General features: G+C 41.8%; 1 protein-coding gene across 1 annotated transcript; it reads right to left on the bottom strand.

Moving 5' to 3' along the window:
• Positions 1-61,640: 61,640 nt before the first annotated feature.
• khdrbs1b (KH domain containing, RNA binding, signal transduction associated 1b) lies at positions 61,641-71,422 on the bottom strand. The gene is made up of 9 exons (XM_083926042.1): positions 71,114-71,422; positions 68,868-68,989; positions 67,467-67,583; positions 66,928-67,074; positions 64,265-64,398; positions 63,388-63,607; positions 62,921-62,988; positions 62,514-62,572; positions 61,641-62,001 (listed from the first exon to the last, which is right to left on the bottom strand). Exons 1-9 carry the CDS (start codon positions 71,205-71,207, stop codon positions 61,895-61,897), a joined length of 1,068 nt encoding a protein of 355 aa, XP_083782168.1. The 5' UTR covers positions 71,208-71,422; the 3' UTR covers positions 61,641-61,894.
• Positions 71,423-72,089: the final 667 nt, after the last annotated feature.

The raw sequence follows: 72,089 nt of genomic DNA, 5'->3' as shown, positions 1-72,089 counted from the left end.
CCTTGCTCAGGGCAGCAGTTTTGTGGCAGGGGGTGTGTATAACAGCAGCAAGAGATCTCTGATATTCTGCTTCATGGATGTCCATCTATAATTCATCTGTTGTGACTGGGAACACACATGAAATGTGAGCAAAGTAGCTCTTAGAGGATTGTGAGGGGAATGAGGAGAAAGCAAAAAAGAGGTGGATGGGCAAAAGGGCAGAGGAAGGACGGGTAAAAAGACAGAGATGAGTGAGATGAACAGGCAGTGAGGTAGGGGAGGGTGTGATGAGAGTTTCTTCCAGGTTGTTTGTTCTCCAGAGGCTACTGTGGATCCAGATGGACAGAGGCTGAGAGGGAACAGAATGTGCATCAATATTTACTCTCCTTCCCTCACTTTTCCCACCAAGACTGGAGGGGAAAAAGCAGAAAGCTTGCTACGCACATAGCTAAGTAGACTTCATGTAGATGAGCTAGCAGGAGATATTGTCTACTGCTGTGTAAAGGTCACGTTAGTCATATACATTTGCAGACGTATCTACGCAAATGTGTCCTCATGTGATAACGCGTGTGAGAGAAGGTGTAAGTATGCGTGCGACTGCCGCTTTAGATCTGTGTAAAAACTGTGCCTAAAGGTTCTGTGGACAAAAAAGAAGCATTTTCATCTCTGTTGACGAGTGAAATAGAGAAAAATGAGAGAGACGCAGAAAGAGAGAGAGAACGAGAGGATGAGTCAGTGATGTCTGTTGGCCCTGCTGCTCTTCAGCGAGTCACCGGCAATAACTGAGGAGACTATAACCTGCGGCCTGCAGCATCCCACCTGTGTGCCTCTGCAGAAACAAAACCACCTGCCCCATTCAACATCCTCTGAGGCCTCATTTATAAACATAACAATGCACAGGGAAGCTGTTGGAAAGTTGTGTGTGCCACTCCCCAGGCAAATGTTAAGCTTTAGAAAAACTAAACAGACAGGCGAACGTGTGCTGCTCCACACAAACTATGATGTATGGAGACCGTGGATCAATCTGCAGGGCAAATTAATAGGTACTGGGCCCCCTGTTTACCCACCTTCCTCTACTTCACTGTGTATTTTTTGCAGCAATCCTATGCTGGTTGGTATGCTGGAACATCACATGGCTTCAAAATAGTTACAATATATGTAACATGCGCATAAAATTTAAGCAAAGCCTCCAAGCTACTTCTGGCATCCACCACTATATTGACATGCCATACTTTCCCCACTGCAACGTATGTCTAACGTATATCTGTAACTAACTAAATTGTCTCCACATTGCTGATAGAGAGACAGGGGCGCTCGAAAATATAAATACACATAACTGTCCGCTCGTATCACCAGGTAGACTAGTGGATGAGGAGTAGTTTGGTCCGAGGAAGAAACTATTCACTTAGGGTGTTTACAATGTTCACATCCGGCAGAAGTAGAACATAACATCACCAATGACAGTGAATTATCTAGCAGTCATTCTGTTGGAATATGTGTTGGTTTAATAATGAACGATTAATAGCAGTGACAACACCATATTCATCATATTAATAGTAATAGAGTGCCAACTAGCTATGTAGTTAAAAAACACAAAGACTGTCCCCTGTGTTATAAATGTTCATATTCTCTACACTGTGAATTCATAACATGAATATTGTCACGGCAGCCTATCTAGGCTACTGTAGCACAGATGTCAAATCAATAGGAACAATAGTGACCAGTGGTGGAAGAAGCGGACTCAGATCTTTTACATGTAAAAGTACAAAAGTATTAGTATAAATATACACTAAGAAGGGGTGAGGATCTTTAGGCACCTCACATTTAGTGTATGATTCAGAGGGCTGCGATTATAAAAAGATTATTGATGCATCTTCATTTTTTTCTATACATACTCTTTTTTTCACACTTACTACTTGGTACATTTTTGACAAAGTATTAGTAATGAACCACGGTGAATTTAATTTCAATACATTTTTTTTAATAAAAACAAATAGAAGTGATGTGACAATTCAACTGGAAGGTTACATTTGCCAGCAAAGAACTTACAGAAAAAGTAAACCTGCCTGTAGCAGCATACTTGTAGTAAATTAATACCGACGTCAGCACATTCTGAACAACATAAAAAGCTGCCCTTATTGACAAATTAATAATAGAGAATTGAAAACAGTTCAGCCATAATTGCAGCTTTGTGACTCTTATTTACTGCTCTCATTAGGAGCACATGAGACACTGGCTGCCACCCATCTGTGATCAAATGTGCAGTTCAATGACATAAGCTTCTACGACGAAGGATCCATGCATCATATGTTAAAGCTATACCCGCTTTCTATAGTGACTCCGTGACTTTGGTTTAGGTCTCATTGTAGAGTGAGTGGATCGCTGTGTCAGTAAAATATCTTTGAGACTGGACGCTGTAGCATCGATGCAAATTCTTGGCAACAAAAGCTGCGATAAAGTTTATAATTTGCTTCGGCTTTTCTGAGTTGGGTGGAAGTGCTTACAAACACTAGCTTTTATTGCAGGGGGGGTCAGTGTGTCAGATTAACTGTTTTTTGATTTAACTGGTGACAGTGAGACAGAGGTGTGTCAACTAACCAGGGTATAAACACTTCCCCTCTCTCATCTAATTTTTTGGTGTCTTATGAAACTTTGCGATAGAAAGGTTTTGATGGGACATTTATTGTGCTCTCAGCAGAAACACAGAAATATTAGCCATCTTTAGTCCGAAAATATCATCCAATGTTTAGTGAGTGTGTGTCCCTACCACGGTCTGTACCGGCACTGCACCGCATTTCATTTCAATTCAATTTTATTTATAGTGCCAAATCATAACAAAAGTTATCTCAGGACACTTTATTCTGAGATAACTGACACTTTATTCTGATTATTACTTTAGTAATAATACTGGTCCAAAATTATTTAAAATTGAATATCCTGTATATCTTGTTCCAAGTAAAAACTACCTATATCCAAAGCAGTAAAGCTTCAGAGGAACTATATGAACAGAAAAGAGGAATGAGGCCCAATCAGAGCTGAAGTGGACCAGAGAGAGAACTGAGTCCTCTTTTATATGAAGTAACAATGTGTCTGTTCTATCCACTTTTGGGTCGACTTAAAGAGGACTGAGTTCAGTTTGTTTAAAAAGGGCTTTATGTGAAAACACCCATATAAAAAACATCTAAAATTAAGTGCACAATGACCACAAACAGACCCACAATTACTTCAAAACGACAAAAAGGAGACTCTTTGCCCGTGTAGAAACAAGACACCCAAAGTCAGAGTGGGGGGCCTCATTGTCTCAGATCTGTCGATGGTTGAGGTAGATCGTTGCACAATGCATTTACCCTCGGAGTCCACTGAATTCACAATGTTAAGTGTTAAGAACGGCGACCATGTAATTCAGAAAGTGATGCCAAGGGGTGTGTGAGGAGTAAAGTGTCCTGAGATAACTTTTGTTATGATTTGGCACTATAAATAAAATTGAATTGAATTGAATTGAATTGAATTGTGTAGTGAATGAAAATGGGCTGCAGTGGTTCAGAAAAACTGAGCTTCAGCGTATCAATGGTTTAAAGAAACGTACGATGCCAAAATTGTATTCTGGCGACTGGGTTGCCTCCCAAGGGTCTGTCCTCCAATACCGCCATACAGCCACGTCTCTTTGAAGCACATAACACTGCATTCACAAGATCGGTAACCAATAAACCGTCTAAGAATAACACATTTCAAGATGTGCTTCAAAATATTTTACAGTCACAATTTCAAACTGATACATTCTGGAGGATGATTGTCCGCTCTCCCAGGTTGGTAATCTAACTTCAGTGGCAATCAGCATTTGGACACAGTGGCAAATAGTGACACAAATGGCTCAGTTTTTAAAATGGAATTCCCTTGCTTACCTACTTTGCCTTTAAAACCTCTAAAGTGTGTACTTTGTGAGCTTTGCGCACAAACGACATGAATGACCTGGTTTACCTGCAGTGGTTTTAATGCCATTTCCCTATGCCTCATGTTTAAGTCACTGCTCAGTGCACTTACCTACAGATGGGTGTTAACATAATTTATCTTTATAATATAAACACTCCCAAAGGGGAAGTGTATGCAGTAAAGCCAGAATAATATTCAAATCATTTTATTTGAAAGCTAATACATTCTACACATCCCACATGAAGGAACTGTAATGAGCTAATTTGAGTAATATTGTGGATTACGGTGTGTGGGGGTTGTTTCACTGAGACTCTGGGTTTGGGAATAGCCTGCAACCACAGTTTTGATGTTTTTTTTCGTAATTAAATTAGACAGTGTGTATGTTTGGGCATCCATAAGACAAAGTGTTGTATCTTCTGTCTGTCATTCATCCTAATCTTTGCGATTGTTTTATCCATTTGTCCTTTTTTCTGCACGTCACAGCACTTCGTTCTGGAAAGTGCTCCACAAACAAAACATTTGTTGCTCATCTATCTACTTTTGTTCCCCGGTGAGCGCTGCTACTCACAGAAGAGATGTGTAAAAAGACTGTGTGCTCCTGTAGCAATCCAGAAATTCCAGGATCACAGCCAGTGGATCTAACTTTGTGATTTCTCAGCAGTTTTCAACAGTGTAAAGACAAGGGCTGCTCACTCAGGCGTCACCTAAACAGACATCGACAGAGGGACCCTGAGGAAGACAAGTGGAAGCTTTGACCGGGAAATGAACCTGGTCGCAGGTGCTCAACCATTACGGGCGGTCAATGAGCCAGATTAGGGCAACGGGCAAATAAATACAATTAGAACGGATTTACTGTGACAATTAGCAGCGGCGTACCTCATCTCATCTTTCACAGTGTCCTCACTGATCCCTCCCGGGCTTCATCTATTCATGTGCCTTTACACGGCATGCTTGTGAATACATTTATTTTCACAGATCTTGTCAGCTTCATGACTTTCTCTACAAGAGGGATATACAGTACAAAGCCAAGGTCGGGCTGTGTGGCTGACAGGGAGACGATGAATAGGAATAAACAGAGACGGGTTGGGTTACCTTTGTGTCTCCTGCGGCTGCTTGTAGCATCGCCACCACCGTGTCCGTCTTTGTCTCATCTGCTCCACTTCCTTTGGCTTCGAAGGGCATCTGCTTGCATGTCAGAGATTAGAGGTGTGTGTGTGTGTGTGTGTGTTTATTTGTGTCGTGATGTCTTTGTGCTGGAGGGCGGAAGAGGCAGAGGGTGTTGGAGTCATGCAGACTTTAACTCTGTGTGTGTGTGTGTGTGTGTGCGTGCGTGCGTGTGTGTGTGTGTGTGTGTGTGAAGTGGAGACAAGGAAAGAATAGAGGCACTCTTCTGTATAATGGAGTAGGAACTCCACCAGCTTCTAGGAGCCTTCATCTGTCTGCTGCAGCACCAAGACACACACACGCTCCTGGCCCACGGACCTAACCAGAGCAGCTGTAATTTGTCATTTGGCTGCGATCTGGGCCGTCGGCGCTGGGTTACTTTTTAGCTTCCGGCTCGATGGTAATCCCTCCCTTTGAAGGCCGGCCAATCCAATCCCATGGCTGACACCGCCAGAGAGGACTACACCATTGTGACCTTTATGGTGCACCAGCTAATCTTTCCTCAACGAGAGATAGAGGGAGAGAGTGTTCGGAAAACTGGCAACGAGTTCAACAAGCTTACTTGTCCACCATGACTCCTTCCTCCCCATCCTCTGTTCTATTTTTTTTTTTTTGCTGCAGAAACACACAAAGCCTTTTTCTCAACATGCTCTGTCGTCACTTGGTTTTAGAAAAATGGAGAAAAAGTCAGACAGCCCTCTTAGTCACTTGACATTTAGCAAATGCTCATGTTTCTGCCTCTGGCTCAGTGTTCCGGGTGTGTAGAGGGGGTGTGCGCTCGCGTCCCTGGCAACATTTGGCACATTTATGGATGTGCCGTAATTCACAGCTTTTTCACACCTAGTTGGATCAAATCGCCTAACTCAATGGTTTCACCTTTAATTTCGGGGCTTGTGAGAACACAGTGGGACAGGGCACGTATTCAGAAACCTGAAGCACTTAGCTTGGACCATGAGCCGATCATGTTATATGCATCAATATGCTGGTGACTCAAAACATTTGGGGAGAACCAGAGAAAAAACAACCCACGGTATCATGTTGTTTATACTAGTTGGCGACTTATCTCCACTTTCTTGTGTGATGAAAAATTAAGCGGTAAAACTAGAATCAGAATCTGGTTTATTGCAAAGGTTTTTGTAGAGGAATTTGCTTTGGTGCTTTGGTGAATGGACAAGAAATAGCTCACAAGATTACATGAAAGAAGAAGAATTCCTTTATTAGTCCTGCAACGGGGAAATTCGATTTTTTCACTCTATTATAATTGTTCATGTTACACACACACAGGCCCGAAATACACACACATGCACAAACAGGACCTATATACATGCAATTAATGGAGAGATGTTAGAGCAAGGGGGCTGCCAGTGACCAGCGCCCCGAGCCGGTTCCCAGCCAAGTCACCTATGGACTGAGCTACTGCAGCCCCTAAAAAACGATCACTCTGGATGGGACTGAACCTGGTGTGTGTGTGTGTGTGGTGCATCACTAGAAGCCTGTCAGTCCAGTGAGGGAGGAAGCATGACCTAGTACATTACAGTGATTTGGCATCGTACATTACACATCAACTTCAGATTTTAAAAGTCGAAATCAAATATGAAAATCTGGAATAATAAAAAACATGAGTTATGAGTTCTTCTGCCTGTGGGGAGGGTTCCAGTCACTTCACAAGTTGGGGGAAGACTTTTATGCTGCTGTGAGACCTGTTGTTTCATCCCGTCTTCCAAAAGCAAGAGAGGAGTAAAGGCTGGCTAATAGTAGCTAACGCAGTAATGCACTTGCTTTTCTACTGAATGTTCACCAGGTCCCCGGAAACCTGCTCTGTTGTTCAAGAACCAACAGAAAAGCCGTAAGAGGCGGTGGAGACCCAGTGAATTAACTTTATTTTTATGGATTTTATTATTTGGATTTTTTGTCTGAAATGTCCTCACAATGACTGTAAACTTCCCAGCAAGGGTTCAGTAACTTTATGTTACACAGTCACTTCAAAACTGAAGCACAGGGTGGAACTGTAACTGTTACCAACATTCATTTAGAGCAATAAGTTGACTAATCAACACATATATATGCGTATATACATATATATATATATATATACCCCCCCCCCCAAGTATAGCCTCAGCGACTGAAAAACATAATACAACATAATTAATAACCCTTATTTTACAAGTGTGCACAGTCACACATTGTAAGTCAGCTGCCTGTTAATGACACCAGCAAATTATTTCAGATTCTAATCCTGAATGTGTCAGAAAAAATCAGCAAATCAGCAAGGAGTGAACCTTTGGGAACGGGCCGCCATGGGCAGGTAGCTAGGCTAACGTTACTTACATGTTTAAGAAGGTAAGTCATGTTCGTCGTGGCCGAGTGATAGGTAATGTTTTTCTTGCAAAGTTTGCATGTGACCATCTTGGAACGGCTGCAAAATTTTGTTGTTGTTTTTTCCTGCGACCAATCGACCAATGAAATTTTGGTCTGCTAATGATTATTTGGGGTTACACGGTGGTGCAGTGCACTGTCGCCTCACAGCAAGAAGGTCACAGGTTCGCATCCCGACCTCGGCCTTTCTGTGCGGAGTTTGCATGTTCTCCCCGTGTCTGCGTGGGTTTTCTCCGGGTACTCCGGTTTCCTCCCACAGTCCAAAGACCTGCACGTGTTAGGTTAATTGATGAGTCTAAAATTGCCCGTAGGTGTGAATGGTTGTCTGTCTCTGTCTGTCTCTATGTGCCCTGTGATAGACTGGCGTCCTGTCCAGGGTGTACCCCGCCTCACGCCCGATGTCAGCTGGGATCGGCTCCAGAACCCCCGCGACCCCGACCCCGGGATAAGCGGTTGAAGATGAATGAATGAATGAATAATGATTATTTGGTCAACTATTCGGGGGCAGCCCTAGTAAGTTCTACCAGTTTTACGCTGTTCTGGTGTTTTGCAGGTCCACCTGTTAAAACTAGCATGTTGCGCGGATAGCTTCCATATAGATTTCAGCTGCTGAGGTAACTGATTCTGTATATGTTAAGATGCATGACATTTCCAACACGCAGCCTAAACGGTTGACGAATCACATGCCCCATGGAAAGTGAAAATGAACTGAGAGGGCCCAGACTTATACACATTTGTGATCTGGTAATGCCAGGCTATCTTAATTCGGGACAATCCTGATATGTTCAGGATATCTGGTCATCCTACCTCACTGTACAAGAATCTTCTCGGGCTGCCCGGTGCCAAGCGGTTAAGACACATTCAGTAACCACATTGCTCTGGGTTCAGACAGGGGATGTTGCATGTCATCCCCTTGATTCCTGTCTAGTTCGACTGTTTTTACCAATAAAAGACGAAAAGGATCAGTCCAGAGGACTTCCTTTCAGTTTTAGCACTGATCGATATTAGTCACTCAAAAGTGACTAATATCTGTTTGTATGGGTCCAAATAACAGTTTGGGCCCATACAAACAGTCTGTGGGCTGAAAAATGTCTTGAAAAGTGAAGCTCAAAAACAACTGCTATTTGTGGCTGAAGCATCAAGGACAAGCTCAAAGCGGCTTTTTCACTAAGTGGCTTTTTATTTGGTTTTTAATTTGGTCCGCCAGACCCCTGCTATCGGTTATCTCTTTTATTCCTGCCAGACCAGGCCGAAAAGAGGGTGTGGGCTCAACATGAGCTCCCATCAGCAGGCTACCTCCAAACTCCTGCAATTTGCCAGCGTGGTACCAATCAACACTTGACTCCCACCCTGCCGAGAAGCAACTGACTCTGAAGAAGACAGAAGGGGACCTAGTGTGATGGAGATATGGAGTATGTGAACGAGAAAAAGGAGAAAAGTAGGAGAGAGAGACCGAAATAGAGGCAGAGAATGAGAAAAAGCAGGAAGGCAGCTCCTTGTTGAGCATTCTAAATTTACTCCAGTGCTGAGGCTCCCTGTCATCTTCAACTCTGGTTCTCTAAAAAAGAGCTGTGCCTCTGCCGAACACTGACACGCACATGCACTGAAAGGTACAGTATAATACTTTTGAATACTTTCATATTACTGCAGCTTCCTAAAAAGCTACCATGTTCTTACTCAAATTTGAACATTATAAATTCCAAGGATGTCTCCCCTATAAATAGTTCTCTCACTAATTTTTGAAAATGATACCTTTGAATATAACAGTAGCAACCCCCCCCCCCCCCGACCATTACAGTTTCTACATCGCAATTTATCAAACTGTGTCCTTGCAGCCTAACCCCCCTCCTCATAAGACTACTATTGATCCAAGGCATCGCAGTGATAAATGCAGTCTTTTGTCAAATGACCACATTTTTACAAATAAAAATTGTAAATGGTTACATAGCGTAAAAGAAAAAACTTTTTAATGAGTTTTATGCATTATGTATTTACATTGAGCTATTTTAATAGTCTATATCTTTCCCTCTCAGGTGATTCACAGTATGTGGTCTCATGATTCAGTACAACAAAACAAGAAACTGTGATCTGACAAGAATTGATTCAGGTGGGATTATGTTTTTACAGGAAAAAAATCAACATTATGGGACTACACCAGTGGCGGCTGCTGGTCTTTCAAGCAGGGGGAATCTCATTTTTCCGGCCTACATCATAAATGTGTTTGTTTATTTAAATGTAAATTCTACCCTTCGTTTCTTTTCAAGAAAATGATCTGTGACCTTGTCGTACCAACTAGGCGTCTTTTCCAGGGACTTGGCCAGTGTCCTCTCAATGGCAGCAGAGCTAGGCTCCTTAAACGGCCATGGCCCAGCTGGAGCTGCTGCAGGTGCGTCAGTTACCTGTGATAAGTAACTGATTCTGAATAAAAGATGAAGGCTTTCTAGTGTTTATTTAGTCAATGAAATGAACACACAGCAGTACATATAACACTACTTTTTTTTTTTTTTTTGGTGACAATTTTAGGGTAAGCTGAGCTTCCCTTGCTGTCTTAGAGCAATCGCCGCTGGACTACACATACTCAGTTTCTTTCCCGTTAGAAGTAGCATTAGCTGCTAATGCTAACGTCGGAAAATAATTTGGTCAGCTCTGTGGTTCGACATCAATGTAATCAAATTTATGGGTTAATCTTAAACCTATATGACCTACCCAAGGCTTTTTTCATGCATATATAAAGTGTCTTCTTTGTTTCCTTTTCCAAATTAATGCAAGAATCTTTAGCCAACAAAATTAGGCTAAATAAGACGTTCTCAATAACAGAAAGTGCTGAGGGAAACATACTTGTTTTATTTCAGTGCTTGTGCACATTCTTTTGGGTAAGTGCATAACAACCCACAAGCTGTGAAAAAAGACAACCCAGGTAGGTTTTTGTGGGCTGCCTAGATCAGAAAACATGGGAGTCAACAAGCCATTCAGATTTGGCTCCACTTCCTGTGCAACAGGTGCTAAAACAGAGCATTTCACACAGAGGGTGAATACAGGTATATTCAGACAGACAGTATGAGAAAAATGTTGTTGTTTCTTTTAACTTAGCATGTAAACATCCAGGACAAACCCAAAATACAAGTATGAACCTGAAAATGAGCAGAATACGTCCCCTTAGAAAACATTTAAATGGAAAGAAAATATTCAAAGTAATAAGGCAAGAAAAGGAAATGGCATTCATGAGACAGCAAGCATCGAGACAGAGCGGTAATGAGAAAGTGAAATAGACAGTGTGGGAAAAATAGACTTGCTGAAGTACAGTTAAGTGGAAAAGTAGACACATCGGGAGTGAAACGGAGAGGCAGGGATATTGGATCAGGCAAATATTGAGCAAGAGACAAAGCGATGAGGTGAGAAAGAGATCAACAGAGTGAGAAGACGAAAAGCGCGATGACAGCAGCAGATATATTCATGGTCTAGCTGCCTTTTAACGTTCCCTCCGGCTGCCTGCCTGCAACACGATGGAGGGGCCAGAGCAGGAGGCCCGGGACACAGCATTTGGTCATTTCACAGAACGCTGCAGCCCACCAAAACAATGTTGAAGCAATCAGAGCTAATTGCGCACTAACGGCTCCCTTTCCACTTTCCTCCTCTAATTGGCTGGTGCCATCTGCGCGCACACACATACACGTATACACTCAAACGTATCCTACAAACAGCTCCAGTTCTCTTAACGTAAGCATCCACAACGGGCATCAATTAAACTCTCAAACTAACATGCAGGTCTTGAAGTTGAGAGAAATGACATCATGTATTTCAGCCAAGTAGAAGACGAGAGATTCTCCAGTGGTGTGCCGAGTCACCCAAGGGGCCTTTCACAGTTTATACTGCTGGTGAAACCTTTAGCATGTTTGCATTGATTTTTGCCTCCAGAGCAGAGGGTTTACGATAACAGTATAATTATTTGTTGTAATAAGCGGCTTCAGTTCAACAGGAATGTTTAACAGGAACAGGCTGCGATCGCCGACGAGGCCGTGACTGAAGCCGCCGACAGATCTCCTTATCAAGTGCTTCGTTTTGCCTCACCTCTCCCCCGCCTGGCACGTGAAGCCTCGAAGCCGTGAACGCGCTTCATCCTCAGGAAAAGCTTGTCATTGCTGTCATCACTGCTGTGCCTTTCTCATGCATCAGGTTTCTTCCCCGCAGTTCTTTGTTATCACTTAGCAGGAAATCTTTTTCGGCTGCACAGTGTGGAAACTGCCACAGGCAAAGGTGAAATGGGTACAGCAGGGGAAAGTGCTTTAAGTGCAGCGGTTGCCATGGAAACCACCTTTACCCAGGTTCTCCTCGTTCGCTCACCTTCCAGGATTCGAAGGGCTCGCTGGCTTAATTGACAGCTGTGCGCGCGCACACACACACACACACACACACACACACACACACACACACACTCTCCTAGAAAGTGATTAAATCCGTTGCCCACCTGCTTGTTTACACTCTGGCAACCGATTCCTCTGTTTACTGTTTACTGAGACAGCGTCCATTCTGCCATCTGTCCGGTTTTCCTGTTTGCACTGAAAACATAATTTGTTCAGAGCAGGTAGAGCACTTTTCTTTTGCAAAACTGTTTCACACAACAATGGGATGCTCTTCGTTTCATAGGCAACACATGCCATTTCTCTGAAAACTGCCACTCTGTCCACACTGAGGCTTTCGTCCTGTTTGACTTGTTCTTGTGGTTGTGTGTGCTTCCACTTGTTAACTAGCAAGGAAACTGTCTAAACGCACTGTGTTGCTAAACAGAGGCGTATTAAAGGGGATAACACCACCTTGAAGAAAGCCAGAGGCAACTGGACTGCTGTAGACAACTATACCTGGGAGACACACCAAAAAACGCACTCTATTCACACACACAGAAATATTTGCAATGCTCTGTACAGTATTTATACTGGGTGTAGGTCTTTCTGTATGGATACCCGCATTTGTATTTCCTTCCCACCACGTCCGAGCTTACACAAACACAGGCGAGATAACTGAATTTATAACAGTTCACACTTGCCAGCCCAGTAAAACAGCGTCCACATGCAAGCTCAGAGAAACGACACTCTTTTGTCAGAGATCTGCTGAGATACCCAGCTTTGAAGCGTTTTCACATCCTGTATGGCAAAAATGAAAATAGCCTTTTTTAATTTAAAATCTTTCCTAACATGTTGAACATCATCTCAAATCAACCGTTAAGCATCTGTGCTTCATTCGAGGTGAGGTGAACGTCAATTTAAATGAAATTTAAAGTTTGTAATCCAGAATCATCCTCTTCATCATCATACTCATCAAATTGATAGTAGGTTACACACAGCTTACATAATAACCAAGGGTGTGTGTGTGTGTGTGTGTGTGTGTGTGTGTGTGTGCCTGCGTGCAGTGGACTGTTCTTTAACGCGCCACAGTGTTCTGCACCTCGTCCCTGAGTGTGACAGGAGCAGATGTTAAGCCCAGGACCGGCCGCAGGGCTTAGAACACAACTCCCATCAAGCAAAACTATTTCCCCCTCTGGACGGTGGCTCCGCAGGCCAGTTCAGCTCTTTATCCAGCATTCATTCTCTGTGTTCATCATAGATCCTCAGCTGACGCTGCAGCAAAAAACAAAAATTAAAACAGGCGAATGTTCAACTCAAAGCTGGGAAAAAACTTGCAGTTGTGTAACAGGGATTGCAAACGTCGTGGATGATTGGTAAATTGAGCAACTAGGATGAGAAAAGACCAGACAGGTGTGTTGTATAAGAGAATTAGAGCGAGTGTGTGATGCAGAAAAAGGTTTCCTTTCAGTGTGTGCTTGTGTCACCCGAGCGTGTCCGACACAAATTATCTTCTCATCTGTTCCGGAGAATCAAACTTTCCACTTTACCTTTACTTTCCTAACCTCTTCCACAGCCGCTCTAACCTCCCTGCAAGCCAGTTTCATGGAAACAGCAGGTTGGGGTTTTGAACTAGCAACCCAGCGGCCGCTGGGAGAGAACATTACCCCTAAGCGGCATGCAGGTCCAGACCTCTTGGCAGAGCGTTCTGACGGAGAGCAAACACATGTAACCAGTGGGAGTTGGCCCATCTGTCTCTGTCTCCGGCTAGTGGCACGCACACACACGTTCACGCACACAATTCCTCAGGAAAGTGAGACATGAGCGTGTGTTGGCAGTGACAAACGGACTGCACGGCGAGGGAAAACCAGTTAGAAGATGAAGTGACCAATAGATCAGACAACTGAGACTCTCCCTTTCTCACTCTCTCTCCCCCTCTGTTCTGCTTCCTCTAACACTGTCACTCTACTAACAGGAGCAAGATAAAAAACTTTTAAAGGGTCAGTTAAATCAACTGACCCTTTACCGATCCGATATTAAGCTGGATGTATCGGGTATCAGATTATTGACCAGATCTATGGACCGATCCATTAAATGGTCATGTGTGACGCGTGACAGCACGCTAGTTGACTAACAGCCAACACCAGCAACAACATGGAGCGAGTAAAGACTCGGCTGTATGGAGGTATTTCACCTAGTTCAGTGAACTGAAATACAGAAATAAAGAACAAATATACAAATTATAATGTGTTCACAACACCGTAACAATAGATGTTTCTAATTCTACAATTTTCTTGTATTAATTGTTGAAAATGTCATAGACGGGCTAGCGCGATAAGCATTTCATTTAGCCCAGTTCATATTTTTCCACAACCAACCATCCATCATCTGCAACCCCTTGTCTACTACTACTGTACTACAACCGCTTGTCCCTGATGGGGTCGTGGGAAGCTGGAACCTGTCAGGCTTGAGGCGGGGTACACCCGGGACAGGACGCCAGTCTATCGCAGGGCACATACATACAAGACAGACAGAGACAGACAACCATTCACACTCACATTCACACCTACGGGCAATTAAGAGTCAACTAACCTAACATCTGCATGTCTTCGGACTGTGGGAGGAAACTGAAGAACCCAGAGAAAACCCATGCAGTTTCACCAGTTAAAATGTTACACATTCAAATCAAATACAGCTGGTTACTTATAGACCTGCATTCTTTAAGGGTACAGCTGAGAAAAATAATAGCAAAAGGTAAATCCACAGCTTTGCCTTAATGGCACAACAACTAAGGAAAGTCCGAGTCGACAAGCAGGGCTGCACTGTCAAAACTTTCCAACTTTCTTAAAGGGGCTGCACATGGTTGTTTAAGTTTGTTATCAGGTTCAACGGCTATTTTTTATTCAGAATTTCTGTTTGCACGTAATATTTACAAATAGGTTTCATTATAATAATAAGTTTAAGCAAGAGCACAATTGTCTATTTTAATAACAAATGAATACATAAATAGCAATTCAGTACATTTGTATCTATGTGTTCATTTGTTACATTTTATTTTACAAAGTTAAATAAAATGTAACAAATCAAAATAATGTTTAAGTCAAGCCTGATGCCTTTAGTCTGGGCAAAGCCAAGGTATCGCTGTCGTCATTGAGACTGAAAAAGTTTGACCATTGCATCCCTAACACAGACGTTGATTTGGCTTTGTTACCACCTCATCTACCAGACTGCGGAACAACTGGAGACAGAATAAAAGCACAACATTCCCACCTTGAACAGGCAGTGTGAAAGGGACCATACTTCTACTCACTAGCGTTTGACTTGTTCTTCTTAATATTTTGAATACATGCTTTCAGCAATCCAACCCTAAAGGGGGGGTCTGGGGGCAATTTTCTTCATGAGACATTTTTTAGAAACGTAATGGCTAAACTGACCCTTTTAAAGCATTTTGGAACAAAATCCTAGATGATTTAGGTTATGTTACATTCAATTATTTATTATGTTAAACATTACAAGGCCCACCATCACGCTTTTTGATTAGGGTAAAACAAGTGACGATTTAGGTCTTAGTATGCTTCAATATACACTGTATATTTTTTAATTCTATTGATGAAAATATACCCTGGAGCCCACTTCTACTTAATGTCTTAATAAAAGCATCCCAATATTAAAGACTTCATGTGTTCAAAACAATATTTGGAGATTGCATTTACACATTGTCCACGAGCATGTGACGATCAGCCACATCGGACAAGGCTCTGGAACTGGTCTGGAGACCTGAACAGATCCCCAAACAGTTTGCCCTTTTAAAGGTATATGAAGACAATTACATGACAGTTATTCTGTCATGTTTCCAAATAGGTGTCTATTCTTTCTCACCTCCTCCAAGTAACCTGTGCCTGCCGTGTCTTTAATGAACAGAGAGACATAACAGTGTTTGACATTGATTGCAACGACCCACAGCAGGCGAGCTGCGGCTTCTGCTGGGGTACGGCAACACCACTTGGACAACCACACACAGAACTGCAGCACATATAGAACCGGTAGTGATAAAGTCAATGGCAATTTGTAAAGTTTATTCATGTTTACATTTGTCAATGATTATTTCGTGTAGCACTGCAATATGGCTAAGCATTTTTGAATATTAGGGGATGTGTCGCCACCTTAATATTGGGACTACTCCATCAGAAGTTCACCTCCATCAAAGTTATAAAGTTCTGAACACCTCCAACTGAAAGATATCTAACATCTTTCAAAACTACAGACACAGACCCATATAATTATTTGATGCTAAGTTGTTCTGTTATTTATCAATGCTGTGAACATCACCCATTATGTTTCATTCACCTCCATTGTATGGTGAAGACTTAAACCCTGAAAAGAACATTTCAAACCATCTACATTGCTTGTAGAACTAAGTGAGAAAATATATTTTTTATGTCAATTGTGTGAACCTTTTAATTACTCAAGTAAAAAAAAGGTAATAATTCCAAAGTGACTGTAATGTTCTTTTTTCCCCTTCCTCTGTGTTTCTCCTTAAGCTGACAAGAATAGGAAGATAGGTGTGTGTCTGTGACTGAAAGGGAGAGAGAAGGGGAAAGAAACTGAGACAAAAAGAGAGGGACAGATTGTGAATGTGTGAGGAGAAGGCGGTGACGGGTTTCACCTAAAGCGGGCTTCATTACCATGCATCTGTCAGAGCGCAGACGGAGGTCTTGTTGCCAATGGCAATGCGGAAGGGAGTTAAAGAGAATCAGCATCTTCTTCTCTCTCTCTTCTCTTTCTTTCTCGCTGTCTGTCGCTGCCGTCTCTCCTCTTCTATTCTCTCACTTTCTGAGTGAGAGCAGTTAAACACATCAGCATGTCTGTCATCGCCCTGGCTTCGCTGTCTGCAGACACAGACACAGTGCAGACAAGAAAAGTCCATTATCGCTTCCCTCAGTGCGACTATTTATCTCTCTCACCATCTCGCCCTGTCACTTGCAAACCCACCCACCTACCCCACTCTGCTTACAACCCCCCCGCCAAACACACACACATGCACACGCACACCAACAAGGACTGTGATGGGCAAAACATTGCATCACTTGTCTTTCTGTCTTTCAGAGAAAGATAATGAGCACCAAACTTTTCCAAAGGGGGAGTGTAAACATATTGGCCCTCATTTATCACACGAACGTACGGCAGAAAAACGTGCGTACGACCATTTCCTGGCAAACTTCGGCATTTATCAATTTGGAGGTGAGCGGGAGCTACGATCAAATCTCACGTCTGGTCTGAGATCGTGTACGCACATTTGAGCCTGTGGATTTGCGGTGCAGCACAGCAAAATCTGTCTGAAAATAATGAACAAACCTCAGCTGTCATTAAGCATAAGCAGTCACATATTAAGTACAGTTAAAAAAAGATTCTTAAAACGAATAAAAAAAATTAAAATTGTGGTTGGAGCAATTGATTGTACTCATGTGCGTCTGAAGGCACCATCCATGATTGATTACGCATTCATCAATCGGCAAAACTACCACTCGATAAATGTACAGGTGATTTGTGATGCCAAGCTATCGCTTTTAAACGTGGTGGCCAGGTGGCCGGGAGGGTGGAGTGGGGTGGGGCACACGCGATTCTTTTATATTTTAAAACAGCTCGGCTCCAGCGCCCCACGACCCCGACAGGGACAAGCAGTTGAAGAATGAATGAATGAATGTGTTGGCGCGCGGCTGCAGGAAGGCGCACTGCAGAGCCAAAGTCATCTCCTCGGTAAGTGGCTACCCTCGATAAATTGCATTAAATCAAACAAGGTATCAGATGATTAACATTTTGGTATGGTTCTTCTAGGTCACAAAGGTATTCTCTTACGGAATACCTAATAACCCCGCTGGCAAACCCCGCTACAGAGCAGGAGCGCAGGTTCAGCAGTGCGCACACACGCACACGGGTCACAGTGGAGCGCTGCTTCAGGTTGACTGCCTCCGTTATTCTTTTCCATACAGCGTTTTTATGGGCCCCTTTTATTCCACTTTTAAGACTGCCGAAAAGCACATCTGTCTTTTGCTTCATCTCGGATGTCAGGATACCGATCTCTGTGTCGGAAAAGTGACTTTTCTAACCAGTGTTTCGTCTGTCCATGTTTGACCTCAGTGGGCGAGGCCTCCGAAACAGGAATATTTAAGGGCATAACATGTTAATGACAATCGAATTCACCCGCAGCATTTATCAGGGCCCGCTCATTCGTACGCTGAGATTGGTCAGATACGAATGTTTCACAAATCACACGTTGGTCCTTTCCTACGACCAATTCTGTGCTCAGATCTGTGCCCGTTTTCACGCAAGATTGATAAATGAGGGCCAATGTGCGTGTGTATGTGTGTGTGTGTGTGTGTGTGTGTGTGTGTGTGTGTGTGTGTGTGTGTGTGTCTGTGCGTCTGTGTGTGTCTGTGTGTTTCAGGGGAGAACTCTTAATGTGTCTGTTGAAACTGAGTAATGTTCCCTCATGCCCCAGCAACTACTATCCATGTGTTCTATGCACGAGACATTTCACCCAAAACTGCCCATGCCGGGACGCTCAGAAACCAATAGCCAAATTAGAAGGAGCATGGACAAATATAACAATTGAGTCAACTTGAAAGACATTTTGGAAATGATTTGTTTCATTTCCGAGAGTGAGATAGGAAGATTGATAGTAATCCCGTAAAGCAAAATTCCAAATGTGTTTAGTATTCAGACTGGAGGCAGATTTCTGAGTGTGATTTTTAAGAACCACCCCAACACGCAGCGTGCAATACTGTACCCGCCTCAACTCCCGCATATAAGACCAATTAGTTTGCCGAACCGTTAACACAAGATCGGCAGCCTGAACCAAAACTGCAAATCCTGTAGTAACCATGTGCATGTGAGACACAATTATAAATACTATGTTTGATTATTCTCATAATGAGCAGCACATCTCCACAGTTAACGTGCCTGTTAATGCACGTTATCGAGGTAGCTCCCATATTACAGCTGGCATAGAAGACAGAGCCAACACACAAAGCAATGATAAAAAGATATTAATTTTATGATTATGTTTAAGAACATTAAATGAAAAGCTTGTTTGTTTGTTACTCCCACGTGTTTGTCGGATGATTTTGTGGCTTACTAACACCATGAATAAAATGCAGTATAAGAGCTCATGTCCATTTCATTGTTTTAAATTAATGTAATATAATTCATATCAGTAAGATGGACAACAAAAAATTTATTGTTTTACCCAGAACCAAACCGAGAAATAAAATGAAGATAAAATACTACCTGCAAATAATCTTTTTCGCATGTCACTGGGCAGTTACCCCACCCACTTTCAAGACTGGAGGTCTGCGCAGCTAACCTGGCTAGTTGATAAAATAATGTAATAAAAACTCTGTCCATTATGAAACTTTTGAAAAATCTACTGAAAAAAAAACACTTCATCATTCATCATTTATTCATCATTTGTCAGTTTGGCTGGGGTAAGGTGTTGGAGCCATTTCTTGGGGTGAGGTAGGTAAATGTAACATTCCCATTCATTAATTTATTCATCTTCAACCGGTTGTCCCTGTCGGGGTCACGGGGGGCTGGAGCCGATCCCATCTGACTACGGGCGTGAGGCGGGGTACACCCTGGACAGGACGCCGGTCTATCGCAGGGCACATAGAGACGCACATAGACAGACAACCATTCACACCTACGGGCAATTTCTTTTTTAGAGTCATCAATTAACCTAACACATGCATGTCTTTTGGATTGTGGGAGGAAACCGGATGAATATACCTTGTTCTTGTTCTTGTTCAACAATTATTGTTAAATTATTGACTTACATTATTCCATGTTCCCAACAATACTCAAACCCAGGGAAAGGGTAATTTTATTCAACAACATGGACCAGGAACTTTGGCCGTCTAGTGGGATCATAAACCCCTCTAATTGCTCTAACTTCCACTGTAGCATGCACAAGGGAAAAGTGAGCCTTCAGAGCTTCTGTCAGCAAGCTGAACAGGAAACGCCAGATAATATTGCTGATACATCAGAGTGTAATTGTAAATAATGTTCCAGAATAATAATAGCAATAGAGCTAAGAAGTCAAATGCTAATACAAGTGGCTCATGCCAATGCTTGGTGGCTAAACTGTATCGTAATATAATAATGTTTAACACATTCCTAAAGTTGTTCTTAGTAGATTGTTTTGACCACGAACACCTACCCCATGATTAAATTTGTGACACAGCGTTGGCTACAGTGGCTGTATGGGTATTTCATCTAATGCTAAGTTAGATAGCTAACACACCCCACTCCCTCTGGCTGCTAGGAGGATGGCAGCTCCAAGACAGAGCTACAGTTACTGGCCCTAGCAACTCCAATTCAGTGAGCACTACGCACTGCAGGTGGTCACAGCGGCAGCACTAATGATAGTGACAGAAAGTTTGCTGATCCGGAGGGGATCCAGGATGAATGTGTGAGGAGCTGGGATTTGCTCCTGGCTCCTGGCTGAAGCTGAGTGGCTACAGCGGCTGACTAAAGTTCTCTGGTCTTTCTTCAGAGCTGCTTTCTTCTTCTTCTAGCTAATTAGTCTCTGGTGGCAGGACGTTGCCCTACAACAAAGCCCTATAACCCAGATGCTGAAAATATCCTAGAGGCGACAATTATATTGTGATATTGGTTTTAGGAGGAGCGTACCTATGTTCTCTGGGTCCTATGTTCCATGGGTCATATGTTTCCGCTTTGTATGTGACAGGGGAAAATATGACCCTTTTTTTCAAAAAAGGGTCTATGTACTCCGCTTTTCCCAAAAAAACGGTCCTGTGTTTCCCGGTCTGTTATTTTTCAGTGCTTAATTCCCCGGCAAATAGACCTATGTAGACCAGAACACTACCCCCTTACCCCTAACCTGACCCTAACCATAGCCATAACCCCTAACCCTAACAAAATGATTAATTAAATCAGCAAAGGCATAGGTTTATCGGACTCGGGGAACATAGGGATGACCCTGGTTTTAGCTACTTAATGTTAGGTTGCTTGCTAATGTGGACGAAATGCTAGCTAGCTAACATAGCATCTTTAAGTGGATAATGTCAAACCCCAGACTATGTTTAAACATGTCCTGCCTCCAGGTCCAGAATGCACAGACATGAAATCAATCTTTTCATCTCATTATCATGACAATTAAGCAAATAAGTGTATTTTCTTAGGGAAAGACTACACCTCATTAAGTCATAGGATTTAGGCTTTTTCATTTCCCTCTGGTTGCTGTGCAGATGTCGGCCTTCAGCCTTTAGACCTTGAAACACTTTTTTATACTACACTTATAAGGCTGAATACCTTTGAAAAAAACGGCATGGTACCATTTCAGTACTCAAAAGTTTCTCCCTGGACAGTTTGGACTTTTAGCTATCTATCAAACTGCGCTGGTCCATAGCCCTCGCTTGCTGCAACCCTCATTTTAACTACAAAAACTCTCTTTAACAGCAAAGCCAGCCCTATTTCAGTTGCTGTCATCTCTTCAAACACCCTGCCTCCCTCCAAGCGCTTTATAGTGTTGAGGTGTGTCTAAGTGGAACAGTTGACTGGTCAGGCAAGATGCGGTGTTGGGGAAAAGGCCTATCAGGTAAAACCTTCATCAGTGCTGCAGGGACCTCTTGGCTTTCAAGCCTCTAGCACACTGACAGAAAGCTTTAAGGAGCTCTTTTAAAGTGCAGGCAGGGTATCTTCTGAAGCTGAGATGGAGAGAGACTCGCACACACACAAACCTGTCATGAGTCAAAATGTATAGCAAAATTCTAAAGTGAGGCAGATGTAGCTGTAGGAGGGAGGACAGAGATGAGATTGAAAGTCTTGCTGCAGAATAATGTAGGAAACTAAATGAAAAAAATTACCAGACGGATATTATTTGAATCTCAACAACAGAGATGAAGCACGATTAGCATTTAGCCCGATTCATGTTTTTCTACAGTAGTTTTAATTAAGTTTCACCAGTTGAAATGTTACATATTCAAATCAAATAAAGTCGGTTACTTATAGACATGCGTACTTTAAGGTACAGCTGAGAAAAATAATGGCAAAAGTTAAAACCCATTGACATTGTAAAACAAAATGCACGTAGCATACCAGTCGGGGTCCAGACTTGTCAAGTTCAACTCGGGAGTCTACACAGCACAGGAGGAGGCAGTACTGCCGTTAATGTGAAATGCATTCTGGGATAGCTGGCTGTCTGAAGTCCACACAAGTCCCCTCTGATCCTCGATAAAATGGGCGGTGCAAGTCTTATCCGGGCATTTGGACCGTAATTGGCGAGATGCGAACAAGTGAATTGGAACAGTACTAGGGCTGCGACTAATGATGTTTCACAAGTCCACAAGAACTCAAGTACAGACAAGAACACAGATTGAGGAACAACTTTGGACTCCTTGTCATTTCCTCTTACCATAAAAAGGGCATTGATGTGACGTTGGGGGAGGGAGATACGTCCATCTGGCTGACGTTTACCTCCGTGGAGAAGTGAGGGCCGAGGCTTGCTGTCACTCAATAGCCCACATCCCTAACTATTCATAAGCTTTAACCTCCAATAAAGTAAAAACTAGCCTGGTACAAAAAAATTCACCCCCCTCAGTGTTGTCATGGAGATATGACCTAAACATACAGACTAGAATGTTTCTTTGTACTAGGCCTAAAATTATGCTGTGAAAACGGCCTGTTTAACACGGGGGTCAATGAGAAATTGCTCTAGTCTACAAACTCCCCCAGTGGACACTTGGAGAACTGCAGTTTTTGGCACTCACTTATTTGATCAACCAGGAAGTTGCTGTTGTGGGGGCTTGGTTAAACCACATCTTTGCCTTAACATCACAACAACTAGGGAAAGTCTGAGTTTGCCAAACAGCGCTGCACCATCAAAACTGCTAACTCTCTTAAAGGGTGAGCACATTGTTATTTAATTTACTTTATCAGGTTCAACTGCTTTTTTTTTAGGTAAGTTTCATTATTGTTTCTTATTTAAGTTACTTTATTCTATGGTTTAAGCCGGTGCACAATTGTTTATTTTAATAACAAATTAATAAATAAATAACAATTCAGTACATTTGTATCTATGTGTTCATGTGTTACATTTTTGTTTTACAAAGTTAGGAAAATAAGGTTTAAGTCAAGCCTGATGCCTCCACATGGTGAGGTGTACAGTTCATTGATTCAACAATGGTATTTGATCGGTCTCGGGTATGAACTGATATGCAAAGCCCAGGTATCGTATTGAGACTGAAAAAGTTGGATTCTGCGCATCCCTACTTTGAGAGAGAGGTTAGAAAATTAGACTTTTTGCACTGGTTGTCCCATTGTGGGCTTTTTTCTATGGTGACACAGCTTAGTTAAAAATATTAAGAGACAGTTTATTTGGCAGAGAACCCTTTTTTCTCTGTAGCTTCATGTCTGTAGTAAACCCTGTAAGCACTGGCTCTTCTACGGTGAGTTTCGGTGCAAATACACCCTGATGGAAGAGCTGCGGTGTTGTTTCTGCAATCGAGGCAGGTGTCGACTCACCCCATGTTGTGCTCCACAACCAACATTTACTCCTGTATTTATCTACATCGCCAGACTCAGCTGCAGACCGCTGATTGGTTTTGCTTGAGTAATGAGCACAATCGACAGAAAGTACAATTTAATTAGGAGCTGCGCACAGCGACGCTGAGATGGAAGATACTGGAATGGGACGGGGATGGCGATTAATGGAACAACGCCTTCCCAGTGTTCCATCATTGCAATCTGATTTATTAATTACCCATGGTGGTGGGGCTTTTATCTCGCTCGTCATGCAAATTGGACACACTGGCGCATACACTCACAAAGGAAGGCAACATTTGATATCATGGGGCTTGTCTTCCCTCTGTGTGATGTCAAGCTGTGTGACTCATAGCCATTTTTTTAGAATGAGCACTTGAAAGAAAGACTGATTGACAGTTTAGTACAGTCAAAACAAAGCTTACGCCAAATATGGCTGACCTCAAATATACCCACGATTGATTTTTTTTTTTTTCGGTGGAGGGGAAAAGGTTGGTCTAGAGATTAAATACAGCCTGTTTTCTGCTGCTCTTATGACAGGTAGTGACATCATAGACAGTCCGAGGGAAATAAAAAATGAAATCCCACTTTAATATCCAGCTGCTAGATGCCTCTGGCAGGGATTAGGACCAGATTACGCTTGAGTGCTCCGTGCGTCCTCTGTGGCGTACTGTATAGCCACAAACACAATTACTCAGACAGACAGACACACAGAAAGTACAAAATGGCACAAAGACAGATGCAGCATGAGGGAGACATACTTTCTGGTTCACTTCTCTTGTTGCCTTCTGTCTTTTGTGTTAAAGAGAGGCAGAACTATAGAAGCTGTATACACTGAAAAAAACATATCAACTTACTCACACATTTATTGTGTGCAACCATATTTCCAACACAGTTGGAAGAATAAAAGGTTGGCAGAATAAAAGGTCGGCAAACCAAAAACCAAAGTACTGTTACTGTTGCTCTAAGTTTTGATGTGAGAGAGGCTGTTGTAAGGTTCTGCTACACTTCTTCCTTTGTAGGCTATACGGGGTTCAAATAGTTCATACTTAGTGGGCTTAAGCTAAGTAGTCCAAGTAGTTACCCTTGCTAGATTTCCCCCTTTTGAACAGAAATGTAACAGCAGGATGGGTCTTCCCAAATGTTACCATGTCAGTAACTAACCAACGCTTTGAGCTTGTTGAAACAGGGGGAACGCTTTGTACAATGTTTTTCAGTCATTAGAGCAACACAGTTGACATTACATCCCCTAGCAACGCCAGTCAGTTACGCACCACCATAACCCTTGAACAGTATTCGGGTCATATCGATCTGTTTCAAGTTTTTGCAAGATGAAAAATGGTTCAAGTGTACATTTTTACCTGAAAATCATTAGCCTTAGATTTTTTTATGTGAAAAATATGTAAAAAATAAAATAATAACAATAGAGCACACATGCTACTATTCCCCACATATTTGCATCCTTCATATGGTCTTCAGGTCAGTTTGACACAGAGACACACAGAAACATGCACACACACACACACACACACACACACACACACACACACACACACACACACACACACACAAATACAATGTTACATTATTATAATCTAAACACAGAGTAGCTGTTTGCTATCACTGTCCCCCAATCTTTACCGTCATATGTCCACCACCAACACAAAAAAACGAATCACACTTCCATTGTTAATTGTGTTCTAGTAGAGACAATTGCAATTATTAAACGTATATGATAGCTTTATTGTTTGAAATTGAGATAAATACAATATATGTTAATTGTTTGACTAAAATTTGACCAGAGGGTGACAAACATGAAGAGCAAACAAGGGTTAAGCAGGTAGTGCTTGACCCGGCTGAAAAATCGACCCAATGCAGAAGTGCCAAACAGTGTTGCTAACTCTTTTCCAATGGAAAAAGCCAGCACTAGCTCCAAAAGTCGCTAAAAGGTGCCAGATAGTGCTCATTTTCATATTGGTGAAAAGGGTGGCGGCAAGAGGAGAGGAAGAGACGCCTCCCATGCTGTTGGCTGCATGCCTGGGAGTAAGTTAAAAATATTACATAAAACATAACAGTGCCTGTCTGTTTCAAACATATCAAAAATAATCCGTATTTTATATTTTATTTCGTTATAACTAATCAAAACTTAGGATTCAGTACAACTGCACGCAATTCAGAACTGCCCTGAATTTTTTGGCACGTATGGCAACCCATCACAACATCATGCTTTCCAAAAAGCAGCACCAAACCTTCCTTTCCCAAAGCCACACTTACTACATCCACTTCTCTCTCTCTCTCTCTATCTCTCTGCCTCCACTTCGATGCAAAAGACCTTGATGTCTCTTTGAGGGTTTGCCACGGCACATTTCCACAGCAAATCTAGCGTATCATGCCTGTGCCAGCATTGCCAAGTCCTCATCATTCATCGAGATGACTCACAAAGCAATCCCCCCCCCCCCCCCCCCCCCCATGAAAGAAAACATGTCGTTACATTAGAGGAAGAAAAGGAAGGATTCGCACTGATTGGCTTCCGCTGCATCCCAACTCTTGAGTCTGTTTTGATGATCAAGCCTTGAGCAGGTGTATCAAACAGTGGCTTTGTGGCTGTTTTGAATTGATTCATTGGTTGTGGGACATTAATCGTTGTTTTCAATTGTTTTCAATTGTTTTCAATTATACATTATTATTATTATTATTATTATTAATATTATTATTATTTCCTCTGTGTCTACCTGAATATTCCACATGAAGAAAAAAAACACTGCTTAAGCACGCAAATAAAGAAGACAATGATGGTCAAATCATGCAGGAGGTAAACGTGATACGCGACATTCAACAACTTGTTAACGTTGATTTCCCAGAGCAAAAGAAAAAACAACCTTATTCAGTACTCCCTCATGTTCCCCCGATGTGACGAGAATTCACATCCAGCTTCTGCAAAATCAATGATCGCTTGAGTTCACGGTACAAAAAGAGGCGGAACTCATGTTTACAGTGATCAAACAGGGTGGCAAACCAGTCCTTGAGGCATGCCATCTTCCACCCACTCATAAGAACCTACCTCATCCTTGCATGCTCACAAACATACTCACACATACACGCGCTCTGAACCTCTGCAAGCTGGCTAAAGCAACATTTGATTTGAAGTGATGGAAATGGAGGAACACAAGCTTGTAATCCTGTAAGGGTGATTCCAGCGCGTTTGAAATGTGTCCCAGTGGCGGTGCGGTACTGGCTCCGGGGCATTGGTAAATGAATCTGTCTGCAGTCACACAGCCAAATGAACACGGGGAGCTAAGTAAGAGAGTGGCGGGTGCGACAGTTCATTTATGAAATGTATTAGGATTTATGAGGCAATGAAGTGTAAAGGTGCTTTATTACTCTCACACCGCCGTCAGTCCGCCAAGATGGAAAGCAGAAATGACACTCTAAATGTTTCAAATGCTGTTTTCTTTCCTTCTCTCTAATGACAGGAAACTGGCATAATGAATAATATTCTGGAGTCAATTTTGAAACTCATTTTTATTCAGGGAAGATCTATTTCTATACTTTTTGTTTAGCCAATATCTGTGCTATGTTATTTATTGAAAAAGGAATACACGTTCTTTAGCTCACACTATCGCTCAGGTCAAAACACAGGACCTGATGCCATATTTGCAGAGATTTTTCTGATATGCTGTACGTATAAAAGCCACCATTAACATGCTGCACTGTGACTCCAGGTTGAACCAATCCTGAAAGCCTACCAGGTGTGGAAAGAGTGAAAATGGCGCTGATCTCCAGAAGCCATGTCAAGTAAAGGGAATAAGAGGACCATGCATGCGTGTGAGTGTGTGTGAGTGTGCCGTGGGACCGAAATGTGAAGAGTGGTTTTGCTGGTTCAGTGCATCCTGGTTGAGATCAAAATCATCTCAAACTTGTGTGAATGAGGTCTCCAAGGAGGGTAATGGAGAAAAAGGCCAGTCTGGTGGTTTGTGGCAGCTGTGTGTGTGTGTGTGTGTGTGTGTGTGTGTGTGTTGTAGATATACTAAATAGATCTGAACAGGATATCTTCCCTCACAACTATTGTATATGAATCTCATAAATCTTTTTTTGGCAATTACTTTGCTCACTAATGGCTGAATTTGCACTGCAATTTGTCACATTTTGTGTGACTATGTGTCATTGTCTTATGAATTGTGATAATATTTGGACTTTACTCCAAGGCAATACATAGTCTTGAAGTAAGTTTTGCCTGGGAAGACCACTTCAGGGCACTAAAGTCCAGAAACCTGCAAGCGAGTTGGATTATTGAGGCAGTGGTTTGAATGTATTTTATCTGAACTCATATTTATCAAACTGCTAGAAGTGGAAAGATAAAAGGACAAGGCCTTCACTTTTACACAAACTTCAGACTAAAAGCTTACTCTTCAGACCTCTCTGCACCGCATCCCCACTGTGCTGCTAGACTTGTTGTTTTTTTTCTCAATGCAAGGCTAAAATCATAAAGTAAAGTCACCTAATAAATGGGTCTAAATGTATTTTTCTCACTCAACAAATACATTTTTATACCTAAGTTGGCTCTTTAGAGCAGTTTATAGCATAAAATATGATAAATATGGGTCCTGGGATTACAATATACAGCACAATAAAAAAGTGCAAGTATTTCTTTATTTACAGAAATATCCCAGGGATTTGGCAAAATTAGATGCTCTTGCAAATAAGAAGGGATAAGCAGGAATTGAGCTCATGTGCTGATGAAGAGCATGAGATATGGCTGAAGGAAAGGAATCAAGTCGCTTGATTTACAAACTTTTATCAAACTACATTCTAATGCTGGAATGGAATGTCTTAATTTGTTATGGCCAAGTCCTGAAATATCCTATTGCATATTTAAATCCGGCGAAGTAGCGGAAGTTAACAAGCTGCCATTGCTCAGTCTCCCTCCAGTATGTGCAGGATTAAATGGGAGCTGTTATTATAAGTGTAGCTTTTCTACAACCATCACAACCTTCACCTTGTGAAGACTGATTGGAATTATTTAAATCACTGATTAACTCAGCTGCGTAACGTTTACATTGTGGTCATTAGGTTGCCCTAGTTAGAGCAACTTTGAGTTCATTTACTGTGTGTGACTACGGCAGCCTTGATAGAGGCGTCTAACGTGAGCTAGCTAAGCAGTGTTAGCTTAGCTGACATTACTTTTCACTGTGTTAAGCTAAGCAGCTGCATGCTCATCACGAGGAGATTGAGGAGTGTTTACTAAAACTTAGCGTGCTGTTGCTGTATTGGGAAAAAAGTCCCCTCTGATAATATTTTTTATCCACTTCTGGCAAACATCTGCACGTCCAGGGAATCACTGTAGACCGTACGGGCTCAGACAGGGGCACTCTTCATGAGGTTAAGGCTTGTGTAGTTCGCAATCAGTTTTTTTCCAACCACTGCTGTTGGAGCAGCAGAGAATTGCACAGGTTCTTTCTGTGTACCTAGACATCGTTGTCAAAAATAATGGTGCATAAAAAGTACAGGTAAAAGTAGAAAAGGCACACTTCTACTGACAGCTCCCATTCAAGCGCGCACATACACATAGAGGGAGATGCCACCGCAGTAATGGCGGCGGCGCTAGATGGTGAAACACATAAACGGCTCTCCGGATTCGTCTATATGTGTCATCTACTCTGACTCACTATGCTGCTTGTGGAAAGAGTGCATGTCAGTATGAAGGCTGTGACGAACGTGTGTGTGTGTGTGTGTGTGTGTGTGGGTGTTTCCTTTTGACATTTCCTATGCATCACATGCCGTCTAGCCTCTTGACTTCCCAACCCCATAGGGAGTATTTCATTAGCACCCAGTGAGTGGGGCAGAGAGACAGTACCTGACCTAACACTCCACCATGAAGATGTTTCCAGGAAAAACACAAAGTCTGCTTCGTTGTTCTTCCCCTGCACACCAGCAGCTGTGAATAGGAAGATGTCGGCGACTGTATCGCGTGACAGCTTACACACAGCCCGACACATTTGATCATCTAATGACATCTAATTATGTGACCGCCCAATGTTGGGTTTGAGGGTCAGGTTGGCGCTGTTTGCTGTGCTGAGAATGCTTTTTGAAAATACAGGGTAATTATTTGCAAGAACCTCTCCCTTATTAGAAACACTGTGTATCTGAGCAGTGCAGAGAGACTGAGAACAAAATCTAATTATCGCCCTCTTCTCAATCCACCCCTCTGCGACATCAATACTCCATTATAGCACCCTGTCCCCAGGGTGCAAACAAACTCCAATTCTTACATGTGTGACGAGTGCATGTACACTAGCTACAGTGCATGAAGTCATAAAGACTTCTGCGTTTTGTTCATAGACTGTAAAGATTAATGGATGTAGCTTGTTGGCCTGAAAAACGGAGCCAATGCAGAAATGCCCTAAAGCTGCATTCTTTCCATTGTACAGCAGGGGCGGTTCCACTGGCCCCCGGAAAAAAGCTGACTGTCTAGAAGTCTATGAGAAAATTACCCAACTTCTCACTTGATTAATTATCTGAGCAAACATCTTCCTAATGAGTCTACGGTCTCAATCACTACTTCCAGGTCTCCTTCAATACAGCAAGATGTTCATTTAGTAAATGATGGTCCCATTTACAGTAAAATAGACAATAAAGCAGGGTATGCTTTAGTGTGGATCTACACGGTGACCTGTCAATCAGGATAGAAGCTTAGTAATGTGTATCCACGCCGCTGTGTTTATCCAAATAGTTCTTGGGTGCTGTCCATATTAGGCGGAGACTGTGCGATGTGACAATATGTATTGTATGACAGAAACGTCTATTGCTTTATATTGTCGTTTATCTTGCGATGTCATAAATCATGCACTTTACAGGCTGAGGGGTGTGTGAAGATGTGAGCCGAAGTCACTTTGAGCATTATATCGCAGCCATAGACTGTTTCTCTCTTCATTACATTGCCAGAAAAAAACAGTAACATTCACACACACGGACCAGTCTATATGCACGACACACACACCATGTGTGACTCTGACACAGGCTGCAGTGTTTCAATGAAATGAATAAATGATTGGTCAATTACAGCTGTGCCGTCAGTTCGACAGTCTGACACAGACTTCAAACAGTCTGGAAGTGAAACTACAGTTCTAAATATACCGTCAGCTATTGTCAAAGAAAGATATAAGCAAAACACATTTAGTAGCAGAAATCAGAAATCACTCAGTAACCAGAATGAGAGGGTTTATTATGTTCACTGTGCAGTTAAAAATAATTAATATTCCAATAATGTACTTGGAAAATGTTTTTTGCAGTTTGCAAATAATGTGCTTGTGGTGTATACGGTATAGATAGTTATTGGGATATCATGCTATGCGATATAACCGAGCCCTAGTCCGTGTTATCATTGACCCTCTCACAGTGTGTTTTCACTTCATCAAAGTAACATTTTGATCAAAGGTCTTTCAAAACACTCTTTTAACAAACTCTGGGTTCACCAACTATGTTGTTGGTGCTTTGTTTTATGTGTAGGGATACTTGTGCTACTGCAGAGGTTTGGTGTTATCTTGAGCAGAATTAGTAGTTAAAAAAAACATTTTATTGCATTCATTGCGCTCCCCCGAGCTAATCAGTGTTAGCCGCATTCGGCTGTTTGCGACTCTCCGGGATATCTCTGCTAATAGTTGTTATGCGAAAAAAATTGTTGCATTTTTTTCACGTTGAATTTGTGAAAACTGAAAAATAAAGTGTTAAATTCAGAGTCAAAACATTCAGATACATAATTAAATGCAGAAGTTCAATGGCTTTTTAATTTCAAAACCAGATGACACAGATTTACTTCCATAGATTAGCCTTGATCTCACAAACCTGCCTTGGAAAGCTGCTCCTGGCCTCCTGGCTCAAAGTGCTCTACAAGCAGGCAGTGCTGTCGCCTAAAAAATATATTCTCATACAGCTTTACTGTATTCTTATTTACATTTCAAGGGAAAAACATTTTATGGATGACATTTGTTTTTGGACGTATCACAAATACATTTCTAATCAAAGCACGTTTCTGGGGATGTCTGGGTGGATGGATGGGTCAATCAAACACAGGACTTTAACACAGGAGACCGATGTTGTGTCCCGTGGGAGACCAAAAGTCAACATACATTGTACACTTAATTTAAGATGGTTTTCATTTGTGGTAATTTTTCGTCCATTTTAGTTGTTTTGTATCTTTGTGATTGTTCTACACCTCTGTGATTGTTTGCCATCCTTTTTTAGGTGTTTTTTTTCATCTAGTTTTAGACATTTTACATTTCGGTATCATTATTTTGTTTCTCTGTGTGGCCATTTTACATCTATTTTGAATCACTTTGTGTTTCTCTTTCTTCATTTTGTGTGTCTATGTGGTCATTTTGTGTCTATTTCCAGTCATTTTTATCTTGTTGAGTAATTTTTGGTCGTTTTGTGTATACTTGTGGTCATTTAGCATCACTTTGTGATAATTTTGTGTTTTTTTTCCATCGACATTTCTGGGTCAAGGCCCATGGGTCTATACCTCGTAGGCCCGTTCAGTAATCTATCCATGTCCACAACCATGTGTTAGAAACTAATACTGTTTCACAAATATTTCATTGCTAGTACGAAACCATGTAATCCGTAAGAAAATACATTTCCCTCGAGAATGCAGTATATATGTAGTATATAGTATAGTATATAGTATAGTATAATACAAATTATATTTTTGAGGGTGAACTATGGCTTTAAACGTATACGTATTCTAGTATATTAAAGTTATCAGAGCATTTACGTGACATGGCATGAATCTGGATCTATTCTGTTTCTCATATCTCACAGCAGTACTTAAAGGTTGAGAAGCCACAAAGGATCTAAAGTGCATCTTAAGATAAACTTCCAGCTCGGCACTTATTGTTCTATCTCGGGCACCTTGTCAGGCCTCTAATGTCTGATGCTGAACTTGGAAATGATACGTGCAGGGTTAAAACTGCAGGAAGAATGGAAACAAGTTGTTTCAGAGTGTGTATTTCTCTCCCACATAGCACTCAAATGGAACTACAGCAGGTAGGCGTTTTTCTCAGACAAAGAGATGAAGAGAGAGAGAGATCGACTAGGACACGTAAACGTGTAGAGGGAGAGTGGCAGACTCGGTGAGGCAGGTGAAAGGGTGGGAGGGAAGGTAGAGTCATAATTCTGTGTTGGAGACACCGTGTGGGGGAGACAGAAAGGTTTGCGTAGGGAGGATATATTACATGCAGTTCCATTAGTGTGTGTAATGGTGCTGAAAGACTGCGTCCTGCTTGCTGTTGACCATGATGATAGTGGGAGTTGAATTAAACAGCCCCTGTCAGGAAATACTGGTCTTATGCTAGGCTGGTCTAACAAAAAAGAAACACACCACGCACACAACTGCTGGTATACAGCCATATACGCACCAACCGAAGCCATTGTTACGGTTTACTGACGGAGTGCATGTTCAGCACGGGACCCACTTGATGATAATGACGCATGGTAATTGCCTCTGTAGGGTGTACAAATTTACACTCAGCACTGTGTGGGCACAGATAATTGCTTTTCAGATTACCACCTCAATAATCCTGATATTGTAATAATTGTAAGATGATTGTTACTTATTGTAAAATGTGTCTCTGAAAAGCTGTTGAAGTTAAGAACTTCAGAACTTGCCAAGAGAGGAAGTTTAATTCCAAGTTGTTTAACTTTAATTAAGTCTTAAATACACACTTCCAGTTGTGTACTGTACCTGGACTCTTTTTTTTTTTTTTTTAATGAGTTTGATCTGACAGCGACCTATAATCTATTTATACAAATATTATACTGTACATGTTCATATATTGCATGTTAATGTTCGTATACACAGTACTGGCAACTATGAATATAAACTAGTGGGAGTCTTTCTTTTTTTTTAAGTATGTCATTGGCCAGGGACTCTCTCTGGGGTCAGGCATCTTTGCTGTGACCACCAAGCAGAAAAGAGCACCTTCACAAAGAATCTATAGCACAATTAAGTCATTGAGTTGTTGTGATTGGTTCAGAATGTTGCTAAGGCAGTTCCTGGTCCCTGGTTCCTGGTTCCATCACTCCCAGACTGGTTCTCATTCGTTCACGAGTTGAACCCTCCAATGCAACAACAGCAGCTCCTGTAGAAGGAACACTCCCTACTCTGAAGCATCCAGCCTTCTGGGGGGTTGACCCTCACATTTTACTGCAACTAGTTTTAAACTGGATCGTATCTGCAACATCCTTTAAATGGCATCCGTGTTAAATTGATAATATTGTGAAAGCATGCTAAATCATTCTTATTTAACTGCGATGGCTACATAGTGAGCAATAACAAAACTTCAATTATATAGGGACAAAAATCAACACTTAATGTTTAAAAAGCCCCACATCATCCTCTACAATCACATCCAAATAAGTGACCCGTACCTATATGCTATGGAGGCGCCATGTTTGGTAACAGCTATTAAAATAAAGTCCAGCAATGAACCCACGACTGACTGACACTGATGATGCCTCATGTTATCTTTGGCTGATATAAAAACCTGAATCTTTCTTTTGAAATAGGGCCCAGAAGACATCTTTTTACATATATGATAATAACTAGTTAATGTCATGTTATACTTCATTATTAGGGAATAATATTACAAGATGCGATAGTTGATGTACCCACTTTTGACCAAATAGTTTTCGGTACCAAGTAGCTATAGAAATCAAGTTTAGGAACTAAAAGTCCCATTAAAATATTCCTGGCTATGTTTAGACTATCTTAATTTGAAGATTGTTAACTCACATATTAGTGTAAAAAAAACAAAAAAAAAACAGTACTTAATACCTATTACAATACAGAAAATTTGGTAAAAGTCCTAGGGACACAGAAGGGTACCTGAATGCGCCGTGAAGCGGAGAGGAGAAGAGAAGTACTAATTTTCTGTGAAGTTAGAACTTTTACTGTAGTGCTAAAATTAAACTGAGCTTGTATCACGTCTGTAGGCTTGTTTAAGTCTTCCACCATTGTATACAACGTTTGTTTTACGACTATTAATGTTGTGCAGAAAGAGAGAGAGAGAGAGAGAGAGAGAGAGAGCACGTGTGTGTGAGCACAAAGTAACACACACATACACACGCACACACGTTCTCTCTCTCTCTAATCAATATTGTAGCATTATGGAAGCGAAGCACAGCAAACACAGTAATCTAAAGCAGGGTAGCTAAAACACAAGGAGATTAGCTTCACAAGCTGAGCACAGAGCACAGGTCAAAAAATGCAAAGAAACCAGGATCCAAACCACCACGTAGACTGACGGAACGATCTGGCAATGAGCAGGCGAGAAACCAGTGGCTTTATGGGAGGCTTGATTGTAGAGTGAGTTCACCTGGGGCTACCTATCGAGAAGAAGCCACGTCCGCATGCACACACAGCACAGACAGGGGGAGAGACACAGGAGGAATAATACAGACAGGGACACAAAAACACACACAAGGAAAGCTCAGGGCTGCCATGATGGAATCATGACAACACTGTTGTTGAGGTACTTGTGACATCTACATGACCTTCACTGAGATCAGCATGAAAGATCTAATTTCTTTTAGTTGCACCATTTAACACTTTCTTCTTGCTGCACTGCTGCCCCTGGTAAAAAGAAAAAAAATCAGATCCAGCTATTTTCTTAGTTGCTGAATTGCCACCAAGTTGATTGTTTGTTACTGCTGTTTGAACCTTATTCACCACAGAGGCCTTAGGGCCCGCAGGAAAATGGGCCAGGGTCACTGTGAATTATGTGAGCCGAAAGGCACACTGATCAATAGTGGTTTTAAGTGCTGCAAGTCCAACCTACAAGACATATTGATCCAGTTGCATGTCTTGTTGGTGCACTTGTGCGTGAAATTCATTGTGTTACAGCAGATACCTTTTCAATGGCAGGGTCTTAAACCCCCGAGGTTACTCGACTCCCTCTCTCTGTTTACCTTTAACCAATGTAAATGAGAGCAGACAAAGGTCAATTAAGAATCACTGATCAATGCTGGCCGTGTGCCTATGGTTGTAGAACATGCGGCGTGTATTGTATTTTTTTAAAAGAGTAGTAATCAAGATGCCGCTCCAACAATCAATAGATTGCGGGACGAGCTGAATCCAGTTGCAACTGAAAATCACTCAAGATCCACACATGCACTGTGGGTATTGAAGAGCCCACTCAGTTCATCTCTCTGCTGAGGTGATTGGTGAACTGTGACCACAGTTTTCGCAGAGACACCTGGGATCATTTTTTAGGGAGGGGGGTTGTGATTAGATGATAATATGAAAAGAGAGAACTACCACATACAGTGGGTTCTGTCAGTTATATTTATGATGTGTTTCCTGTTTCAAATGAGCAAATTATTCATTCTTGTAAAACTTTTCATTTAAGCTTTCAAACAAGGGATTTTAAAATGGTATTTGGAGGACTTTTTGTTATTTGGAGGCTGTAGGAGGCTCACTCTTAGAGATACAGTGATGAAATTGGTATCACCAGCTTGTCAGGAAGGGGGCTAAATAATGCTCCAAAGTTAGGCTAAATTTTGGTGAGACAAAACTGGCATGGTCTTTTTCAAAGGGATCCTTGACCTCAGACAAGGGGTGTATAAATGGTATAAAGGGTGAAACGTTAGGATTTTGGCTGCGGTATGGATTTTGACTCTACCGTGTAACCAGCAGAGCAGCTCTGACGTAACCACACAATGCGTGTGGATCCAGCCCATGAGGGAATACTTACTGGCTTGAGTAGAAGCCTATGTGGAAAAGTAATTCATGGCCGTAGTACACGAGCAAGTCACCCAGCGTGCATGTTTCTGACACACTAAATTGGTAAAGTAACAAGTAACTTAAGTTATCAGATTAATGTAGTGGAGTAAAAAGTAGAATATTTCCCACCGAATTGTAGTAGAGTAGAAGTATAAAGGAGCATGAAACATTAATATAATATGTTATAACACCTTTACCGTCTATGCTTTAAATTATGCCGTGATATAAATTTTAGAGCATACCGTACAGCCCTATTTCTGACCTCAAGATATCAGAATGAAAAGGGGTTCTATGGGTACCGTTGCGTCTCCCCTCTAAAGACATATCCACTTTATGATCATTTCAGACAGTTTAGGGATAAAAACATGCAGTTTTTCTCATGCAGTTCAGTGTGTTATTTTTTAATTATTCTAAAATGGCGTATTTAATTATTTCTGCATACTAGGGTCCCTAAACAGTCTTGAAATTGCATAAATTGGCTCTGACTGGAAAGCTGAGACTCTTTTGGAAGGAGTACTCATGTGTGATGATGGTAGTCCCCATAGTGGCCACAGTGGTCATTTCGTGTATAACTTCACTGTATAAAATGAGCTGTTGTGGCCTCTATAATTATCACTGGCTGGTGAAACTTTACAACCATGAACTACAGACCTAGCGGGCAAATAGCGGATCAATGGCTTTCCTAGGTGTATTAGTAAGGCTGTTTCTGAGCAGTTTCCAGAACAGAAGTGTTCGCCATCCAATCGCCAAAAAAATGCAATTCTTGCAGAAATCTTCAAACGTCAAAACATTTTGATCCCAAACCACAGCGTGATTTTTTTCTGTAGTGTTCCTCAAGGCTTGGGTGTTTGAATGTGGTATTTTGGAGGGACATCTGACAATTTTTTATCAATTCTCAAGTGGTGAAAAAAAACTTAAATTTAGCACCAAATCTGTATAATATGGTATCAACCTAAAAATAGCAACAGTTTATACAACAACTTATGAGACATTAGTGAGCATGGGAATGGCTTTAATATATTGAAGTCTTAAATAAACAAATTTTATTTATTCACAATTTATTTATTTAGTTATTTGCATTTCTGATTTATGAATGGAGAACCTTTAAAACACAGTGCTGAGCCACATCTCATATGAATCTTCATATTCCCCGCTTTCAGATGATGTACACCACTTCTATGTGGCATCTGCTGTTCACCTGCTCTGTCCCGCTGAACATCCCCTACCCCCACCCTCAACACTCTGAGAAAGGGGTGGCCATGGAAGGGGTTAAGCAAACGGTTTTACCTGCAGGGAAAGCTGAGTTTTCTCTGCTTGGAAACAGTATGTTGGTTCTTTCAGTTCCTTTATCCACCACTACGCCTTGCCAAGTGTATTCTGCACTCACCGGTGGTACTTACTTATATTATGATTATTTGCTTTGAAATGCAGAGGTAATACAAATAATATGATGGAGAGATAAATGGAGGACTGAGGCAGGTTCAACACTGAGAATTCCGTCACGTTTGTTAAAGCTTTTATGGGTTTTAGAAGTAGTAGAAGTAGTCTATAAAAATATAAATCCCTTTGCTGTGTCAGAACAGCAAAGGGATTTATATTTTATATCATTTGCTAAACATTTCAGTTAAAAGCTTAGTATCAACACGGGGATATCCAAAATGAAGTGATATTAATTTTTTACTAAATGTACAGCATAAACATTTTAATTAAAGGATTTTGCAAAATGCTACAAGGTAAAAAGGAAAGATCAATATGTGATACTGACATACTATGCAATGTTTGTGCATAGGAAATGTTGAAATTTACATTATAAATGTATTTCTACTATCAGACCCTTTAGCGACATGATGATGTGTGTATTTAGATATTTTAGGAAGGTTTAGATGCTAGAATGCAGTTACCCAACAAGTCACAAAATTGGCAGCATCCACACAAGTTAGCATCTAGCTATTAAGGGTTAAGGTTAGGGTAGTCTGACTCACTGGATGTGGGCTGCTGGGATAAAGCCTACCATTGGCTGCCTATTTCAGCCAGCATACTCCTCCCATTCTGCTATCTCCAGGGCTGCATCCGGGGCTTGGCAACACCCAAGACGACTGCGATTTGTTTAAAGAAAAATGATCTCAACTAAACAGCTGTAAAGTTGTGTGACTGTATCTGACTGCACGGGTATCAGACCAGCAGTGTAAAGGGGGGTGGGCAAGGCCTAACTTCCAGGGCCTTTATCGGATGAAACCCCTTTTTTCGAACCCAACCTGCATTCTGATCTCAATTACACACCAGGAGTTAGTTTCATGACTGGATCTTTCACAGTTGCAGCACCATCGCTGTGATAAAATCTGGCCCGAGACGGACATAACACCGAGCAAAATACTCCAAACCCCCTCTGTGGTAGTTCCCACTGCAGTAGGTGCATCGAGGACCACATTTTGCCATGATGACACACACAAACACAGACCCACAAAGAGAAGCAAAGAGAAAGAGATAGCTGGTTATCCTAATAATCAAATATTTCTCTTTTTTTTTTCAAGATAAGGCAGCTGATGCAGCTGTCACTTATTCAGGTGTGCAGAGATCTTCTTCAATAGGTTTGGTAAACATAACAAAGTTCATGAAATAGTGGTTCTCTATTTCATAGCAGTGGACATTCAGGCTCAGGACAGTGCGGTCAAAGAGAATATGCTGCAAAATGGGGAAAATAGTTTGAAGCAAGAGGAGGATTGAGTAAGAAGAGAGACTGTGCGACTCAGAATTTACAGAGCGAGAGGAAGATAGAGACAGAATCTCATTAACGGTCTGAGGAGACGTTGGCCTTGGCCTTTAATGTGATGCTATCTTTCTCAGTCTTCGGAAGAAGCTGCCAACTTACTCCCTCCCTCGTTCTCCTCTGCCTCTGTGCGTCTTCCGCATCTCTCTTTCTCTATCCCTTCCTTTTTATTACTCTTGCATCTCCTCTCCCCCTGCTTCTCAGTGTCTTTCTCCTGTACTCCTTAATGCCGAGAAGCACGGCGAGATGGGTATAATTTATTTATGGTCATGCATTGTCTGTGTGCGTGGGCTTAAGTAATACTCATCTGAGCTATGCAGCTATAATACAAAGCCTCATTCCTTCTCATATGCGAGGGATGAAACACAAGCACTGGATCCTGCTACGGTCCCTGAGTCTGAATGCTCCCAACTCAAAGTCGAGGGAGTGTGTGTGTGTGTGGGGGGGGGGAGCTTTGTAGAGCCCAGCGTGCTTTGTTAAGCACTACAACGAGGACAAACTGCCTCTACCCATTTTGGTTCTCTTTTACTTACTTCTTTCTTTAGCAATTTCTTTCATCATTTTTTTGATGCTGTTTTGTTTTTGTTCATGTCTGGTCCTTTTCTTTTCTCTAGTCCAGAGCTGCAGGGCAGGTCACTGCTGTAAAAGTTAGGGTGCAGTGAAGCAGAAGTGCTTTATTCCAATGTAGAAAGCATCTTTTCCCATTAAATCTTGCTGGTACTTTTCTCATGTCCGTGAGAAGGTTTTAATGGCTCTTCACATGAATTTAAGATGTATCTGGGGAATTTGAGCAGCCAAATGCTGCATGTGTTTTTCAGCATGCATCCTTCATGTCTCTCAGCAGAAAAAACACAGCTTAGAGCGGGACATTTTAATGTTGGACTGAAGTGTTTACTTAAAAATCTGAACATCCTTTTTTTTTAAAAAACAAATGTCTTTATTTAGTAAGACAGAAAAAATAGAATGATTCTTAGTTGTATTTCTTTTTCTGCTGTAACAGAGCTCACACATTAGCGTTCCCCAGGGGATGTGAATTTTTAGGTGTCATTGTGATTGCATTACTATGATTCATGACTTATTCACTTAGTCTGTTTCTGTAAAAGCTTTTTTGTGATATCTTTTCTAATTTCAGGCGCACCCTCTTGAAATGCACAAATGAAAAATGTACAAGGAAATGGTGGATAGAAAGGCACTTAATGAGTCAGCAGATTGCTTTGTTAGCAGTTGTTTGCAGGCTTCCACACCCAAAGTGGAACACAAAGTAAAATCGGACAGGGGCAAATGTCTTACATTTTGTGGAAAACAAAAACATGTCTTTGTATCAATGTTTGTAGGCTATAAGGTTCTTCAGTTGGTAATGCACCACAGACGGTAACAGCGTGTCTCCGAGCAAACACGACTCTCCAGTGTCAGTCAAAGCCGCAAAACCCCCACTAAGAGACTTGCATCTCACCCGTGTCTAGACCGGGTCAGGTGTCTCAGAAGCGTTTTCCACTCGTCAGTCTCATGCAAAAGATGCACTCTCATTTAAATGAATTCAGCTGTCTGCACCAACTCCAACAGGCTCGCATCTCAGCTGCGTCTCGTGGCATTTATCTACTCTTTGAGACAATTTTTTCATCAACAGGCGCATAGACGCAAGGTTGATGTAATATACACTACACTCTTCACTTTTGCCTAGCAGCTGGGAGACAAGAGGAACACAGTGTTTATTCATGGGCAAACTGTAACCTACAATGTACATTTACTGACAATTTCACCGTCTCGTCACTGTCTGCCCTGCTGCAGGATCATCTGAAATTCCAGTCGGAACTGGTATCACTTCAGTCTAGGATTAACACTGTTGGCACCCTGATGTCACTGAGGTGGAGTATGTCGTCAAGACATGGGGTTAGACGTTGTTTCCACAAATATGCCCCCAAACTGTATCATCTTTTTAAAAATGGTAATAAAGTACAATAGCGGCTCCATAGCTTATACAGTGTTTACTTTCAGGAAAGCGAAAAACATATTTGAGGAGTCTAAAATACTCTTTTCTCTTGAAAACGCGGGTGCGGAGGAGAAAGATTTAAAATGATGGTGGTAGAACATAGTTGGGAGCTTGCAATCTGTTGCGAAAGCATTAGTAAGTGGTGTGGGCGTGAGAGCAGAACAGAGCAAGGGAGGAAAACCAAACTAGACACACTTGCACACATACACATAGGCAACTAAACAAGCCGCGAGTAGGAACTTCTATTTGGAATTAGACAGCAGTGTGTGTCGTTCTAATTTCCTCCTCTCCTCCTCCCTCCATCTTTATCCCTGTTTCTGCCGAGCAAAGCCTAATGATGTCCCTTGTGACAAGTGCTGGTTAACTACTAGCCATCAACACTCGCAGGCACATAGACACAGACGCATGCACACTGCCTGCCGCATACACACTGCACCCGCTCATACATTCTGGCCAGCAGCTGGTAGCTTTGCCAACTGTGTCCCCCTGACTTGAAGGAGATATGGGGAACAGATGTGACTCTATTCTGCCTGACAGGTATGGGGGAAGAAAACAAAAGCCAGCAGACTGTGTGTGTGTGGGGGGGGACATGCGATACAAGAGCCTGTCTCCGCCCTTTACTGCTTGGAAACATACAACAGATTTGTCTTAGTATTGGATGGCCATGGTCACATCTTCATTCTATGCAGAACATGCAGAGCAAAGACCCAGGCTGCATCCCATTACCCTAGAAATGCCACTGTCTTTGCTTTCTGATGTGCGCCGCCGCCATCCCAACACTGGAGGAAACTCGGAAAATTGCTTCATTATCCCCTTTGCAGCAGCTTTCTTGGAGGAAACAAGGGAATATCCTTTCAAGAGGCATTCTCACTGCCATGCCCAGCTACATTCTAAGCTGACATCTGCAACAATAATACACAAGATTAAAGCTCCCATGAATAGAATCAGACACTATAAATGATCTGCTTTTTATTTTTTTGATTTTAAGGATTTCCGTCGGATGGTTTTTACTTGGAAATCCTCATACAGACAAATCATAAGGCTTTATTTTAAGGTCTATGAAATGTCTACAGGCTGGAGCCAAGGGATATTTCTCTAGACGAATCAGGTCGTGATTTTGCTCAAAGTTTTGCTTTTCCAGGAGATTGACGCGTTCTCACCAACTGTGATCAATTTAGTTAAGTCGAGGGGTGCTGTCTGGGTAAACCGTGCAGGAGTGCAGGACATAACGCAAATCACACCCCACTCTGATAGCTGGTTTGTAATTTGGTCATAAACAATTGAGTATCTTGCCAGGCTGTTCTCATTCCCAGGGTGTGAAATACTACCGTTTTGTCAAGTCACTCGGCATTTGGCACCAGCACAAGGTGCCCAACGCACCAGGCTTTCAACTATGAACCCATCTGTCGCAAGTGCTCCAAGATTAAGAGTGCCAAACGCCATGTGTGGCAGGTTTGAGGGGTGGATGGGTCAAGCAAACACCTTGCATCACAGTAGTTACGTTACAAATGCTCTTATTCTAATCCTGCCCACCATCTTTTCCTAAACCTAAACAAATGCTTTAGTTGCCTACACCTAACCATGTAGTTTTGTGTGAATTCACAACGTTAACCATGTGCTCACTGTCTTGAAAAAGCAACTGTGGTAGACTGTCTTGTTTCTGACGTGCATGGCTTCCCAGTGCATTGACAAGTGATGGAGGTCCTGAGAAAATGACAGTATGCAATGAGCTGGGATGAGGAAGGGTTGCTTCTTGCCATTTATCGAATTTGTTTATTTCAACAAAGGTCCTTACTAACTGAAGTTCCCAAATCTTGTGGTCTCTCCAGTTAGACATTTTTTGTTGCCATCAGCGCTTAAATACCCCATCTCCGTCACCCTCAGAGGTTCATTTTATTCGATTTCGCACAAGCTGCATGATAGAAACATAATGAACCTGCCCATTCGCTCTCTGTAAATACACTGGAGAATTAAACGGTCTTTGTACTAGGGAGCTAAAAGGGTAAAGTCTGTTTTATATTCCATCCAACTGATGAGGACATTTGAGTTCTCACAAACAGCTTCTCTGGGTAAGTTGTCTAGATAATTCCAGGTTTGTACTAAAAAAGCTACTTGAAAAAAGAAAAGCTCAACATGATCCTTTGTCTGGTTTCTCTTTGCCTCATCTATCGCCCTCCCTTTTCTGTGAGAATTCACAGCTTTGATAAAAAAAACAGTGTGATTGAATCCCAGTTCCAACTCTAAAATGATGATATACGTGATTCACACATCAGCTTGAGCGATGATGCTAGGATTCGATTGATAAAAGTGTAGATTTAAATTAAAAATGCCGCCGTTTATACGTTCTCGGCTTGAGAATATTAAGCACACCAAGCATGAGCCAAATCAAATAGCCTACTCTGTGGAAGCTGCAGTGTGAGTTTATTTGAGCTGGAGTGACTTGTACTGAATTCTTCCTGTGAGGCAGGAAACTGAATAAACACACTATACACGCAAATACTGAAGGATCAAGAGATAGTGAAACATCCCCGGGGGATATATTCGACTCTGTGATATTATCAATCCTATCCACACATTTCACCAAGTGTACTATATGTGTGTTTGTGATATGGATCTGTAGAAATGTTTGTGCATGTTAAACTACTCTATTACTAGAGTTTACTCACCATAATATGAATCTTTAAGTAAAGGGCTTATCTGCGATCAGGCTCACTTACTTTACATGGGGATTAAGGGGGGAGTAATTTATCTTAAATCTCATCAGATAGGGTGCTCAGCAGTGATTGCATACTTGAAACTAACATTGTAGCTGCAGCAAACCACATGTACACAAACATATACACACAAAGTTTAGCGATTAGCGAGTGATTTGCATCGTGCACTAATCTGGGACAAGGCCATAATCATACTTAGTGACAATAGCACAGAATGCTTGTTGGTCTATTTATGAGATGAGTCAGTTTGAGTAGCTGTCGGTATCCTACACTCACACTCACACACACACATACACACACACATGCACACACACACACAAATAGGTGGTTTAATGCTGTTTTACTCATATATTATAGATCATGATAGTACGCAGAGCACATTAAACATGTGGTAGGGCTAAATCCAGCTTGGCGCAGTACTCAATGCTTCCATTACCTTGATGAGACATTTCTAACGTGGCATACAGTCAGCTTGTTGTTGAGAAGACTACAATTAAATTCTACCAGCCAAAGTGGTTAGTAGGAGCAACTATGAAATTCACCCGCATTTGGTGGGTTTTAATGTCAAAAATATAACCATATATATATATATATATATATATATATATATATATATATATATATATATATACTGGCATTTTCACGGGCAGCTCTCATTGTCAGGGGTCCTATTAATTCCTGTGAATGCCAATGATAAAATGTTCATTGTTTGGTTTTAAACTTAACCACTCATAAAAACTAGTGGTAGACCGGCTTTATTTACAGACAGGCGTCCACAGGCAGCTCAGTGTTGCTGGAGATGCCTTTTTAAAGTTCAATAACGTTCCTTTTTTTTAAAAAATTGAGACTGTTAACATTTGTTATCATCATTGCGTAATTTTTATAAAGAGTAAATTGAAGGAGCAAAAGCAGTTATGGCTCCAAATAGAAAATCGGCAGCCCGTATCGGTCATGGGCTAAGGCTGATGGGGAAAAAAATCTGTATCGACCATGGTGTTGTACATGTTGTTGTCTGTACAGTGTTTAACTGTTACTCACACGAGTTGAAGGGCCGGTGACGGATTAAGTGGGGTTATCTAGTTTGATACTGTAAATGATTTTTGCATTTTATCCTTTTGTAATTTTGTGCTCTATTATATATTACATCTGTCTTTAGTATTTTAATGTTTTTGAGAGTAATGAATCCTATTTCAGAGCCTGTTTGCACATTGCTCCTGGCACAGGTTGCCAGATGCTGTTTTATGTTTTTTTTTAATGTTTTTATAACATCTTTTCTTAATTTGTGTTTGTAAACCTGAGCACATACAGTAGGTCTCATTTTCAAACAAAGAGTAATGAGTCGGGGGCTTCGGTATTCATTATCACCTGCGTGCACTGTTACCTTTTTCTTTATTTCCACAGCTGTGTGTGTTACCTTTAAGTAGAGCTGTTGCATGTTATCGGTTTTAGCAAAGTTGCATAGTTACATTTGTGTTTCACTGTGAATATTTAAACCTGGTCCCAGTCCAGTTAGGTCATGCTCGACAATTGAACATCCTATGACTCAAAAAGGTTTGTGAAATAAAATACAACTGAATGCTCTCCAACCTATAGTGTTGTACATGTTCCCCATGTAGATATCACACTCATGCATCAGTGTTATAATGTAGGGATCTAGTAACGATGCTACATATAGAACATTGCAAATACAGAATAATTCAATAATTCAAAGAAGAACCAGAAAAAATGATAAATCACTATATTCTCTCTGGCACACTCGACGAATGTGACAGGAGGGGTCCTGACAAGGGAGCCGGAGAATAAGGGTCCCCATAAGTTTCTGAAGAGCCATCATGAAGCTCATTGTGGGAGGCTCCCACTGTCGCCCTCTTGGCAGTGCCTGACCACATGTTGCGTGTGGCCATGAAAGATCTCCTCCATGTGCCTAAACCTGTTTTCCCTTTTCTCAGCAGGCTGGCAATCAGGCTTGCCAACCTGCTATATAAAGCCAGCAAGACCATTACCTTGAGAGAGACAGACCCACCAGCACCTTTGGTCCCACATTATGATTTGTTAAAATCTTTGCTTTAGTAGTTGTTTTATTTTTGGCCTGGAGATGGCCGGCAGCCTTCTTTCATCGTTTGGTTTTTAGTATATAATTTGGTTTTGTTAGGTAGGGAGGGGGGGGGGGCAGCTCCTCATTTGTATTTTGCTAGTTTTCCTTCAGGAATGTTTGTTTCTTGTTGGGATAAGTTGTTAAATAAAAAACGTTAAAAGTTCTATCTTCTTCGGTGTCCTTATGTTTCGGTCTCCAGTTTAAGCCACTAGTCAATTTATTCAATTGTTTGGAGGCCGTAACACCCCACCAGAGGTGGAGTGTAGAAGGGCTGCAACTAACGATTATTCTCATTGTCGATTCATCCGTTGATTACTTTTTCAATTAATCGATTAGTCTTTAAAATGTCACAAAATTGTGAAAATTTTGCCCAAAGCCCAAGATGACGTCTTCAAATGTCTTGTTTCGTCCATAACACAGAGATATTCCGTTAATTGTCATAGAGGAGGAATGAAATGAGAAAATATTCACATTCAAGGAGCTCAGGAGTGGACTTTTCCATCAGAAAAGAACTACAACAGATTGTTCAATATCAAAATAATCAGTGATTAATGTAATAGTTGACAACTAATCTTTTTTGTTTTGTTTGCAGCTCTACTGTGAACATGTGTATTTCTGCAAACAAGTTGGGGATTGACTTGCTTTTGGAGCCAGCCTCAAGAGGCCATCCGAGGAACTGCAGTTTTTGGCACAGGATCTGGCCCTGGAGCGAGTCCTGGGCCAGATCCTGTGTTGGTTTGGTTTTTCAGCCCTGGAGGTGACCCCCTCAGTCTGAACAGCCCAATTTTGTACTGAAATGAAGCGGGCAGCTCTTCCCAGCGTCCTGTCTGAACTCAGCCTAAAGCTCAAACATGTTTGGCCGAATCTCTCGGATGTTTCTAGCCATAATGATGTGCCTTGCTCTCAAACTGGTTAACCCAGTAGTGGGCCAGATCCAGAATTTCTCAATGAGGGAGAAAGAGTAGATGTTCTTCCAGCGTCAATGTTCTTATCAGTTTAGTTATACTCTTTAGGTGGAAAAAAACAGGTGAAGTTAAACAAAATTTTAATCATAGAAGTGTTTTTACATGCTTGTGTAACATGTCTGGAGGGGCACGTAAATGATTTTACAGTAAACTAGACTGTTCAGTTTGCATACTGTTTTCACCATCTTTAAAATAGTACATTTTGGAAAGAGACAAAGACACAATGACATTTATGTAAATTCACATGACGTTTTTTGCATCATTATCAGAACGAGCCCACAAGGTTATTTGAGGTTTGTCTTGGTTGTTTTTACTGGCAGAAAAATGCTTGACGTCAGTCTGTATGTCAGTTGGGTGACTTGAAGGGAGGAATTGATAATGGTCCAACAGATGTAAAGTAATCTGATTACATGTTTTCTTTTCTTCTTTAAAAAGATAAACCTACAGTATATGTTGAGCTGTTTAAGCCAAAACAGGTTTTGTAAAGAGAAAAATTTTATGTGAAGCAACTCCCCAGTTGCAGAACTGAGAAGCAAACACACACACACACAAACAAAAGACACACACACACACACACACACATAACAAAAGACACACACACCACCTTGTCACAACTCTTTTTAGCTCTCATCTGAAATGAGAACATGCCCTGGGCCGTGCTGGGAGAATGGAAGCCAAAGACAGAAAGAGAAGGACAGAGAGGGAAATAAAATGAAAGAGAAAGGCCAAAGGGGAGAACACGGCGTGATAAAAGGCCAAACCAAGAGGGAGAGAGAGAGAGAGAGAGGGAGGGAGGGAGAGTGAACAAGAGGAGCTGCGGATCAGCCTGGAGGGTCAGCGGTGTGAAAGAGTTGTGGTTCATTGTAATGTCTCAACCCCTTCCATCCATGCACGACCACGGGCCCACCCCGCCTCCCACCCACACCCCACAGCAGCTATTTAACATGGAAATTGATTTAAGCAGAAGCTGAGAAATCCGCATTGGGACCTGAGGACAGGTGCCTCAAGTCAGCAGAGGAGAAGCTAATGAGAGGTGAGAGACCCGAGCACAGCTAACAAGGGAAGCAGAGAGCACAATGAGATGGGAGAGGAGAGGCAGAAATTAGAGGGAGGGAGCACCGAATACGGAAGAAATTGAAGTGAAATTGGAGAGAAATGAGGGAGTCGAAATTTTATAATTTCCAACTCGAGCTCCCAGCCAACTTAGAGAGGAGAAATAAATAAATAAAAGAGTGTGAAAAGTGCGAGTGGTGGTAATATGCAAGCCTGTGTGTGGGTGTACAGCTACAGTCTGTGGGTTACCAATATATTCTCGTCAGGCATAAGAACTGTTAGTCTAAATTTTATCCATGAGGAAGGAAAGTTTACGGTGTAAAATAATGGAAAGTACAATAAAACTGCTCAATTATTAGCTTATACAGCATGAATGCTTAAGACAGGCATTGCCTCAGCTCTCGTCTGCGCAGGGGACCGGAGAGAAAGACGTTTCTAAAAGTGTCCATGTGAAGTTCTCTGTATTTTTGTATCTTCCAACTGAATCTCTGTGGTTTGAGGTTTCATTTCTCCCCAGCGTCCCCATTTGTATTTTCAGATCTCATGCTTTATTTTAATGTTTATGTCTGCATTTTAGGAGTCGTGTTAAAGGGATATTTGGGGGATTTTGAAGTGGGGTTGTATGAGGTCCTTTTACAGAGTCAGTGTAATACCTACATTGGTTTGCACTCCAGTTTGGAGAAGCAGGAAGGAGGATCGTCATGTAAGCTAAGCAATGTACTGCTGTTGACGGGGGTAGCGGCGGAAACTTATTTCAGCCACCTAAAAAAAAACATATTTGGAATAAGTTCACTTGCGTCAGACGGTTCTTTTCCTTCGGGACTACATTTTCTCAACCGTCGAAGTTCCATATTCCTACGCTCAAGCACAACGACTGATGTGTGGCAGTGCACAGCACCGTTGCGTAGGAATACGGAAGTTCTACAGTTGAGAAAATGTAGTCCCAAAGGAAAGGATTGTCAGACAGCCAGGTAAAATGGTGATAAAATTATAAATGCAGCATGCATTAACACTGATATAGATTAACACCACTTATTTTACCACTTTAACGCGTCATTTTGTCTTTCAAATACTCCTGTACCGTTTTTTTTCTCCATATCCTATTTAGCTAATGTACCTTTTAATATTTATGTCCATTACTTCCATATGTTTCTACTGTACTGCAGGATCGATTTTTCCTTGCTGGGGATCAATAAAGGTGTGTCTTACCTTGTTAGCTTAGGTGGACCTTTTTTAGGTGTCTAAAATATGTTAAGCTGTTGTAACCGTCCACAGCAGTACATTGCTTAGCTTCTTGCCTACTTCTCCAAACTGGAGGCATGTCGACCATCTGCTAATGTTGGTACAGTGACTACGGAGAAGTACCTCCTGCAACCCTACTTCAAAATACCCGAGATATCCCTTTAAGTTACTGCTGATGAAAACTCAACATTCCCTGATTTTGCCGCTTCACTTTTCCACTAATGCTAGCATTGCAATATGTATTTGCAGTGTTACAGACTTGGGTGTCTGTGGTGACATTCCCGGAAACAAACACTGTACGTTACTGCTAATGCAAACAGAATACTGCTGCAGCTTCACATTATAAACACTGAAAATGACGAAATGCTATCTATGATGGAGTAGTCAAAGGAAACGCAATGTTTGTCCATGAGCTTAACACTGACGGTTGTCGGTCATCAAGAATGTGTCCACAAAACAAGACATTTTGGGCATTTTTTTTGACAGCGGTTCAGTTTGAAATATTGCAGGGAGTAATGAACCATCAGACCAGCCACAGTGAGCTGTTAGATGAAGAGCTGCAGGCGACGGGCTGCACAGCGAGGTAACCGGCTACTCTCAATTGCACATTAGCAAACCCATGCCTTGTGCAGCATCAAATCAGATCATGGTCGCTCCCAGAGTAACTGGAAAAGGTCAATTATTGGCGTCTCTATTAAAACGTCAAAGTTCGTTTTGCTGTCCCCAGTATTCTGGAACCTATAGTATTAAACTGCTGCTACCACAAGGTGTCACCAAATCAACCCAGAGCCAGAATCACAGAGATATTTTAGACTGGTCTTCGGTGTTTGACCAGTCTTGCCGTTATTTTGCTGCCAGATTATTTGTAGACTTTTTTAAGCCTTAAAAGTAAGCCACCCTGCCCTAAGACTGACTAAGGGTCATTACTGCTTACTACAGTTAGATCGAAACCAAAGTCAAAGTCTATCTTTGTACCTTTGTCTGTTGGAAACTATTATCTCAAGAACTGTTCGAGTGGCATGGCAAGAAAACTCAAAGTAGCTTCCTGTAGTTGAAAGCTGAAAAGGGTTCAGGGATCCGTAGAAGTACCCTGTGATTGAAAAGGGCCGACACTAATGGGAACACTTGGCTCCAGTTCCAGCTGAGCGATATTCCTTTTACGTGTTACGCCAATTTACGTGTTACACCAACCCTGTTCAATTTGCATATACGATAATATTTCACGTAGGGAACTCAGATCACACCAATTATGTGTGATCATTCATCAAAGCTGATAGCTTCTAGCTTTGCCAACGTTCAGGCACTGAGTTTACTGCGGTTACTTCTCCGGTCTGTTTGAAGGAGCGCCTGGATTGGCTAAAGGAGGTCAAAGTAGAGGTCCTACAGGCTTGACGGATCAAAGCGGGAAAGCGTGCAGGTTACCCATCTAAACCGGCCTAAACACCCTCTTTTAACTTAACTTAACACTCACCTCTCCCTCTTGCAAAATCGCATTGGGCTCCCCGCAAATGCGTTCGCGAAAATCAGGGTTGAAACAAGGGAAAGTAAGGAAATCGGACGTGACAAAGCAACATGAGGACATCACAGGCTGGGCTGGGCCGGGCTGGTGGAAGCACCATTCGTTGTTTCCCCCTCTCTGTACCTGAGCTGTCTGTACATTAAAGAAAAGGCTGACTTCAGTAAAGCTCCAGTCTTATTGATCTCTGCTCGCCGCGAGGGAATGTAAGAATTCACCATGTGAACATGCCGGTGTGGGCTCAAACACACACACACACACACACACACACACACACACACACACACACACACACACACACACACACACACACACACACACACACACACACACACACACACACACACACACACACACACACACACACACACACACACACACACACACACAGACACACACACACACAGACACAGGCAGTGTTTTGAATATCAATGGGATTAGTGAAAGGTCTGGCTGTCGTGAGCTCTCAGATTGTAAACTATACTAAGATACAGATATGTTGCTCTTTAAATGTGATCCGGCAATTTGATAAATGTTATTTAGGAAACATGACAGGTATGACATTTCCTTGCAAAATCCTCCCACACACAGATGTAAAGGCACTTCTCATTCTCTCTCGCCTTCTATCACCCTCGCTCTGTCTTTCTGCAGAGACCGCTCCGCATAGAACAGAGCAGCACTCGCTGTTCTCCTACTCTCTGTCGTTCATTAATAAACAACCATAGATGTACTTTCTCACATGCACATACACTCACAAACTCACAGACTTGCTCTAGAGTATCCGCTTTGCACTGCAGCATCTAGTAAGTCTTCCATGGCAACCATATCAAAAGTAAGATGCATCCACTTTATATAGCTGGCCTAATTTGTCTACTCCAGCCCATGCTGAGCACTGCCACCCATGACGACAACTTGGCCCTGTGCAGACTACAGCACAGGAGAGAGAAGTCCCTGTGCAAACATCAACATTTTGGAAAGTTTGGTGTTCTACTTAATAAAGCCTTTGAAAGACCTAAATAAAAGTGAGAGGAGCATTTTAATGAGAAAATACATTTGAGCGCTGAAGTTGCAGTCATCAAAAGTGGTATATAAAGCAGTGTGTAAAGCTGTTCTAAGAAAAGAACAGAAAAATGGGCCCCTCGGCTCAAACGTGTCGCCTCAGTTCGTCCACCTACTGTACAATGCAAGGCCCCAGACTGAAAAACAGGCATAAAATGACTACAAACCATGCAGTGTCTTTGTAGTCATTTTTACAACAAATTCAAAGAATTTGTGTTCCTTTAAACACGCCTGACAACAACAAAGGTTGAAGGAAATTTGAATGTATGCCTCGAAAAACCTCAAATTATTCCACAATAAAATATCTACTGTCCAAATACAATTTTGTCCAATTTTAAAACTGCACTGGAATATACTTGTATGTCCTCCCTTGAAAATGCAAAATTACTGTACAAATCACAGCCTGAATAAAAAAAAATGGACACAGCGTCTACGTCGGGGTCCGTACCCTCTACTTGATCCAATCGTCCTCGCCTACGGGACTCGCCAACTTGTCAGACTTTGACTCCGCCTCATTTCCTCTTACCAAAAAAGGGCATGTATGTGATGTTGGGGGGAGGGCGATACGTCCATCTGGCTGCCGTTCACCTCAGAGGAGAAATGAGGGCCAGTGGCTAGCTGTCACTCAAGAGGCTGCGCCCCTAATTATTCATAAACTTTAACCTCCAATAAAATAAAAACTAGCCTGGTACCAAAATATTCACCCCCCTCAGTGTTGTCATGGAGATATGACCTAAACATACAGACTACAGTCTTTTTGTACCAGACCTCAAATAGGTTTATTTATACAGTGAAAACAACTTCTTTAACATGGGGTTCAATGAGAAATTGCTCTAGGGTGCAGTTTTTGGCACTTCCGTATTCAATCAACCAGGAAGACGCTGTGGTGGGACCAGATTTAGCCTCTGGTAACACGGCCTTGGTTGTATTTCCAGTCTTCAGTCCTGCCCAGCAGATATGGTCCTCTCCTCAAATCACAATGGTTTCCTTGTTCATTTCAGATGGATGAGGTACGACCAAACAAATAATTAACGCTGCTCGGCCCTTACATTACTCCTTCATCTACCTCCACAAAACATTTCCTTCTTCCCCCTCCCAAACAATTCTCTAACCTTTTTGCCCCAGGCCACACCCCCTTACACCCTTGACCCTGGAGGAAACGGATCACCTGACCTGTGTTAGCTTTGTCAAGGCTATTAAATGAAGGCTGAGACACAGGCAGTCATATAGTCCCTTTTGCTTAGGGAAGGTGCCTCAAGGCTTCCTTTAGTATCTCCTTTAGCATAGGATACACTGGAGATAAAGGTGTCCCACAATATGCACACCAACATTAAACTGTCAGAATATTAAGATGCGGGTCTCTGAATGAAAGTTTAAACACACTGAATGGGAAACATCATCTGGTAAAAAAATCCCTTTTTCTTGAAAGATCGATAAACTTTACAGAGGAAACAGAACTAAACCTAAAATAATCAATAAAGATAACACTGTTGCTGCTGCTGGTGTGCATAAAGGACACAGCAGAGCGGAGTGTACTTCATATTTTTTCTCATTAACGACCAACCGTAACAATCTAACTCATAGAACTACATGAATGTACAGTATGTTTGTAAGCCTCACGTTTGAAGCTTATTTATCATACAAACATACTTACTGGGGTGTGGATAAAGGAGGACAGGAGGTGTACAGGAGGGTGAGCCACCGATAATAATAATAATAAACTGTATTATATAAACTAAAGCTCAGTGCTTTATAATACGGAACTTGAGTGCTTCACATGAATAGACATAATTAATTGCAAAATAAGGGGAGGAAAAAATGGAAATTATGTCATATTTCCCCCCAGATCGTCCACGTTTATAGAGCCTGCATGAAACAACACCATTGCATTAGAATTTGGCTTAAAACTGAGGCTCACATGGCATTTTCTTTAACAAGCTAGAGTATCAGATTCATGTTATTTCACCGGTGTTAATATAGGTCATCATCTTATGACTCAGTACTGCAATGCACACAATTGTATTAAACATGACACCAGCAACAGAAGGTTACAGTATTGTTATTGGCAATCATACACACACGGAACAAATGTATGGATGTACAACATAAAATGATGTGCATTTCCCATTTGGGAAGTGTCATGACTAACATATGAGTTCAGAAATATCCCGTCCAGATTTTGTGTTTTGGGAGTGATAATAGTTACTACAAGAAAAGCTGAATTTATGGCTGTAATGACATGCTAACTGAATGAAATCTAATTTTAAACACATTGTGTCCAGTGTATTGGACGGTTTTTCTCAAGACTTAACAGACAGTTTAGAGCAGTGTTTTTCATGTTTTGCATGTCGAGGACCCCTATATTTATAAGATTTCATCTCAGTGATATCTATTTAAAAAGATGTTGGTTATTAGATACTATATTAACTCCAGAATTCTATAGTTGTCAACTACACTTGAGGAGAAAACTTTGGATAAAGTGAAACCTAGAGTATGAACAGAATACTGTAAAGCATTTCCTCAAGTACTGACCATATAATTGATCAAGCCTCCTTTTTCCTGTTTGCAATGTTTAAGTTACTGCGTTACACTTTCTACATGCAACACTTCCTGTATCCATTTAAAATTAAATACACTTTAGAGTGCACCGATTATTTGTTAAATTTATTAAGATACGAGTTCCAGAATGTGTTTACAGTAGGCTGAAAGCTTCCATTCTAGTCTTGGGGGATCTGGTGGTGGTGGTGACTGAGGACCAAAATATCCTGTACATTGATCTTCATCAGGTAAAATTCATACAATTGAATACAGATATGTTTGAATTTCAACTGATGAAATGACTTGAATGAAGTATTTCCAAGTGTAATGTAACATGGGCAGGATCTTAAGGTTTTAAAATCTGACACACCCGTCTACAAAACTTTCTTGAGAGATTTATGATGAAATTTTGAAGTGAACAGTTCAGGACATGAATGTATAGTTTCATAGCAACACTGTCCTTTTCATGAGCATCAGCAGCGCATCTTTCAGTTAACCCGATGGGCTTTCCAAAGTGTTGTTTATCTTAAGGAGACGACTCATTTCTCCACAGAGGAAAACTTTATCTTTCAATATTTCTGAAAAATTAAAGATCTCCAAAATAAGATAACCATGCTTTTCACTAGGAAGTTACCATTAAGAGTTTTTAGAAAAGGCTCCGATTTAAATCAGCAGGGCCATGCATGTCGAATTGACTCAAAATAAACCACACAGCCAACGTTAAAGGGGAATTAAGGAACACACCATTTCTCAACCCATAAAGGAACACTCACAGCACGCATTTCAAATTTAGGTGACTTTTAATTTTTTCAATATAAATTAGGCGGTTTCAATAGTTTTCAGGAAAGGTAATTTCCTAAACCAGCTGGGAACTAGATTTTAGCAAACATTACTCAGGAGAAATGCTGCATTTGTTGGGGACTAGATTCAGCTGCGGATTATTACACCATTGATGCGTCACAGATTTAAATCAGTGGTAATGAAGGAACATGTGCAGTGCAGCGGTGTGGCTCAATGGAGCTCTGTGGCACAGAAGAATAAGCTCTGCATACTCAGTAGCGTGTAATAATTCTTAGCGGGATCAGTTCCTTGGTTGGGTCTTTAGTGAAATAGTGAATATAATAAGTCTTGTCCTTTGATGTCAAACTTTTTGTCCACAAACGCGTCATCCCTTTGGCATTTGGCACCATTGTGCTGCATGTCATGTGTGAGCGCAAGAGTGCGCGGCTTGCTTATAACTGTAACCATCCCTATACATCTTCAAAGCTATTGCCCTGCAGGAAGATCATGCGAGGGTCAGCTCACCCCACTTAAAGCATGACAAGTCACCTAGATGATTGGCTCCCCCGATGAAGCGGCAGCTGATGTGTATCTGTGGGAGGCTGATTGTCACCGTCTTCACAGGCGTCGGCATGCGATGTTCCTCTGATGGTGTGAATCTGCCCGCCAGGAACCACAAGATGCACTCCAGCTGTCCGCCATATCTGCCCACAGCATCTCCACCTCCAACACACACACTCACACAGCATTTTAACAGTCTCCCCCACACTCCGTACACCCCCAGCCTCAAAAAGACTAGACGGCCTGGCCGCCAGTCTCTCACCTCATCCTATGCATTCTCCAACGTAGTGTGAGGTTTGAGGTGGGCAGGAACAGCAGACTGTTACAGGCAGCTACAGCCGCGAGGAAACATCACAGACTGATACGTGGCTTGCTCATATTCAAGTCTACTTTTATTGATCATTGCACAGCAACATTTACTTTCTTTTCCACCCTTGTGCTCTTGACAGTTCATCGATTCAAACAAAGGAGATGGCTTCCACGCCATCACTTATCTTTCATTAGATTATAGGAGGCATAGAAATCATTATTTTAGACATAATAGCACATAAAGGCTGAAAAATGATGTGTTTTGGATATGGGCCGTTGACATTTCATCTCAAATGATGGTTTCTATCCTAATATCTAATGTTCTAAACTCTAAGCTGCTAGCTTTTTCAATAAACTAAATGGAGCCTCTGACTTGGCTAATGCTGCCTTTGACCAGCGAATCGGGACAGAGAAACTTGTTTTTAATATGGGAAAGTACAGTTTTGACCTCTAAATGTAACTCGGCACCACAGGCAGCTGTAATTTCATCAGTGATAATGGCAGAAAATGGCATAGAGGGGAATCAAATCAACAGAGGCATGATGGATAGATGGAGGATGGTTAGTAATGTCTGTGTTCACCCTCTGTCCCTTTCTCACATGCAGCCCTCCTCCCGGGTCCATCTCGCTGAATTATCATACTTGGATGCTGAAGCGTTAAGAACAGGCCCAGCGACGGTTATGAAAGTGTTGCACATTTGCAGGGGAGGAGTATATGCGAGTACATGCAAATAGGCCACTGTATAAGCATTTGATATCCTCGGGGCTGCTCAGGCCGCGCAGTGCCAAGATGTGGCGGAGTGTGTGTATGTGTGAGCTCACGGTGAACTCGGCTGCAGCGAGATAGCGATCCACTCTCCGCGGGCATCTTTAACTCTCCAGCACTGAGTCTAATTTCACGAGGCAGTAAGGCACGGATACTAAATAACACGCAGTCAGAATGTTGAAAAAATCAAATGCTTGAAATACAGATGTTAGTTTTTTCCCTGAATGGGAGAATAGAGCTTGCCTTGCAAAAAAGGTGACAGACTTTCATGTCTAATTCAAGGGTTAATAGAAATTAAAAACAATTTCACAGCCTACTATAACAGGAGTGCTCATTTTATGGTAAATTAGGCTGTAACCATTACATTTGTTGGAAGAGGGGGCGGTCTGCAGAAGCTGCGTATGGCAGCATGCAATCAGCAAAAGCTTCAAGTGGGTGTCTTCGATGTTGGAAAATAATTACATGCGGATGATGCACTCAATATATGAAATGTAGAAATAGTAGAAAATAGTCCACACAAAATTAGTTCGTCTCTGGTTATCCTTGAATTCCAGTGAGCTGAACGTCTTCACTGACCAGCTGCAGTCTTAGTCCTGTTCCAGTGGGAGTCTGAGCCAGCCTGCCCCCCGCTCCCGCCTCCTCCTCTGTATCAGCTGGCTCCTGTGGGTCACTTGGCAGCCGGCCAACACAGAACCTCCCCGCCAGGAACAGAACTGGGCCTCGGGCCTTTCGTCTGACCACCTCAATCATGCGGAGCTGCTCCCGTGCACGGCTTCACTGCGGAGGAGACAAAAAAACAGGAGAGGCATCGATGAGTCCACCAGTAAACACAAAAACGAGAGTTCTTTAGGCCACAAATTATCCCATTTTACAGTGATTTAATGACACATAAGAGGTAGTGTGTGGCAAACCCTTTTTCCATTTATTTTTTTCAGTAGTGGCTGTAATAATTAAAAGGTCATTTTTCTGCCGAGTGGCACAGCTCTTCAGGGGTAGCAAAGCAACATTTTGTCTGGTAAGACATAATTACTGGCAAGACCAAAGCATAAATATTTCAATCAGTAGCTAATGTGGTCACAGGTCGGTTTTTTTTCCGTATTTTGCAGAAGCTTCGAACATAACAGCCAAAGAGAACCAAAGACCAGACATATCTCTTTTATAATTCAAGGTTTCTATAAAGTCAGTAAAATAAAAAAATGTCATTATTAAATAGCCAAACTTTGCTCTGAGGGACTTTTGTGAAAAGAGTTCCAAAGCAGCTGTTGTGCGGTACGATCAACACAAACAGGATTTTTATACCGTACATGTCTACAACGGTCGTGTCGGACACATTCTTCAAACATTTCCATCAAAACACATCTCAGAATGCTTTTAAATGTTTCCTTATCGAAGTGCCCTCCACTTAAACGCCTCTGACAGTTATGTTTCTCAAAGTCTGAACGCTGTTACTTTCGGAGCCTTCTTTTAACTTTTTCCTTCCTTCGAGGCATAGACAGGACATCATGAGAAATGCCTCTGACACCTCTCTCCTCCTGCTGGTTCCATTTCGGGAAACGCCAGAGTCCTCTTGCCCCTGTTTTCTTCCTGTCTGAGAAGCCTTGAGTTACGGATCCTCATTAGTCACTTTTCCTGAGACCACACTGACACAAGCGGTGCGTTCTCCCTCGCCCAGACTTGCTGAAGGCTAGCGTGGCCACACACCAATTCACAGGCGCTGTCAAAAAGCCGGAGACTTACAGGAGCTGGGCAATCATCAGAATCAACCAACCTTTGAAACGCTGTGGATATCGTGAACGTGCTGCTGCTGCATAATGTTACACTGGCTGGAATACCCACAGGCATCTGCAGCAATGTTTCTGACACAATGGTCTTTTGGGGAAATGGGAAAAAGTTAAAGGACCATACCAGTGGTTTTGAATGTTTTAGACCATTACCTGTGTATATTTTACATTACAGCTTGAGATGGCTAATCCATCACAGAGGGAATTTGTCAGCTGTTTTTACAGTTGATGCTGCGAACAGGGACTAGAAACCCTCCTTTGTGAAAATTTAAGCCTTGCAATAGCATTACTGAGGCCATATTGTAAAACCCAAATATGAACCTTGTGTTTTTACAGCGAACACGAAGCTGCAGCCAGCAGCAGGTTAGCTTAGCTTAGCTTAGCGACAGCTATGCCCAAAGGTGACAGTCAAAAGGTGAAGTGTAAAAATAACTAAAAGAAACTGCGGTTTCACAGGGTTGTATGTGACACACTATTTCTTGGTTGGGACCAGTTGCCATGCAACCAAAGGAGAACCCAGATGGCAGATTTCGTTATCTTCAAACAGTATCTGTAGCTTCATATTAATTATTTCCCAATTTCCTCAAACGCCAAACTATTCCTTTAAATAGCTCCCATATTCTGCTCATTTTTAGGTTCATGTTTGTATTTTGGGTTTCCACTAGAACATGTTTACATGCTTTAATGTTAAAAAAACCAACATTTTTCTCATACCGTCTGTCTGAATATACCTGTATTCACTCTTTGTCTGAAACGTTCCGTTTTAGCACCTCCTGAAAAAGCAGTCTGCTCTGATTTGTCAGCATTTCCGGGTCTTTCCAATCTGCTCTCTCTGCACCGACATTGTATACAGAATCACTGTATAGTTGTGACATTACAACTGTGCAGAAATACGGCACAGTTTCTGAATACCGGCTGTGTGCATTTCTCTGTGGATTGATTGTTTTGATGCTTTCACAATATTTGTATAGCACCTCGACCTGCTTTATAATAAAAAAGAAATGGAAATCTTACTTTTAACAGTATTGGAAAGTGTTCATGAATGTGGCAGCAGGGGAATATTCTAAAATGAGCTCTGCTGGCTACAAAATCAATTAAGGTTCAACAAAAAAAAAAGGTGGATATTTTCAGTGTGATAGTTGATCATGCAAGATTCAAATCTACGCAAAGTGCTTCATATTGTGCAAACATGAACAGACACTAATGGTTGCCTGGAAGGTAGAAAAATCAATCTTTAAGACTTACTGTATGGAAATAATTATTAGCATGCAAAAACCAGCAGTGCGCTTCGTTAAAATGGAAATGGGTGCGGCGGCCGAGGCGGCAGACCGACCTGAGGCTTGCATGGTCTCACTTCAGCGGACTCCTCAGTCTCCGGGCACTCAGTGACCGATAGCTGTGCCTAAAGGAAGGACAAACCCCAAATCAATACCCTGTCTAAAAACACTGGGAGAAACTTGAGACAGATCATGCAATGTCTACAGGAGAAAATATGCTCATGCAACTCAAGCTTTCTTTTTGGATTACTTTGTACAGGCAGAACCTTTTAAATATTACAGTAAGCAACCTTTACACAGCAAATAAAAAAGTAACAGCAGCTCAACTCTACAGAAGCTATTGACATAGATTTGGCTTTGTTCATTTTAGCAAGAGTTGCATTAACACTATTCTAAATAGATTTTGTTAGAACACAGAACAGTTATTTTGGTACATAAAATCCACTACTGTATGATATTGGAAGTTACGTTTTTCTTACTTTTGAGTCGATTCTTTTTTGTTGCCATGACTGTAATAAGATTTTAAGAAATTACGCATTTACCAGCAAGTTTATGTCAATGGATAAACACACTACGAAATTAAACATTTAGGGTTAGGTTACCTTTACAGTGGAGTTCTCTAGGTTATAACCGTCCTCTCCATTGCACTGCCATTACTCTGTACTAAAGTAGCCATCGCGCCAGCGTCATTCATGACAATGAAGCCTAGACCTGAATGGTGGTTTGAATTCAGTTAATTTTCAGCTATGAAAGCAATTCTCATTAACGATTACGACCACAGGTAAGAGGATTGAAAAAGTCTTATACATACCCAGGCATTCAATGCTTTAGAACTCTATACACATTAGGAAGCTATCCAGGTTATTTTAGAGGTCTTACCTCTGGGTCCTTTTTAAAAAGTATAGAAAGAGAGAGAAAGAATAAGTTGTGCTCTTTTGATAATCAATCAAGACATCATTTAGTAGGGTTAAAGTCTTCAGACGTCAATACATTCATTTAGATTTAAAATGCGCTTTTGAATGAGAAACAGATGAAAACACCTACATCTGACTGCTGAAGGTTTAAAAAAGGCCATTTCAGAATTTTACTAGGACAGGAAACAATGAAGCAAGTTAAATTTCATTAAAAACAAACTAAGCTTTATTGACAAACTGCTGCAAAACATCTTTTGGACAGATTTAGTAACCTATTTAGGCAAGCTTACACATGTAGCATAATGCATTTTATGGAGAGGGTACAGATACTAGTGGCAGAATAAGTACAGTTAGGATGTTTTAAAATATGTACAAGAGTTCGGATTGAGCTGCAGGATCCCTTCTCTGTAGAAAGAGAAGACCCATGTGGAGATTTATGTCCCGATCCTTCTTTATGTATTTTGTGCATGCAGTTTATAGAGAATCAGATCACAAAATGAAGACCTGGACTGTTTTTAGCAGAACACGATGCCATCTCTCGGCCGTGTTCTCATTAAACAAACATTTTGTCTTCAGAGTCTTAAAATTAATTTTCAAAATGTATAACAAATTGAGGATATGAGGACAATCCATCTCAACAGTGTCTATTAGGGCTATATTTCAAAACTCGAAGTACAATGACAAATATTGCTGCCTAAGTCTAAATGGACAACGTTTTAGAACTATTTAAAAACAAACCATCATCAAGAATGAATTGTACTGATTCCATTAACATTAATTCTTTATCTGTCACTTAATTTATGATTGCTTTTTTGTTTCTATATTACATAATTGAAAGTTTAAAAGGTCTTTTATATGGCTATATTAACAGAATTTTGAAATGTAGCCTAAATGGGAATCTGCAACTGACCCTCGACAGATTCTTTGTATTTAAAAACAATTAAAATTGATTCCTTAGACAAGTGGATAATGAGCCAATAATTCCACTAGAAATAACTACTCCCAAACAGTAAAAAAATAAAATAAAAATGAAAGATCAACAATGCAAAAAAAGCCAGGGGGGGAGGGGGTTAAAAGGGTTCAGAGAAAAAAATACAGCAAAATAAATAAAAATATATAATAAAAAAGGACGCCAACTTTTCCACTCCTCTAACCCATCTACAAGCCGCTTTGGTTGGTTGGTTGGTTGGTTGTGTGGTTGGTCGGAGGGATTTGTGGCCGGTTGGTGTGCCAAAGTAGGGGTGGGGGAGGGAGTTTGCGGTCAAATCTCAAAAACCAGTTCCGATTTTCAGTTCCCAATTTGCTCTCTCGTATAAAGTCCAGTGTAGGAAAAGACCAAACCAAAGACAAAACGGACAATTACTTTTGTCGGGCTGCTTAAAGCGAGAGCTGCCGTGGTAGATAGGTGGTAGTCAGGGTGGCACGTTAAGGGTGGTGAGTCCGCTTCAGTACTGTCGGTATGGGTGCTCCCGGTAAGGCGTCTTGGCACCTCTGGAGGGGGGAAGGGCCTTCCCTGCAGGTGTTCGCTGAGTCCCATTCCAGTCATCCTGGCCTGGAGAGGACACACGCAAAAATAAAACACATTTACAATTCAAACCACTTTTAGATTTATCCCAGAAAGCGGAGTTTTCTCACCAGAGGTATTGTGTGTATACTTGAGGTTGAACAAACTTGGAATAACATGAAACCATTGGCAGGACTGTGCATCGCATTGTCCGATGAACAAGGTAAACAGGACCGTCTCATGACAATATTGCTCTGGAGTGCTACATGTGGTCAAAACCTACACAGGGTACCTTCAAAGTTATGATTTAGTGGCTCTCAATTTGAAATCTTACAGTCATTTTGGCTGGTGATCCATAGTCAATTTTAGGTCTTACTAATAAAGTCACGTATGGCGAGCAATCAATATGTTTAGACTTAAATAAAAAAAATGAAAAGTTCATTATTAACTTACTTTCTTTTCTTTTGTTCATATTTATATGCACACTTTATATATTCAGCATTTTTTTAACAGTGTAAATTAGGTCATCTTTGTTGACATTGAATAAAGTTTTTCCGTACCGTATGACTCGTATGATTCGGTGCTCTCTCCGTGTCCGTAGTCATAGTATTCTGGCTCTCTGATGGTCCATAACAGGGCGAGAGGAGAATAAAAATCACTTTTAATCTTTGAAAAACATTGAGTAGAAGCTGACTGTAATGTCACAAAGAATGATAGTTGGCTTTCATGAATAAGATCAAAGCTTGGCTCTCTTGCATGGAGCATCTTAGCCCCAGCTGGCTCTCCTAAATAACACCGCTATCCAAACCATGAAACATGAAGTATCATCAGCACTGAATTTGTGCGGAGTGGCTAAAAAAGTGTTTGTGCTGCTCTCGAATCCCTTTGAGTGAAACTAGCAACAAGGCAATGTGCATGCACTTTTTGAGAAGCAGGTGAAAACCAAAGAGATGTCTGATTCACTCACGCCTGCGGCTGACTGTAATAGCTGTCGTATGACTCGTAGGCCGTGTCTGTGTAGCTCTCATCGTAGCCCTGGAGAGGAAAGGAAACAGAGTGAGGTTTAGGGAGAGGCTTGTTCATGAATCATGAATGTCAAGATGTCCCCAAAGTGACACACTTGTACTGGAGAAGACACACTCCCCTTATGTCTCAAGCATTGAGACATAAGGGGGCTCATTGACAGACGAGTGATTCAAAGCTAACAGAGTGCCAAGGACAATCTCATTCAGAAGAGACAGGTGTTGCAGAGGTCAGACCTTACTGCGGTATCTTACTTGCACTACGTCGACCCTATCCAAATTAAAAGTTATCTTTTACTTGTTCGTATAATAAGGATAACATTAATAATAAAATGAATCACTGTGCTGAGGACATCCAGACATAAAATTAATGAATAAATTAAAACTACCCTTTACTGGTTCTTTTACTTACATATTCGTCGTAGCTCTCGGCAGCTGCACCAGGGGTGTGCTGGTGGGGGGGTTGATGCGCCATCCTGTGGGGGGGTCCGCCAGCTGGGGGCCTAGCACGGGGTGCTGAGGCTCCCCTGGCGGGTGCTGCTGGGGGTCCTCCTCGGCCTGCTGGGACGCCCCTCACTGCACCACCTCTGGCTGGGCCGCCTCGAGCCACGCGGGGAGGCATTCCCCTACCCCTGGAGATGAGAACACTGAGTCAATACTGCGTTCCTCTACTTGAAGGAATAGTCCCATATTTTGGGAAATACGCATATCCACTCAAGAATTTTATGAGCAGATCAATACCATTCTCATGTCTCTACGCCAAATATGAGCTTGACCGGCTCTCTCCAAAGGAAGCTACATCGGATACATTTTGTGTGTTTAAATAACATGTTAATTAGTGAACTTTAAAGTTTATGATTGGTGGAATGTATTACCTTCAGACAGAACCCTGTTATTAGTCTTCATGCTAAGCTAAGCTAACCGCCTACTGGCTCTAGATACATCATTTACCATACAGACATGCGTACCACATGGTGGTGTTGAGCTTCTCATTCACCTAGGGAACATCTGGACTCTTTTGTGTGACTTTTGATTTAGATTCCTTCCTTATTATATTCCTTTAATTGGCAGTTGTTTCTCATATCCGTATGCACTGTCTTCTCAGCAAGAAAATTTCAAAAGAAATTCTCCAATCAGCAAAAGCACACCGAAAACTAAATTGAGGCCTTGCTCCGCATTTCCATTGAATCCTACAGTAGATATGGGTGCAGATGAGCAACAGCGTCTTTCTACAGTGACCTAGCAGCTGTTACATGAGAAACCCTGCGTGTGTGCGTGCATTTCCACACCTGTGTGCTCCACCTGGAGGGACTCCGCGGCCTCTGACCGGAGGGCCCCCTCGGCCTCTGGCTCCGTGCTCCTGGCCTCCGTTCAGGTAGCCCATCTCCATGAACTGCTCTTGGCAGATATCATCCATCATATCCTACACGTACACACACAGGAGGAAAAGAAGAAGAAGAGTGTGAAACAAGCACAAAGCCAAAAAAGAGAAAGGGGGGGGGGGGGGGCAGGAGGCAATGTGGAAGAACGAGGGATGAATAAAAGAGTAAAACACAATTACAGAGCTTCTCACAACATGGCATCCCCCTAATGGCTAACAGAGCGAGTGAAAGAAAAAGTCTCAGCCCCAGTGACTCAGAGTGTTGAAGAGAACAGGGTGGTTTCGGGGGGGGGGGGGGGGGTCAGGGATGTGGGAGGTTGGAAAGCATCCATCCACACTCCCTGCCTCCCTGTGCCTCTCATGCCGTCATGCACAAAATGTAAATCACTTCCCCCTGTCTGGCGTGACTGCATCAACGGTTACTTTATTTCATCAGCAAAAACAATAAGTTGGGATGGATTAGTGAAGCTGCCTGTCTGTGTAGCACAAATCCCGCAACATAATCCGCCGCCTTTCTTCAGGGAGCTATCGCAAAGGGCTGCTCTGTGACCTAATCGATTCTTTTTCATAAATCAGAGCCTGGAATGGTGACCGAGCTCTAGTGGCAGTGAAAAAGAAGGGGGTGGGGGGATGGGGGGAGGTAGGTGGATAATAGAATATGTAGCGCAGACGGCAGCTTTCAATTTGTCTGCAGCGAAATCAAACCAACACAAGCCACTTGACTGATTACAAATTCATCTCAGGCATCTCAAGAGAAGTGTGACTGAGTGCAGCTGCATTCAACAAGCCGGCAAGATGACACGCCATTCCCCATCAAGATGTTTAGATTAATGTAGTTTCTTTAGACATTACATTCTAGTGTCGAGAAAACCCTTCACACGGGATGTATTACTGGCAAATTTACATTGCAAGACATACAGGTATACACATATAGAAAAGATGAAGAACAAGAGAGTCAAAGCCTTTTGGAATACCAGTGCAGGTGATGCATAAAACATTTCACCAATAAATCACATCCAGCCATTTCCTGGGAACCTGAGGCATTTATTCAAATGGCCTGGTTCAAAATGAAGGCCGTCAAGCCTGACAGATTATGGCTTTAAATTGTAACGACGGGTTCAGCAGGGGACAGCTTTTTACATAACACGGCAATACCAACATCACAACTGGTTCATCAGCCCATTCATCTTGCCTTTGAACCAAATGATCCTTTTTTTTTTTTCTGTAGCACCCTGAACACCAATTAAAAAATGAGGGCGTCTATTGGCCTGCTTCGGCACGAGCCATTGTTAGAGCACTGTGGGCTTTAGCCGGGCTCCACAGCAGACTGGGTTGGCCCGTGCTCAAGAATCTCTCAGTATAAAACTAATAAAAGGAAGCGTAGGCTGCACAGGGTGAGATCTACCACATATCTGTCTGGGAGTCTAAGATCTCCACAATGATTCTCCTCTCTGGACAGGACTAGGTCCGCAGACACAGTAAAATGACACTCTCATGATTCCTCCACCTTATTAAGCGGATTGCATGTTACGTTAAATTGTTTGGTTTAAATGACATGCTGTGACATGCTCCACCCTTCAGAATGGTGTAATTGAGTGACCCAAGAACACTTTCAGTTGAGCTTCACAACCATTTTCCCCACTTTCCGTATCTCAATTGGGACAATTTAGTGTTTTTCGTTGTCCTATGTGACAGTGATTCATTTGTTTTGAGAGTTTGGGCTGTTGTGGCTGTGGACAAAACAAGCTCTATGAAAACATTTGCTTTAGGTATTTTTTTTCCACAATTGTCATACATATTTCATAAACAAAACTAAGTGATCAAGAAAATAATTGGCAGATTCATTTTTCTCATACTCATCACTATTTTTCTCATACTGTCTGTCTGAATGTACCTGTTTTCCCCCCTGTCTGAAAGGATCAGTTTTAGCGCCTGTCTCCTAAAAAAGCCCAGTCTACTCTGATTCATCACTGTTTCTGATCTTCCTCATCTGTGCCTCTCTGCACTGTCACTGCACTCAATTGATTGTAACAGCACTGTAGCGTCACTTTCTCCCTATATAAAGTATATTTGTGACATCACAACTGTACAGAAGTCCTGATGGCTTGTTTGAACAGTTGCTGATTAAGGCTCTGTACATTTCTCCGTGGATTGAGCATTTTCATCCTTTAACATTATTTTTATAGCACCTTAAACTGCTTTATAATAAATAAAAACATGGAAAGATGACTTTTTACAATATGGGACCTTTATGTCATCGACACATTAATTAGTTGATGGACAGAAGTTATCTGAATTAACCTATTTGTCAGTTATCAATTCAAAAACTTGCTGTTGCCGTTTCACAAATGCAAAGCTCAGCTTTGATTTATATCTTCAGTATAATCGTATTAGCCTCTGTTAACATGCTTTAAGTGTTTGTCGATGTGTTGACACACTACAGGCCTAATGATGAATTGAAAAAATAATCAGCACGTTAATTACTGACAAAAAAATAGCTGTGGGTGCAGCTCTGGGAACGTCCACACAGGCGAGTCATTAGACAACAACGAGACACAAAGTCAGACTCACAGGAAACAGGAACTTCTTGACCTCCTCCATGGCGTGTGCCATGCGCAGGTAGGCGTCCGGGACGGGGGCAAACACCTCGATGAATACGTGCAGCTCCATGGACAAGTGGGCGTATTTGGGCTCGCCGCCATTCCTCAACCCCTCCTCCTGAGAAAAGCGTGACATCGCAGAATTGTCAGGGAGCGCACAGCTAACTCTAACATTAAATTAATTATGCAAGAAATAATCGCATTTTATCTGCCTCGGAGGGCATCAAACATGGGTGTGTTGTTCCCTTCCTTTATATAGCTAATAATTACATCAAAGTGGTAGATAACAGGTTTAGCAGGATATCCTGAAGATTCTTGAAACAGATGTGCGGTCAGTGAATGCCCTTGCTTTACGTTTACGTTCACCTGAGCTATGCTGCCAGTTGACGCCATCTGGCCTCCCTTCCTGACACCCCTCTCAAGTACAGGCCAGATGTGTTATGACTTCAGGTACCCTTCTCACAGGTGTGTAACACCAGATGTGTGTGTGCCCATGTGAGAGTGGATTACCTTGGATTTGTCTCTCATGGATCCTTTGCCCAGCACAGAGATCTTGGCTCCAGTCTCTTCCTGAAGACGTTTGATTGTATTGCCCTGAGGTCCCAAAATCTTCCCCACGAAATTGAACTAATGGCAAAACAAAGCAGTACAAAAATAGCACGACAATCAAAGCAGAGGCAAGTTTAATACCAAGAGAGTGAAGGAGCAGTCGCTCCCAGGGTTCTTGTTGCACATACTGCAGCCTTAAATAGTAGATTTACCAGAGACGGTCGATATAAGCCCCTGAGGGCCGCAACACCAGCGGTTACTTTTCACTACAATCTTCCGAGCACTGAGCCAGAACTAAATTGCAATCAAAACCTGATTTCCTTTACCTCCTCAATCTTTGAACAGTAATTACCATGTGTATATGATGTGTCCTACAATTAGTTGTCATTGCCAAACGCATTGAGCAAAGAGTTGCCCCCGAGGAAGCCATTCCTCCTGGAGTTGGAAAAGAGACTTTAATAATGATGAAACCACTTATTAGCTCAGTCATCCTTTACACAGCAAATTAACGCAACGAGCCTGGCAAACCGAGACAGGCTTCTAGACATCATAGACCAGACTCCTATTTCATATTGATCTGATGCTCCAGATTGGAGATGTCACCATGGCAGTTTTTACTTCCGATGCAAAGACTAGAAAACTCGCTGATTGATACCTACCTAAAACACTAGATTGAGTATCAGAGGTAACTCCCATAGTGATAGGTAGGTACTGATAGGTATCGGAACCACTCTACTCAAGCTAGGGCAGCATCAATACACTTGATTATGGTTCTTAAAGAAAACTAAGTGGTTCCCGACATCTGACGAAGCAGGCTTTAGACAGCTTCCATATATAAATGTAGGGGACTCAAACAGATGCAAATAAATAATCAATAATACTAAAATGAAGCAATATGCAACCAACAATGTGTTCTGTGAGTTTTACAGGAAAGTTTACACCCATTCAACGTCATAAACCATCATCCTAAAACCAATGTAGCCAAATGTGTGAGCCAGATATAGATTGAACTGATATGGATGGACACGCCTGAGGTTACATGATAAAGTTAAGACTTCACGCTGAATGGAAACATTTGCAGAAGAGCCAATCTTCTGCACGCAGTATGAATTACACTGCTAATCCTTACCATGGCAATATTAACATTTTGATCATTTCATGATATTGTAAAAAAACATGCCGGTACCGGCTGTAATTATTATACCGTGGAGCTTAGAGATCAAGGTGGAGAGGAGTAATTTGAGACTCCCAAGTAACCCCGTGGCTTTGTGTGATTGAAACCAGACTGCAGGATAAAATCAAGGTGAAAAAAAGAGGACAGAAGAGGAAGAAAAAGAAAAAAAAGACAGGGAAAAAGCTCACCTTCGGGTACTGTTTAACAGGTATGAGCACTCGTTCCTTAAGTTTGATGTTCTTTGTTGTGAAAAGGTCCAGGTAGTCTTCTGCCTCCTTTTTAGTCTCGTCTTTCTGGATTCTATCAATTTCTAGAAGGGGAGAGGAAGGATTTCAGGCAAAGTGTCCATGTAATCAAACAGGATTCAAAGAGTCAAAGTTCATCTTAGTTATGAGGAGGCTTTGTGTGGACTTGCATTATTACGTAAGCATCAATTTAGCGATTTGCAGGTCATACAACATCTGAGTGTCTCGATTCAAACTTGGATTGAAATATTACATTTGGTTACATTTTGCAGTTCTAAGCATCTGAGAAATCTGCAAGAGCCTTCATTTTTCAGTCTATTTTTTCCTGATTTTAACTGAGACAACTCTACATCTTTTGCCTGACGATCAGTGTTTAATGGATGCCAAACAACGGTGCTTCCAGGTGAACACAAGATGATTAAAGAGTTTGTGTGACGCTTTTCATTTAGCATGTTTTTGTGATCTTGTCAACAAACTTGAATAGAGCCGCAACAGTTAATACATCCATTAACTGGAGACTACTTTGATAATCAATTAATCATTTCAGCCACTTTTCAAGCAACACTTTCTGCTCACGGCTCCTTTGATGAGAGACTGTGTTGATTTTTTTCTGCTTTCCATTATTGGAAACAGAATCTCTGAGTTTTTGACTGCTGATCTGACACAATAGGACATAAGGACATCCCCGTGGGCTGTGTGAACTTTTCTTCTTCACAATTTGATTTTCCTAAGCTAAAGAAATATAAACTAGTCCAAAAATATTGTCAGCCTAATCGATAATCCTGAACTTTCCAAGACGTGAAAACATACAGCCACATACAGCTATCAGCGCTTCTCTCCAACACCTTCCGTCACCTCTTCCATGTGGCACAGCACCTAGTCACCAGCACCCATCCACAGCACTACCACCTCCTCACTCCTGGCCATGACAACTCCTGAGCCTGCGATGTGCAATCATGTCAGCTACACCACTCTACCAGCTGCAGATCATTCGGGGGAAGCCACAGTCGATGTCAAACCAACACACAGCCCACAATGACACACACACCTTTGTCTTTCTGCATCATTCTCACTCACAGTTTCAGAGATGTAGCATAGATTGTGCACATCCTGTTAGACAAAGAGACCATCTTCACGATCACCAGAGGTCTGAGATACTTAACTGGAGAAGTATATTAGAACCAGCGTGCAGAATATCCCTCACAATCATGACAACATAATAACTTAACTAGCACTCTTTTGGTTTACCTCTAGCACTCAGTTTCTATCTGATAATGTCCTGATGATGCTTTGCACATTATCATTTTCTAAAGCATCACTGTAATGCTCCTGTAAAGACTTGTGGTTCCCAGTATCATTAGTGACTTTATGGCTGTTCTATGGTTCTGTAACAACCATAAAATGTTGTCAATATATACAGAAAAGATGAAAAATAGGATAAGGCAGGTTTTCAGGGCTAGCTGTGGACCATACAGAAAGGACTAAGAACAGAGGAATTGTTTTCTCGTATCTCCTATTTCCACAGCTACAGGAGGGAAGCCCCCGGAGCCGGCGAGGCTGCAATCTCTTGCTCAAGGACACTTCAGCGGCGGCTGACGGACAAACACCGGGACTGCCGGGTCTCTTTCCACCGCTTCGATGCTTTGAAGTAGCGAGGTGAGCCCCAGTCACGGATACTGACGCACATTTACAGGATGGTGCGCAACGCAGCTGACAGACAGTGATATCAACAGTGAGTCCACAGCGACGACAAAAGGACCGTTTGTCCGAAAAGAGTCGCGAGCTTTCAAGTTTAGACTCGGCGCGAGCCCCGACACTACTGAGGAAAAGCGACGCAGCTGCACGAGAGGACGCGGGAACGAGTTGGATTAATATTTGAAAGTGTGTCCCCTGTGTGCCATTGTACTAGCTTTAGGCTATTTACAGTCTAAAACACTAGTCAGCCATTATCTAATTAGCGCCTACATGTATCACACACACATACACACACACACACACACACTCACTCACACTCACTACTGAGCTATGGAAGCAGGTGCAGTCCTCGTCCCGTCAACAGACACATGGCATCCACAGCGTGGAGGTGTGCGTTTATTTAGATGCGTTAACCAGCGTCCTCTCAAACTCAAATACCATTCTGAAAGACAACGACGAAACACTCACACCAGGACTTTTTTTTTTTTTTTTACCTGCGTTTAAAAGTTTCATGGCGTGTGTAAACGACGAGTCCAGGCTGTCCTTCTCCGCCTGCAGCTCGGGGAGATATTTGTCGTCGTTCTCCATTTTGAGTTGGAATGAAGGGGAGTCAGTTTTGGAGCAGCAAACAAAAAAAGCGTGAAAAAGCCACAACAATAGAAAAAGAAAAAGTAGTCCAGTTATGCAAGTACGGAGTGCCGTGTATCCTCTGTGCAGACGGCGCTTTGCATGTGGCTTCCGGGCGTTTCTGCAAAAGGACGGGTCCGCTACTGTCAGCCTGTGTGCTTTCCCAGCTGGCTGGTCCCCTCCTGTCGGCAGCAAGGGCTGGATGGGAATAGAAGAGCAGAAGCTGTGTGAGACGGGTAGAGTAGTGATCCTACTCAGGCCGGCGGAAGTGAGCTCAGAAGGACGTAGTTCTCCGGACTGACACCGCCTACCGTGTTGGTGCGCGCCGCCTCCAGTGGCGACAATCCCACTATCAGATTCACTAGTACCCTACTGGTATGGGTGTGCCCGTTGTACGGTAACCTACTGTTAGAATAAAAAGGTCTAGACTACTAGGAGGTAGGTTATTAAGGTGCCCTTTTCCTGGGTTTACTTTCCTGTCAGGGAAACTCCTGTAGGAACGTATTACAATGATATTTATACAGATCTGAATTATATTTGCAGGTATATGTGATCCAGAGGTGCCCAAGTAAAATGATTAATGTCTGTATAGGTAATTTGGTGTTCCTATAGGCAGTTGTATGTTTATGTTTAGTGTCTCCTCTTAGGGGTTAGGGGTGACCTACAGGGTAAACAAGGATGCCTTTTTATGGTAAAGCAATGAAGATTAGGCTATGTATCGTTTTGTATGCATTTTATAAAAAATAGATAGATAGATAGATAGATAGATACTGTAGATGGATATATATTTATATATAGATATAGATAGAAAGATAGATATATAGAAAGATAGATACTGTAGAT

The sequence above is a fragment of the Echiichthys vipera genome (genome assembly GCF_963691815.1).
Source record: "Echiichthys vipera genome assembly, chromosome: 13".
Taxonomy (NCBI): Eukaryota; Metazoa; Chordata; class Actinopteri; order Perciformes; family Trachinidae; genus Echiichthys; species Echiichthys vipera.
The sequence above is the reverse complement of the archived record's forward strand: the minus strand, read 5'-3'. Positions and strand labels throughout refer to the sequence as shown.

Bases quoted from the DNA above. Each gene is read 5' to 3' on its own strand.
- khdrbs1b (XM_083926042.1), bottom strand. From the start codon at position 71,207: ATGGAGAACGACGACAAATATCTCCCCGAGCTGCAGGCGGAGAAGGAC. The intron at 67,075-67,466 runs GTAATCCACTCT...CGCTTTTCTCAG, and splicing joins CCATGAGAGACAAATCCAAG to GAGGAGGGGTTGAGGAATGG. The intron at 62,002-62,513 runs GTACGGAAAAAC...TGTCCTCTCCAG, and splicing joins CGAATCATACGAGTCATACG to GCCAGGATGACTGGAATGGG.